Consider the following 72089-nt stretch of genomic DNA (forward strand, 5'->3'; position numbering starts at 1 on the left):
AGATCCCTAAATCGCCTCAATATCCCACAAAATCCCACAAAAATCACACAAAACCTCCACAAGTTTCCACAAAATCTAAGAAAAATCCCTGAAAATTCTTCAAGTCTCCTCAAAACCACACAAAGTCCTTGAAAAGGCCCACCAAATTCCAGTAAAATCCCACAGAATCTACACAAATTCCCACAAAATCTAAAACAAATTCCTCAAAATTCTTCAAGTCTCCTCAGAATCCCACACAATTCCAGAAAAAACCCACAAAATTCCAGAGAAGTCCCACAAAACTCCCTAAATCATTTCAAAACCCTACCAATTCACAGGAATGTCCCACAAAATCTCCACCAATTCCCAGAACATCCCACAAAAATCTCACAAAAATCCCTAAATCTTCTAAAAACTTGACCAAATTCCAGAAACGCCCCATAAAATCAGCACAGTTTCCCATAAAATTCAAGAAAAAAACCACAAAATTTTCTAAATCTTTTCAAAATACCACAAAATTCTTGAAAAGCCCTACCAAATTCCAGAAACATCCCAGAAAATGTCCTCAATACCCAACAAAATCCCAGAAAAATCTCACAAAATTCCCTAAATCTTCTCAAAACACGGCCAAAATCCACAAAAATCCCACCAAATCACCACAAGTTCCCACAGAATACATGAAAAATCCCTGATAATTCTTCAGTTCTCTCCAGAATCTCACCAAATTCCAGAAAAGTCCCTCAAAGTTCCACAAACATTCCACAAAATCTCCCCAGTATCCAATAAAATTCCAGAAAAAAATCCCACAAAATTCCCTAAATCTTCCCAAAACATGACCAAATTCTAGAAAAATATCCCACCAAATCTCCACAAATTCCCACAAAATACATGAAAAATCCCTCAAGATCCCTAAATCGCCTCAATATCCCACAAAATCCCACAAAAATCACACAAAACCTCACCAAGTTTCCACAAAATCTAAGAAAAATTCCTCAAAATTCTTCAAGTCTCCTCAAAACCACACAAAGTCCTTGAAAAGGCCCACCAAATTCCAGAAAAATCTTACAAAATTCCCTAAATCTTCTCAAAACTCGACCAAATTCCAGAAAAATCCCACCAAATCTCCACAAATTCCCACAGGATACATGAAAAATCCCTGATAATTCTTCAGTTCTCTATAGAATATCACCAAATTCCAGAAGAGTCCCTCAAAGTTCCACAAACATCCCACAAAATCTCCCCAGTATCCAATAAAATTCCAGGAAAAATCCCACAAAATTCCCTAAATCTTCCCAAAACACGACCAAATTCTAGAAAAATATCCCAACAAATCTCCACAAATTCCCACAAAATACATGAAAAATCCCTCAAGATGCCTAAATCGCCTCAATATCCCACAAAATTCCACAAAAATCCCACAAAACCTCCACAAGTTTCCACAGAATCTAAGAAAAATTCCTCAAAATTCTTCAAGTCTCCTCAAAACCACAAAAAGTCCTTCAAAAACGCCTACCAAATTCCAGAAATATCTTGCAGAATTCCCTAAATCTTCTCAAAACTCTACCAAATTCCAGAAAAATCCCACCAAATCTCCACAAATTCCCACAAAATACATGAAAAATCCCTCAAGATCCCTAAAACGCCTCAATATCCGACAAAATTCAACAAAAATCCCAAAAACTTACACAAGTTTCCACAGAATCTAAGAAAAATTCCTCAAAATTCTTCAAGTCTCCTCAAAACCATAAAAAGTCCTTCAAAAAGGCCTACCAAATTCCAGAAATATCTTGCAGAATTCTTTAAATCTTCTCAAAACCCTACCAAATTCCAGACAAATCCCACCATATCTCCACAAATTCCCACAGAATACATGAAAAATCCCTGATAATTCTTCAGTTCTCTACAGAATCTCACCAAATTCCAGAAAAGTCCCTCAAAGTTCCACAAACATTCCACAAAATCTCCCCAGTATCCACCAAAATTCCAGAAAAAATCCCACAAAATTCCCTAAATCTTCTCAAAATACGGCTAAAATCCACAAAAATCCCACCGAATCTCCACAAATTCCCACAGAATACATGAAAAATCCCTCAAGATCCCTAAATCGCCTCAATATCCCACAAAATTCCACAAAAATCCCACAAAACCTCCACAAGTTTCCACAGAATGTAAGAAAAATTCCTCAAAATTCTTCAAGTCTCCTCAAAACCACACAAAGTCCTTCAAAGAGGCCCACCAAATTCCAGAAAAATCTTACAGAATTCCCTAAATCTTCTCAAAACTCTACCAAATTCCAGAAAAATCCCACCAAATCTCCACAAATTCCCACAGAATACATGAAAAATCCCTGATAATTCGTCAGTTCTCTACAGAATCTCACCAAATTCCAGAAGAGTCCCTCAAAGTTCCACAAACACCCCACAAAATCTCCTCAATATCCAACAAAATTCCAGGAAAAATCCCACAAAATTCCCTAAATCTTCTCAAAACACGGCCAAAATCCACAAAAATCCCACCAAATCACCACAAGTTCCCACAGAATACATGAAAAATCCCTGATAATTCTTCAGTTCTCTCCAGAATCTCACCAAATTCCAGAAGAGTCCCTCAAAGTTCCACAAGCATCCCACAAAATCTCCCCAGTATCCAACAAAATTCCAGGAAAAATCCCACAAAATTCCCTAAATCTTCCCAAAACACGACCAAATTCTAGAAAAATATCCCACCAAATCTCCACAAATTCCCACAAAATACATGAAAAATCCCTCAAGATCCCTAAATCGCCTCAATATCCCACAAAATCCCACAAAAATCACACAAAACCTCACCAAGTTTCCACAAAATCTAAGAAAAATTCCTCAAAATTCTTCAAGTCTCCTCAAAACCACACAAAGTCCTTGAAAAGGCCCACCAAATTCCAGAAAAATCTTACAGAATTCCCTAAATCTTCTCAAAACTCTACCAAATTCCAGAAAAATCCCACCAAATCTCCACAAATTCCCACAGGATACATGAAAAATCCCTGATAATTCTTCAGTTCTCTATAGAATCTCATAAAATTCCAGAAGAGTCCCTCAAAGTTCCACAAACATTCCACAAAATCTCCCCAGTATCCAATAAAATTCCAGGAAAAATCCCACAAAATTCCCTAAATCTTCCCAAAACACGACCAAATTCTAGAAAAATATCCCAAAAAATCTCCACAAATTCCCACAAAATACATGAAAAATCCCTCAAGATCCCTAAATCGCCTCAATATCCGACAAAATTCAACAAAAATCCCAAAGACTTACGCAAGTTTCCACAGAATCTAAGAAAAATTCCTCAAAATTCTTCAAGTCTCCTCAAAACCATAAAAAGTCCTTCAAAAAGGCCTACCAAATTCCAGAAATATCTTGCAGAATTCCCTAAATCTTCTCAAAACTCTACCAAATTCCAGACAAATCCCACCAAATCTCTACAAATTCCCACAGAATACATGAAAAATCCCTGATAATTCTTCAGTTCTCTACAGAATCTCACCAAATTCCAGAAAAGTCCCTCAAAGTTCCACAAACATCCCACAAAATCTCCCCAGTATCCAACAAAATTCCAGGAAAAATCCCACAAAATTCCCTAAATCTTCTCAAAATACGGCTAAAATCCACAAAAATCCCACCGAATCTCCACAAATTCCCACAGAATACATGAAAAATCCCTCAAGATCCCTAAATCGCCTCAATATCCCACAAAATTCCACAAAAATCCCACAAAACCTCCACAAGTTTCCACAGAATGTAAGAAAAATTCCTCAAAATTCTTCAAGTCTCCTCAAAACCACACAAAGTCCTTCAAAGAGGCCCACCAAATTCCAGAAAAATCTTACAGAATTCCCTAAATCTTCTCAAAACTCTACCAAATTCCAGAAAAATCCCACCAAATCTCCACAAATTCCCACAGAATACATGAAAAATCCCTGATAATTCGTCAGTTCTCTACAGAATCTCACCAAATTCCAGAAGAGTCCCTCAAAGTTCCACAAACACCCCACAAAATCTCCTCAATATCCAACAAAATTCCAGGAAAAATCCCACAAAATTCCCTAAATCTTCTCAAAACACGGCCAAAATCCACAAAAATCCCACCAAATCTCCACAAATTCCCACAGAATACATGAAAAATCCCTGATAATTCGTCAGTTCTCTACAGAATCTCACCAAATTCCAGAAAAGTCCCTCAAAGTTCCACAAACATTCCACAAAATCTCCCCAGTATCCAATGAAATTCCAGGAAAAATCCCACAAAATTCCCTAAATCTTCCCAAAACACGACCAAATTCTAGAAAAATCTCCCACCAAATCTCCACAAATTCCCACAAAATACATGAAAAATCCCTCAAGATCCCTAAATCGCCTCAATATCCGACAAAATTCAACAAAAATCCCAAAAACTTACACAAGTTTGCACAGAATCTAAGAAAAATTCCTCAAAATTCTTCAAGTCTCCTCAAAACCACAAAACGTCCTTCAAAAAGGCCTGCCAAATTCCAGAAATATCTTGCAGAATTCCCTAAATCTTCTCAAAACTCTACCAAATTCCAGAAAAATCCCACCAAATCTTTACAAATTCCCACAGAATACATGAAAAATCCCTGATAATTCGTCAGTTCTCTACAGAATCTCACCAAATTCCAGAAAAGTCCCTCAAAGTTCCACAAACATTCCACAAAATCTCCCCAGTATCCAATAAAATTCCAGAAAAAATCCCACAAAATTCCCTAAATCTTCCCAAAACATGACCAAATTCTAGAAAAATATCCCACCAAATCTCCACAAATTCCCACAAAATACATGAAAAATCCCTCAAGATCCCTAAATCGCCTCAATATCCCACAAAATCCCACAAAAATCACACAAAACCTCCACAAGTTTCCACAAAATATAAAAACAAATCGTTAAAATTCTTCAAGTCTCCTCAAAACCACACAAAGTCCTTGAAAAGGCCCACCAAATTCCAGTAAAATCCCACAGAATCTACACAAATTCCCACAAAATCTAAAACAAATTCCTCAAAATTCTTCAAGTCTCCTCAGAATCCCACACAATTCCAGAAAAAACCCACAAAATTCCAGAGAAGTCCCACAAAACTCCCTAAATCCTTTCAAAACCCTACCAATTCACAGGAATGTCCCACAAAATCTCCACCAATTCCCAGAACATCCCACAAAAATCTCACAAAAATCCCTAAATCTTCTGAAAACTCGACCAAATTCCAGAAACGCCCCATAAAATCAGCACAGTTTCCCACAAAATTCAAGAAAAAACACCACAAAATTCCCTAAATCTTTTCAAAATACCACAAAATTCTTGAAAAGCCCCACCAAATTCCAGAAACATCCCACAAAATGTCCTCAATACCCAACAAAATCCCAGAAAAATCACACAAAATTCCCTAAATCTTCTCAAAACTCTACCAAATTCCAGAAAAATCCCACCAAATCTCCACAAATTCCCACAGAATACATGAAAAATCCCTGATAATTCGTCAGTTCTCTACAGAATCTCACCAAATTCCAGAAAAGTCCCTCAAAGTTCCACAAACATCCCACAAAATCTCCCCAGTATCCAATAAAATTCCAGGAAAAATCCCACAAAATTCCCTAAATCTTCTCAAAACACGACCAAATTCTAGAAAAATATCCCACCAAATCTCCACAAATTCCCACAAAATACATGAAAAATCCCTCAAGATCCCTAAATCGCCTCAATATCCCACAAAATTCCACAAAAATCCCACAAAACCTCCACAAGTTTCCACAGAATCTAAGAAAAATTCCTCAAAATTCTTCAAGTCTCCTCAAAACCACAAAAAGTCCTTCAAAAAGGCCTACCAAATTCCAGAAATATCTTGCAGAATTCCCTAAATCTTCTCAAAACTCTACCAAATTCCAGAAAAATCCCACCAAATCTCCACAAATTCCCACAGAATACATGAAAAATCCCTGATAATTCGTCAGTTCTCTACAGAATCTCACAAAATTCCAGAAAAGTCCCTCAAAGTTCCACAAACATTCCACAAAATCTCCCCAGTATCCACCAAAATTCCAGAAAAAATCCCACAAAATTCCCTAAATCTTCTCAAAATACGGCTAAAATCCACAAAAATCCCACCGAATCTCCACAAATTCCCACAGAATACATGAAAAATCCCTCAAGATCCCTAAATCGCCTCAATATCCCACAAAATTCCACAAAAATCCCACAAAACCTCCACAAGTTTGCACAGAATCTAAGAAAAATTCCTCAAAATTCTTCAAGTCTCCTCAAAACCACAAAACGTCCTTCAAAAAGGCCTGCCAAATTCCAGAAATATCTTGCAGAATTCCCTAAATCTTCTCAAAACTCTACCAAATTCCAGAAAAATCCCACCAAATCTTTACAAATTCCCACAGAATACATGAAAAATCCCTGATAATTCGTCAGTTCTCTACAGAATCTCACCAAATTCCAGAAAAGTCCCTCAAAGTTCCACAAACATTCCACAAAATCTCCCCAGTATCCAATAAAATTCCAGAAAAAATCCCACAAAATTCCCTAAATCTTCCCAAAACATGACCAAATTCTAGAAAAATATCCCACCAAATCTCCACAAATTCCCACAAAATACATGAAAAATCCCTCAAGATCCCTAAATCGCCTCAATATCCCACAAAATCCCACAAAAATCACACAAAACCTCCACAAGTTTCCACAAAATATAAAAACAAATCGTTAAAATTCTTCAAGTCTCCTCAAAACCACACAAAGTCCTTGAAAAGGCCCACCAAATTCCAGTAAAATCCCACAGAATCTACACAAATTCCCACAAAATCTAAAACAAATTCCTCAAAATTCTTCAAGTCTCCTCAGAATCCCACACAATTCCAGAAAAAACCCACAAAATTCCAGAGAAGTCCCACAAAACTCCCTAAATCCTTTCAAAACCCTACCAATTCACAGGAATGTCCCACAAAATCTCCACCAATTCCCAGAACATCCCACAAAAATCTCACAAAAATCCCTAAATCTTCTGAAAACTCGACCAAATTCCAGAAACGCCCCATAAAATCAGCACAGTTTCCCACAAAATTCAAGAAAAAACACCACAAAATTCCCTAAATCTTTTCAAAATACCACAAAATTCTTGAAAAGCCCCACCAAATTCCAGAAACATCCCACAAAATGTCCTCAATACCCAACAAAATCCCAGAAAAATCACACAAAATTCCCTAAATCTTCTCAAAACTCTACCAAATTCCAGAAAAATCCCACCAAATCTCCACAAATTCCCACAGAATACATGAAAAATCCCTGATAATTCGTCAGTTCTCTACAGAATCTCACCAAATTCCAGAAAAGTCCCTCAAAGTTCCACAAACATCCCACAAAATCTCCCCAGTATCCAATAAAATTCCAGGAAAAATCCCACAAAATTCCCTAAATCTTCTCAAAACACGACCAAATTCTAGAAAAATATCCCACCAAATCTCCACAAATTCCCACAAAATACATGAAAAATCCCTCAAGATCCCTAAATCGCCTCAATATCCCACAAAATTCCACAAAAATCCCACAAAACCTCCACAAGTTTCCACAGAATCTAAGAAAAATTCCTCAAAATTCTTCAAGTCTCCTCAAAACCACAAAAAGTCCTTCAAAAAGGCCTACCAAATTCCAGAAATATCTTGCAGAATTCCCTAAATCTTCTCAAAACTCTACCAAATTCCAGAAAAATCCCACCAAATCTCCACAAATTCCCACAAAATACATGAAAAATCCCTGATAATTCGTCAGTTCTCTACAGAATCTCACAAAATTCCAGAAAAGTCCCTCAAAGTTCCACAAACATTCCACAAAATCTCCCCAGTATCCACCAAAATTCCAGAAAAAATCCCACAAAATTCCCTAAATCTTCTCAAAATACGGCTAAAATCCACAAAAATCCCACCGAATCTCCACAAATTCCCACAGAATACATGAAAAATCCCTCAAGATCCCTAAATCGCCTCAATATCCCACAAAATTCCACAAAAATCCCACAAAACCTCCACAAGTTTCCACAGAATGTAAGAAAAATTCCTCAAAATTCTTCAAGTCTCCTCAAAACCACACAAAGTCTTTCAAAGAGGCCCACCAAATTCCAGAAAAATCTTACAGAATTCCCTAAATCTTCTCAAAACTCTACCAAATTCCAGAAAAATCCCACCAAATCTCCACAAATTCCCACAGAATACATGAAAAATCCCTGATAATTCGTCAGTTCTCTACAGAATCTCACCAAATTCCAGAAAAGTCCCTCAAAGTTCCACAAACATTCCACAAAATCTCCCCAGTATCCACCAAAATTCCAGAAAAAATCCCACAAAATTCCCTAAATCTTCTCAAAATACGGCTAAAATCCACAAAAATCCCACCGAATCTCCACAAATTCCCACAGAATACATGAAAAATCCCTCAAGATCCCTAAATCGCCTCAATATCCCACAAAATTCCACAAAAATCCCACAAAACCTCCACAAGTTTGCACAGAATCTAAGAAAAATTCCTCAAAATTCTTCAAGTCTCCTCAAAACCACAAAACGTCCTTCAAAAAGGCCTGCCAAATTCCAGAAATATCTTGCAGAATTCCCTAAATCTTCTCAAAACTCTACCAAATTCCAGAAAAATCCCACCAAATCTTTACAAATTCCCACAGAATACATGAAAAATCCCTGATAATTCGTCAGTTCTCTACAGAATCTCACCAAATTCCAGAAAAGTCCCTCAAAGTTCCACAAACATTCCACAAAATCTCCCCAGTATCCAATAAAATTCCAGGAAAAATCCCACAAAATTCCCTAAATCTTCCCAAAACATGACCAAATTCTAGAAAAATATCCCACCAAATCTCCACAAATTCCCACAAAATACATGAAAAATCCCTCAAGATCCCTAAATCGCCTCAATATCCCACAAAATCCCACAAAAATCACACAAAACCTCCACAAGTTTCCACAAAATATAAAAACAAATCGTTAAAATTCTTCAAGTCTCCTCAAAACCACACAAAGTCCTTGAAAAGGCCCACCAAATTCCAGTAAAATCCCACAGAATCTACACAAATTCCCACAAAATCTAAAACAAATTCCTCAAAATTCTTCAAGTCTCCTCAGAATCCCACACAATTCCAGAAAAAACCCACAAAATTCCAGAGAAGTCCCACAAAACTCCCTAAATCCTTTCAAAACCCTACCAATTCACAGGAATGTCCCACAAAATCTCCACCAATTCCCAGAACATCCCACAAAAATCTCACAAAAATCCCTAAATCTTCTGAAAACTCGACCAAATTCCAGAAACGCCCCATAAAATCAGCACAGTTTCCCACAAAATTCAAGAAAAAACACCACAAAATTCCCTAAATCTTTTCAAAATACCACAAAATTCTTGAAAAGCCCCACCAAATTCCAGAAACATCCCACAAAATGTCCTCAATACCCAACAAAATCCCAGAAAAATCACACAAAATTCCCTAAATCTTCTCAAAACTCTACCAAATTCCAGAAAAATCCCACCAAATCTCCACAAATTCCCACAGAATACATGAAAAATCCCTGATAATTCGTCAGTTCTCTACAGAATCTCACCAAATTCCAGAAAAGTCCCTCAAAGTTCCACAAACATCCCACAAAATCTCCCCAGTATCCAATAAAATTCCAGGAAAAATCCCACAAAATTCCCTAAATCTTCCCAAAACACGACCAAATTCTAGAAAAATATCCCACCAAATCTCCACAAATTCCCACAAAATACATGAAAAATCCCTCAAGATCCCTAAATCGCCTCAATATCCCACAAAATTCCACAAAAATCCCACAAAACCTCCACAAGTTTCCACAGAATCTAAGAAAAATTCCTCAAAATTCTTCAAGTCTCCTCAAAACCACAAAAAGTCCTTCAAAAAGGCCTACCAAATTCCAGAAATATCTTGCAGAATTCCCTAAATCTTCTCAAAACTCTACCAAATTCCAGAAAAATCCCACCAAATCTCCACAAATTCCCACAGAATACATGAAAAATCCCTGATAATTCGTCAGTTCTCTACAGAATCTCACAAAATTCCAGAAAAGTCCCTCAAAGTTCCACAAACATTCCACAAAATCTCCCCAGTATCCACCAAAATTCCAGAAAAAATCCCACAAAATTCCCTAAATCTTCTCAAAATACGGCTAAAATCCACAAAAATCCCACCGAATCTCCACAAATTCCCACAGAATACATGAAAAATCCCTCAAGATCCCTAAATCGCCTCAATATCCCACAAAATTCCACAAAAATCCCACAAAACCTCCACAAGTTTGCACAGAATCTAAGAAAAATTCCTCAAAATTCTTCAAGTCTCCTCAAAACCACAAAACGTCCTTCAAAAAGGCCTGCCAAATTCCAGAAATATCTTGCAGAATTCCCTAAATCTTCTCAAAACTCTACCAAATTCCAGAAAAATCCCACCAAATCTTTACAAATTCCCACAGAATACATGAAAAATCCCTGATAATTCGTCAGTTCTCTACAGAATCTCACCAAATTCCAGAAAAGTCCCTCAAAGTTCCACAAACATTCCACAAAATCTCCCCAGTATCCAATAAAATTCCAGAAAAAATCCCACAAAATTCCCTAAATCTTCCCAAAACATGACCAAATTCTAGAAAAATATCCCACCAAATCTCCACAAATTCCCACAAAATACATGAAAAATCCCTCAAGATCCCTAAATCGCCTCAATATCCCACAAAATCCCACAAAAATCACACAAAACCTCCACAAGTTTCCACAAAATATAAAAACAAATCGTTAAAATTCTTCAAGTCTCCTCAAAACCACACAAAGTCCTTGAAAAGGCCCACCAAATTCCAGTAAAATCCCACAGAATCTACACAAATTCCCACAAAATCTAAAACAAATTCCTCAAAATTCTTCAAGTCTCCTCAGAATCCCACACAATTCCAGAAAAAACCCACAAAATTCCAGAGAAGTCCCACAAAACTCCCTAAATCCTTTCAAAACCCTACCAATTCACAGGAATGTCCCACAAAATCTCCACCAATTCCCAGAACATCCCACAAAAATCTCACAAAAATCCCTAAATCTTCTGAAAACTCGACCAAATTCCAGAAACGCCCCATAAAATCAGCACAGTTTCCCACAAAATTCAAGAAAAAACACCACAAAATTCCCTAAATCTTTTCAAAATACCACAAAATTCTTGAAAAGCCCCACCAAATTCCAGAAACATCCCACAAAATGTCCTCAATACCCAACAAAATCCCAGAAAAATCACACAAAATTCCCTAAATCTTCTCAAAACTCTACCAAATTCCAGAAAAATCCCACCAAATCTCCACAAATTCCCACAGAATACATGAAAAATCCCTGATAATTCGTCAGTTCTCTACAGAATCTCACCAAATTCCAGAAAAGTCCCTCAAAGTTCCACAAACATCCCACAAAATCTCCCCAGTATCCAATAAAATTCCAGGAAAAATCCCACAAAATTCCCTAAATCTTCTCAAAACACGACCAAATTCTAGAAAAATATCCCACCAAATCTCCACAAATTCCCACAAAATACATGAAAAATCCCTCAAGATCCCTAAATCGCCTCAATATCCCACAAAATTCCACAAAAATCCCACAAAACCTCCACAAGTTTCCACAGAATCTAAGAAAAATTCCTCAAAATTCTTCAAGTCTCCTCAAAACCACAAAAAGTCCTTCAAAAAGGCCTACCAAATTCCAGAAATATCTTGCAGAATTCCCTAAATCTTCTCAAAACTCTACCAAATTCCAGAAAAATCCCACCAAATCTCCACAAATTCCCACAGAATACATGAAAAATCCCTGATAATTCGTCAGTTCTCTACAGAATCTCACAAAATTCCAGAAAAGTCCCTCAAAGTTCCACAAACATTCCACAAAATCTCCCCAGTATCCACCAAAATTCCAGAAAAAATCCCACAAAATTCCCTAAATCTTCTCAAAATACGGCTAAAATCCACAAAAATCCCACCGAATCTCCACAAATTCCCACAGAATACATGAAAAATCCCTCAAGATCCCTAAATCGCCTCAATATCCCACAAAATTCCACAAAAATCCCACAAAACCTCCACAAGTTTCCACAGAATGTAAGAAAAATTCCTCAAAATTCTTCAAGTCTCCTCAAAACCACACAAAGTCTTTCAAAGAGGCCCACCAAATTCCAGAAAAATCTTACAGAATTCCCTAAATCTTCTCAAAACTCTACCAAATTCCAGAAAAATCCCACCAAATCTCCACAAATTCCCACAGAATACATGAAAAATCCCTGATAATTCGTCAGTTCTCTACAGAATCTCACCAAATTCCAGAAGAGTCCCTCAAAGTTCCACAAACACCCCACAAAATCTCCTCAATATCCAACAAAATTCCAGGAAAAATCCCACAAAATTCCCTAAATCTTCTCAAAACACGGCTAAAATCCACAAAAATCCCACCAAATCTCCACAAATTCCCACAGAATACATGAAAAATCCCTGATAATTCTTCAGTTCTCTACAGAATCTCACCAAATTCCAGAAAAGTCCCTCAAAGTTCCACAAACATCCCACAAAATCTCCCCAGTATCCAACAAAATTCCAGGAAAAATCCCACAAAATTCCCTAAATCTTCTCAAAATACGGCTAAAATCCACAAAAATCCCACCGAATCTCCACAAATTCCCACAGAATACATGAAAAATCCCTCAAGATCCCTAAATCGCCTCAATATCCCACAAAATTCCACAAAAATCCCACAAAACCTCCACAAGTTTCCACAGAATGTAAGAAAAATTCCTCAAAATTCTTCAAGTCTCCTCAAAACCACACAAAGTCCTTCAAAGAGGCCCACCAAATTCCAGAAAAATCTTACAGAATTCCCTAAATCTTCTCAAAACTCTACCAAATTCCAGAAAAATCCCACCAAATCTCCACAAATTCCCACAGAATACATGAAAAATCCCTGATAATTCGTCAGTTCTCTACAGAATCTCACCAAATTCCAGAAGAGTCCCTCAAAGTTCCACAAACACCCCACAAAATCTCCTCAATATCCAACAAAATTCCAGGAAAAATCCCACAAAATTCCCTAAATCTTCTCAAAACACGGCCAAAATCCACAAAAATCCCACCAAATCTCCACAAATTCCCACAGAATACATGAAAAATCCCTGATAATTCGTCAGTTCTCTACAGAATCTCACCAAATTCCAGAAAAGTCCCTCAAAGTTCCACAAACATTCCACAAAATCTCCCCAGTATCCAATGAAATTCCAGGAAAAATCCCACAAAATTCCCTAAATCTTCCCAAAACACGACCAAATTCTAGAAAAATCTCCCACCAAATCTCCACAAATTCCCACAAAATACATGAAAAATCCCTCAAGATCCCTAAATCGCCTCAATATCCGACAAAATTCAACAAAAATCCCAAAAACTTACACAAGTTTGCACAGAATCTAAGAAAAATTCCTCAAAATTCTTCAAGTCTCCTCAAAACCACACAAAGTCCTTCAAAAAGGCCTACCAAATTCCAGAAATATCTTGCAGAATTCCCTAAATCTTCTCAAAACTCTACCAAATTCCAGAAAAATCCCACCAAATCTCCACAAATTCCCACAGAATACATGAAAAATCCCTGATAATTCTTCAGTTCTCTACAGAATCTCACCAAATTCCAGAAAAGTCCCTCAAAGTTCCACAAACATTCCACAAAATCTCCCCAGTATCCAACAAAATTCCAGGAAAAATCCCACAAAATTCCCTAAATCTTCTCAAAATACGGCTAAAATCCACAAAAATCCCACCAAATCTCCACAAATTCCCACAGAATACATGAAAAATCCCTCAAGATCCCTAAATCGCCTCAATATCCCACAAAATCACACAAAAATCCCACAAATCCTCCACAAGTTTCCACAAAATCTAAGAAAAATTCCTCAAAATTCTTCAAGTCTCCTCAAAACCACAAAACGTCCTTCAAAAAGGCCTGCCAAATTCCAGAAATATCTTGCAGAATTCCCTAAATCTTCTCAAAACTCTACCAAATTCCAGAAAAATCCCACCAAATCTTTACAAATTCCCACAGAATACATGAAAAATCCCTGATAATTCGTCAGTTCTCTACAGAATCTCACCAAATTCCAGAAAAGTCCCTCAAAGTTCCACAAACATTCCACAAAATCTCCCCAGTATCCAATAAAATTCCAGAAAAAATCCCACAAAATTCCCTAAATCTTCCCAAAACATGACCAAATTCTAGAAAAATATCCCACCAAATCTCCACAAATTCCCACAAAATACATGAAAAATCCCTCAAGATCCCTAAATCGCCTCAATATCCCACAAAATCCCACAAAAATCACACAAAACCTCCACAAGTTTCCACAAAATATAAAAACAAATCGTTAAAATTCTTCAAGTCTCCTCAAAACCACACAAAGTCCTTGAAAAGGCCCACCAAATTCCAGTAAAATCCCACAGAATCTACACAAATTCCCACAAAATCTAAAACAAATTCCTCAAAATTCTTCAAGTCTCCTCAGAATCCCACACAATTCCAGAAAAAACCCACAAAATTCCAGAGAAGTCCCACAAAACTCCCTAAATCCTTTCAAAACCCTACCAATTCACAGGAATGTCCCACAAAATCTCCACCAATTCCCAGAACATCCCACAAAAATCTCACAAAAATCCCTAAATCTTCTGAAAACTCGACCAAATTCCAGAAACGCCCCATAAAATCAGCACAGTTTCCCACAAAATTCAAGAAAAAACACCACAAAATTCCCTAAATCTTTTCAAAATACCACAAAATTCTTGAAAAGCCCCACCAAATTCCAGAAACATCCCACAAAATGTCCTCAATACCCAACAAAATCCCAGAAAAATCACACAAAATTCCCTAAATCTTCTCAAAACTCTACCAAATTCCAGAAAAATCCCACCAAATCTCCACAAATTCCCACAGAATACATGAAAAATCCCTGATAATTCGTCAGTTCTCTACAGAATCTCACCAAATTCCAGAAAAGTCCCTCAAAGTTCCACAAACATCCCACAAAATCTCCCCAGTATCCAATAAAATTCCAGGAAAAATCCCACAAAATTCCCTAAATCTTCTCAAAACACGACCAAATTCTAGAAAAATATCCCACCAAATCTCCACAAATTCCCACAAAATACATGAAAAATCCCTCAAGATCCCTAAATCGCCTCAATATCCCACAAAATTCCACAAAAATCCCACAAAACCTCCACAAGTTTCCACAGAATCTAAGAAAAATTCCTCAAAATTCTTCAAGTCTCCTCAAAACCACAAAAAGTCCTTCAAAAAGGCCTACCAAATTCCAGAAATATCTTGCAGAATTCCCTAAATCTTCTCAAAACTCTACCAAATTCCAGAAAAATCCCACCAAATCTCCACAAATTCCCACAGAATACATGAAAAATCCCTGATAATTCGTCAGTTCTCTACAGAATCTCACAAAATTCCAGAAAAGTCCCTCAAAGTTCCACAAACATTCCACAAAATCTCCCCAGTATCCACCAAAATTCCAGAAAAAATCCCACAAAATTCCCTAAATCTTCTCAAAATACGGCTAAAATCCACAAAAATCCCACCGAATCTCCACAAATTCCCACAGAATACATGAAAAATCCCTCAAGATCCCTAAATCGCCTCAATATCCCACAAAATTCCACAAAAATCCCACAAAACCTTCACAAGTTTCCACAGAATGTAAGAAAAATTCCTCAAAATTCTTCAAGTCTCCTCAAAACCACACAAAGTCTTTCAAAGAGGCCCACCAAATTCCAGAAAAATCTTACAGAATTCCCTAAATCTTCTCAAAACTCTACCAAATTCCAGAAAAATCCCACCAAATCTCCACAAATTCCCACAGAATACATGAAAAATCCCTGATAATTCGTCAGTTCTCTACAGAATCTCACCAAATTCCAGAAGAGTCCCTCAAAGTTCCACAAACACCCCACAAAATCTCCTCAATATCCAACAAAATTCCAGGAAAAATCCCACAAAATTCCCTAAATCTTCTCAAAACACGGCTAAAATCCACAAAAATCCCACCAAATCTCCACAAATTCCCACAGAATACATGAAAAATCCCTGATAATTCTTCAGTTCTCTACAGAATCTCACCAAATTCCAGAAAAGTCCCTCAAAGTTCCACAAACATCCCACAAAATCTCCCCAGTATCCAACAAAATTCCAGGAAAAATCCCACAAAATTCCCTAAATCTTCTCAAAACACGACCAAATTCTAGAAAAATATCCCACCAAATCTCCACAAATTCCCACAAAATACATGAAAAATCCCTCAAGATCCCTAAATCGCCTCAATATCCCACAAAATCACACAAAAATCACACAAAACCTCCACAAGTTTCCACAAAATCTAAGAAAAATCCCTGAAAATTCTTCAAGTCTCCTCAAAACCACACAAAGTCCTTGAAAAGGCCCACCAAATTCCAGTAAAATCCCACAGAATCTACACAAATTCCCACAAAATCTAAAACAAATTCCTCAAAATTCTTCAAGTCTCCTCAGAATCCCACACAATTCCAGAAAAAACCCACAAAATTCCAGAGAAGTCCCACAAAACTCCCTAAATCATTTCAAAACCCTACCAATTCACAGGAATGTCCCACAAAATCTCCACCAATTCCCAGAACATCCCACAAAAATCTCACAAAAATCCCTAAATCTTCTGAAAACTTGACCAAATTCCAGAAACGCCCCATAAAATCAGCACAGTTTCCCATAAAATTCAAGAAAAAAACCACAAAATTTTCTAAATCTTTTCAAAATACCACAAAATTCTTGAAAAGCCCTACCAAATTCCAGAAACATCCCACAAAATGTCCTCAATACCCAACAAAATCCCAGAAAAATCTCACAAAATTCCCTAAATCTTCTCAAAACACGGCCAAAATCCACAAAAATCCCACCAAATCACCACAAGTTCCCACAGAATACATGAAAAATCCCTGATAATTCTTCAGTTCTCTACAGAATCTCACCAAATTCCAGAAGAGTCCCTCAAAGTTCCACAAGCATCCGACAAAATCTCCCCAGTATCCAACAAAATTCCAGGAAAAATCCCACAAAATTCCCTAAATCTTCCCAAAACACGAGCAAATTCTAGAAAAATATCCCACCAAATCTCCACAAATTCCCACAAAATACATGAAAAATCCCTCAAGATCCCTAAATCGCCTCAATATCCGACAAAATCCCACAAAAATCACACAAAACCTCACCAAGTTTCCACAAAATCTAAGAAAAATTCCTCAAAATTCTTCAAGTCTCCTCAAAACCACACAAAGTCCTTGAAAAGGCCCACCAAATTCCAGAAAAATCTTACAGAATTCCCTAAATCTTCTCAAAACTCTACCAAATTCCAGAAAAATCCCACCAAATCTCCACAAATTCCCACAGGATACATGAAAAATCCCTGATAATTCTTCAGTTCTCTATAGAATCTCATAAAATTCCAGAAGAGTCCCTCAAAGTTCCACAAACATTCCACAAAATCTCCCCAGTATCCAATAAAATTCCAGGAAAAATCCCACAAAATTCCCTAAATCTTCCCAAAACACGACCAAATTCTAGAAAAATATCCCAAAAAATCTCCACAAATTCCCACAAAATACATGAAAAATCCCTCAAGATCCCTAAATCGCCTCAATATCCGACAAAATTCAACAAAAATCCCAAAAACTTACACAAGTTTCCACAGAATCTAAGAAAAATTCCTCAAAATTCTTCAAGTCTCCTCAAAACCATAAAAAGTCCTTCAAAAAGGCCTACCAAATTCCAGAAATATCTTGCAGAATTCCCTAAATCTTCTCAAAACTCTACCAAATTCCAGACAAATCCCACCAAATCTCTACAAATTCCCACAGAATACATGAAAAATCCCTGATAATTCGTCAGTTCTCTACAGATTCTCACCAAATTCCAGAAAAGTCCCTCAAAGTTCCACAAACATCCCACAAAATCTCCCCAGTATCCAACAAAATTCCAGGAAAAATCCCACAAAATTCCCTAAATCTTCTCAAAATACGGCTAAAATCCACAAAAATCCCACCGAATCTCCACAAATTCCCACAGAATACATGAAAAATCCCTCAAGATCCCTAAATCGCCTCAATATCCCACAAAATTCCACAAAAATCCCACAAAACCTCCACAAGTTTCCACAGAATCTAAGAAAAATTCCTCAAAATTCTTCAAGTCTCCTCAAAACCACACAAAGTCCTTCAAAGAGGCCCACCAAATTCCAGAAAAATCTTACAGAATTCCCTAAATCTTCTCAAAACACGGCCAAAATCCACAAAAATCCCACCACATCTCCACAAATTCCCACAGAATACATGAAAAATCCCTGATAATTCGTCAGTTCTCTACAGAATCTCACCAAATTCCAGAAGAGTCCCTCAAAGTTCCACAAACACCCCACAAAATCTCCTCAATATCCAACAAAATTCCAGGAAAAATCCCACAAAATTCCCTAAATCTTCTCAAAACTCTACCAAATTCCAGAAAAATCCCACCAAATCTCCACAAATTCCCACAGAATACATGAAAAATCCCTGATAATTCGTCAGTTCTCTACAGAATCTCACCAAATTCCAGAAAAGTCCCTCAAAGTTCCACAAACATTCCACAAAATCTCCCCAGTATCCAATGAAATTCCAGGAAAAATCCCACAAAATTCCCTAAATCTTCCCAAAACACGACCAAATTCTAGAAAAATCTCCCACCAAATCTCCACAAATTCCCACAAAATACATGAAAAATCCCTCAAGATCCCTAAATCGCCTCAATATCCGACAAAATTCAACAAAAATCCCAAAAACTTACACAAGTTTGCACAGAATCTAAGAAAAATTCCTCAAAATTCTTCAAGTCTCCTCAAAACCACACAAAGTCCTTCAAAAAGGCCTACCAAATTCCAGAAATATCTTGCAGAATTCCCTAAATCTTCTCAAAACTGTACCAAATTCCAGAAAAATCCAACCAAATCTCCACAAATTCCCACAGAATACATGAAAAATCCCTGATAATTCTTCAGTTCTCTACAGAATCTCACCAAATTCCAGAAAAGTCCATCAAAGTTCCACAAACATTCCACAAAATCTCCCCAGTATCCAACAAAATTCCAGGAAAAATCCCACAAAATTCCCTAAATCTTCTCAAAATACGGCTAAAATCCACAAAAATCCCACCAAATCTCCACAAATTCCCACAGAATACATGAAAAATCCCTCAAGATCCCTAAATCGCCTCAATATCCCACAAAATCACACAAAAATCCCACAAATCCTCCACAAGTTTCCACAAAATCTAAGAAAAATTCCTCAAAATTCTTCAAGTCTCCTCAAAACCACAAAACGTCCTTCAAAAAGGCCTGCCAAATTCCAGAAATATCTTGCAGAATTCCCTAAATCTTCTCAAAACTCTACCAAATTCCAGAAAAATCCCACCAAATCTTTACAAATTCCCACAGAATACATGAAAAATCCCTGATAATTCGTCAGTTCTCTACAGAATCTCACCAAATTCCAGAAAAGTCCCTCAAAGTTCCACAAACATTCCACAAAATCTCCCCAGTATCCAATAAAATTCCAGAAAAAATCCCACAAAATTCCCTAAATCTTCCCAAAACATGACCAAATTCTAGAAAAATATCCCACCAAATCTCCACAAATTCCCACAAAATACATGAAAAATCCCTCAAGATCCCTAAATCGCCTCAATATCCCACAAAATCCCACAAAAATCACACAAAACCTCCACAAGTTTCCACAAAATATAAAAACAAATCGTTAAAATTCTTCAAGTCTCCTCAAAACCACACAAAGTCCTTGAAAAGGCCCACCAAATTCCAGTAAAATCCCACAGAATCTACACAAATTCCCACAAAATCTAAAACAAATTCCTCAAAATTCTTCAAGTCTCCTCAGAATCCCACACAATTCCAGAAAAAACCCACAAAATTCCAGAGAAGTCCCACAAAACTCCCTAAATCCTTTCAAAACCCTACCAATTCACAGGAATGTCCCACAAAATCTCCACCAATTCCCTGAACATCCCACAAAAATCTCACAAAAATCCCTAAATCTTCTGAAAACTCGACCAAATTCCAGAAACGCCCCATAAAATCAGCACAGTTTCCCACAAAATTCAAGAAAAAACACCACAAAATACCCTAAATCTTTTCAAAATACCACAAAATTCTTGAAAAGCCCCACCAAATTCCAGAAACATCCCACAAAATGTCCTCAATACCCAACAAAATCCCAGAAAAATCACACAAAATTCCCTAAATCTTCTCAAAACTCTACCAAATTCCAGAAAAATCCCACCAAATCTCCACAAATTCCCACAGAATACATGAAAAATCCCTGATAATTCGTCAGTTCTCTACAGAATCTCACCAAATTCCAGAAAAGTCCCTCAAAGTTCCACAAACATCCCACAAAATCTCCCCAGTATCCAATAAAATTCCAGGAAAAATCCCACAAAATTCCCTAAATCTTCTCAAAACACGACCAAATTCTAGAAAAATATCCCACCAAATCTCCACAAATTCCCACAAAATACATGAAAAATCCCTCAAGATCCCTAAATCGCCTCAATATCCCACAAAATTCCACAAAAATCCCACAAAACCTCCACAAGTTTCCACAGAATCTAAGAAAAATTCCTCAAAATTCTTCAAGTCTCCTCAAAACCACACAAAGTCCTTCAAAAAGGCCTACCAAATTCCAGAAATATCTTGCAGAATTCCCTAAATCTTCTCAAAACTCTACCAAATTCCAGAAAAATCCCACCAAATCTCCACAAATTCCCACAGAATACATGAAAAATCCCTGATAATTCGTCAGTTCTCTACAGAATCTCACAAAATTCCAGAAAAGTCCCTCAAAGTTCCACAAACATTCCACAAAATCTCCCCAGTATCCACCAAAATTCCAGGAAAAATCCCACAAAATTCCCTAAATCTTCTCAAAATACGGCTAAAATCCACAAAAATCCCACCGAATCTCCACAAATTCCCACAGAATACATGAAAAATCCCTCAAGATCCCTAAATCGCCTCAATATCCCACAAAATTCCACAAAAATCCCACAAAACCTCCACAAGTTTCCACAGAATCTAAGAAAAATTCCTCAAAATTCTTCAAGTCTCCTCAAAACCACACAAAGTCCTTCAAAGAGGCCCACCAAATTCCAGAAAAATCTTACAGAATTCCCTAAATCTTCTCAAAACTCTACCAAATTCCAGAAAAATCCCACCAAATCTCCACAAATTCCCACAGAATACATGAAAAATCCCTGATAATTCGTCAGTTCTCTACAGAATCTCACCAAATTCCAGAAGAGTCCCTCAAAGTTCCACAAACACCCCACAAAATCTCCTCAATATCCAACAAAATTCCAGGAAAAATCCCACAAAATTCCCTAAATCTTCTCAAAACTCTACCAAATTCCAGAAAAATCCCACCAAATCTCCACAAATTCCCACAGAATACATGAAAAATCCCTGATAATTCGTCAGTTCTCTACAGAATCTCACCAAATTCCAGAAAAGTCCCTCAAAGTTCCACAAACATCCCACAAAATCTCCCCAGTATCCAACAAAATTCCAGGAAAAATCCCACAAAATTCCCTAAATCTTCCCAAAACATGACCAAATTCTAGAAAAATATCCCACCAAATCTCCACAAAATCCCACAAAATACATGAAAAATCCCTCAAGATCCCTAAATCGCCTCAATATCCCACAAAATCCCACAAAAATCACACAAAACCTCCACAAGTTTCCACAAAATCTAAGAAAAATCCCTGAAAATTCTTCAAGTCTCCTCAAAACCACACAAAGTCCTTGAAAAGGCCCACCAAATTCCAGTAAAATCCCACAGAATCTACACAAATTCCCACAAAATCCGAAACAAATTCCTCAAAATTCTTCAAGTCTCCTCAGAATCCCACACAATTCCAGAAAAAACCCACAAAATTCCAGAGAAGTCCCACAAAACTCCCTAAATCATTTCAAAACCCTACCAATTCACAGGAATGTCCCACAAAATCTCCACCAATTCCCAGAACATCCCACAAAAATCTCACAAAAATCCCTAAATCTTCTGAAAACTCGACCAAATTCCAGAAACGCCCCATAAAATCAGCAGTTTCCCACAAAATTCAAGAAAAAACACCACAAAATTCCCTAAATCTTTTCAAAATACCACAAAATTCTTGAAAAGCCCCACCAAATTCCAGAAACATCCCACAAAATGTCCTCAATACCCAACAAAATCCCAGAAAAATCACACAAAATTCCCTAAATCTTCTCAAAACACGGCCAAAATCCACAACAATCCCACCAAATCTCCACAAATTCCCACAGAATACATGAAAAATCCCTCAAGATCCCTAAATCGCCTCAATATCCCACAAAATTCCACAAAAATCCCACAAAACCTCCACAAGTTTCCACAGAATCTAAGAAAAATTCCTCAAAATTCTTCAAGTCTCCTCAAAACCACACAAAGTCCTTCAAAGAGGCCCACCAAATTCCAGAAAAATCTTACAGAATTCCCTAAATCTTCTCAAAACACGGCCAAAATCCACAAAAATCCCACCACATCTCCACAAATTCCCACAGAATACATGAAAAATCCCTGATAATTCGTCAGTTCTCTACAGAATCTCACCAAATTCCAGAAGAGTCCCTCAAAGTTCCACAAACACCCCACAAAATCTCCTCAATATCCAACAAAATTCCAGGAAAAATCCCACAAAATTCCCTAAATCTTCTCAAAACTCTACCAAATTCCAGAAAAATCCCACCAAATCTCCACAAATTCCCACAGAATACATGAAAAATCCCTGATAATTCGTCAGTTCTCTACAGAATCTCACCAAATTCCAGAAAAGTCCCTCAAAGTTCCACAAACATTCCACAAAATCTCCCCAGTATCCAATGAAATTCCAGGAAAAATCCCACAAAATTCCCTAAATCTTCCCAAAACACGACCAAATTCTAGAAAAATCTCCCACCAAATCTCCACAAATTCCCACAAAATACATGAAAAATCCCTCAAGATCCCTAAATCGCCTCAATATCCGACAAAATTCAACAAAAATCCCAAAAACTTACACAAGTTTGCACAGAATCTAAGAAAAATTCCTCAAAATTCTTCAAGTCTCCTCAAAACCACACAAAGTCCTTCAAAAAGGCCTACCAAATTCCAGAAATATCTTGCAGAATTCCCTAAATCTTCTCAAAACTGTACCAAATTCCAGAAAAATCCAACCAAATCTCCACAAATTCCCACAGAATACATGAAAAATCCCTGATAATTCTTCAGTTCTCTACAGAATCTCACCAAATTCCAGAAAAGTCCCTCAAAGTTCCACAAACATTCCACAAAATCTCCCCAGTATCCAACAAAATTCCAGAAAAAATCCCACAAAATTCCCTAAATCTTCTCAAAATACGGCTAAAATCCACAAAAATCCCACCAAATCTCCACAAATTCCCACAGAATACATGAAAAATCCCTCAAGATCCCTAAATCGCCTCAATATCCCACAAAATCACACAAAAATCCCACAAATCCTCCACAAGTTTCCACAAAATCTAAGAAAAATTCCTCAAAATTCTTCAAGTCTCCTCAAAACCACAAAACGTCCTTCAAAAAGGCCTGCCAAATTCCAGAAATATCTTGCAGAATTCCCTAAATCTTCTCAAAACTCTACCAAATTCCAGAAAAATCCCACCAAATCTTTACAAATTCCCACAGAATACATGAAAAATCCCTGATAATTCGTCAGTTCTCTACAGAATCTCACCAAATTCCAGAAAAGTCCCTCAAAGTTCCACAAACATTCCACAAAATCTCCCCAGTATCCAATAAAATTCCAGAAAAAATCCCACAAAATTCCCTAAATCTTCCCAAAACATGACCAAATTCTAGAAAAATATCCCACCAAATCTCCACAAATTCCCACAAAATACATGAAAAATCCCTCAAGATCCCTAAATCGCCTCAATATCCCACAAAATCCCACAAAAATCACACAAAACCTCCACAAGTTTCCACAAAATATAAAAACAAATCGTTAAAATTCTTCAAGTCTCCTCAAAACCACACAAAGTCCTTGAAAAGGCCCACCAAATTCCAGTAAAATCCCACAGAATCTACACAAATTCCCACAAAATCTAAAACAAATTCCTCAAAATTCTTCAAGTCTCCTCAGAATCCCACACAATTCCAGAAAAAACCCACAAAATTCCAGAGAAGTCCCACAAAACTCCCTAAATCCTTTCAAAACCCTACCAATTCACAGGAATGTCCCACAAAATCTCCACCAATTCCCTGAACATCCCACAAAAATCTCACAAAAATCCCTAAATCTTCTGAAAACTCGACCAAATTCCAGAAACGCCCCATAAAATCAGCACAGTTTCCCACAAAATTCAAGAAAAAACACCACAAAATACCCTAAATCTTTTCAAAATACCACAAAATTCTTGAAAAGCCCCACCAAATTCCAGAAACATCCCACAAAATGTCCTCAATACCCAACAAAATCCCAGAAAAATCACACAAAATTCCCTAAATCTTCTCAAAACTCTACCAAATTCCAGAAAAATCCCACCAAATCTCCACAAATTCCCACAGAATACATGAAAAATCCCTGATAATTCGTCAGTTCTCTACAGAATCTCACCAAATTCCAGAAAAGTCCCTCAAAGTTCCACAAACATCCCACAAAATCTCCCCAGTATCCAATAAAATTCCAGGAAAAATCCCACAAAATTCCCTAAATCTTCTCAAAACACGACCAAATTCTAGAAAAATATCCCACCAAATCTCCACAAATTCCCACAAAATACATGAAAAATCCCTCAAGATCCCTAAATCGCCTCAATATCCCACAAAATTCCACAAAAATCCCACAAAACCTCCACAAGTTTCCACAGAATCTAAGAAAAATTCCTCAAAATTCTTCAAGTCTCCTCAAAACCACACAAAGTCCTTCAAAAAGGCCTACCAAATTCCAGAAATATCTTGCAGAATTCCCTAAATCTTCTCAAAACTCTACCAAATTCCAGAAAAATCCCACCAAATCTCCACAAATTCCCACAGAATACATGAAAAATCCCTGATAATTCGTCAGTTCTCTACAGAATCTCACAAAATTCCAGAAAAGTCCCTCAAAGTTCCACAAACATTCCACAAAATCTCCCCAGTATCCACCAAAATTCCAGGAAAAATCCCACAAAATTCCCTAAATCTTCTCAAAATACGGCTAAAATCCACAAAAATCCCACCGAATCTCCACAAATTCCCACAGAATACATGAAAAATCCCTCAAGATCCCTAAATCGCCTCAATATCCCACAAAATTCCACAAAAATCCCACAAAACCTCCACAAGTTTCCACAGAATCTAAGAAAAATTCCTCAAAATTCTTCAAGTCTCCTCAAAACCACACAAAGTCCTTCAAAGAGGCCCACCAAATTCCAGAAAAATCTTACAGAATTCCCTAAATCTTCTCAAAACTCTACCAAATTCCAGAAAAATCCCACCAAATCTCCACAAATTCCCACAGAATACATGAAAAATCCCTGATAATTCGTCAGTTCTCTACAGAATCTCACCAAATTCCAGAAGAGTCCCTCAAAGTTCCACAAACACCCCACAAAATCTCCTCAATATCCAACAAAATTCCAGGAAAAATCCCACAAAATTCCCTAAATCTTCTCAAAACTCTACCAAATTCCAGAAAAATCCCACCAAATCTCCACAAATTCCCACAGAATACATGAAAAATCCCTGATAATTCGTCAGTTCTCTACAGAATCTCACCAAATTCCAGAAAAGTCCCTCAAAGTTCCACAAACATCCCACAAAATCTCCCCAGTATCCAACAAAATTCCAGGAAAAATCCCACAAAATTCCCTAAATCTTCCCAAAACATGACCAAATTCTAGAAAAATATCCCACCAAATCTCCACAAAATCCCACAAAATACATGAAAAATCCCTCAAGATCCCTAAATCGCCTCAATATCCCACAAAATCCCACAAAAATCACACAAAACCTCCACAAGTTTCCACAAAATCTAAGAAAAATCCCTGAAAATTCTTCAAGTCTCCTCAAAACCACACAAAGTCCTTGAAAAGGCCCACCAAATTCCAGTAAAATCCCACAGAATCTCCACAAATTCCCACAAAATCCGAAACAAATTCCTCAAAATTCTTCAAGTCTCCTCAGAATCCCACACAATTCCAGAAAAAACCCACAAAATTCCAGAGAAGTCCCACAAAACTCCCTAAATCATTTCAAAACCCTACCAATTCACAGGAATGTCCCACAAAATCTCCACCAATTCCCAGAACATCCCACAAAAATCTCACAAAAATCCCTAAATCTTCTGAAAACTCGACCAAATTCCAGAAACGCCCCATAAAATCAGCAGTTTCCCACAAAATTCAAGAAAAAACACCACAAAATTCCCTAAATCTTTTCAAAATACCACAAAATTCTTGAAAAGCCCCACCAAATTCCAGAAACATCCCACAAAATGTCCTCAATACCCAACAAAATCCCAGAAAAATCACACAAAATTCCCTAAATCTTCTCAAAACACGGCCAAAATCCACAAAAATCCCACCAAATCTCCACAAATTCCCACAGAATACATGAAAAATCCCTCAAGATCCCTAAATCGCCTCAATATCCCACAAAATCACACAAAAATCCCACAAATCCTCCACAAGTTTCCACAAAATCTAAGAAAAATTCCTCAAAATTCTTCAAGTCTCCTCAAAACCACAAAACGTCCTTCAAAAAGGCCTGCCAAATTCCAGAAATATCTTGCAGAATTCCCTAAATCTTCTCAAAACTCTACCAAATTCCAGAAAAATCCCACCAAATCTTTACAAATTCCCACAGAATACATGAAAAATCCCTGATAATTCGTCAGTTCTCTACAGAATCTCACCAAATTCCAGAAAAGTCCCTCAAAGTTCCACAAACATTCCACAAAATCTCCCCAGTATCCAATAAAATTCCAGAAAAAATCCCACAAAATTCCCTAAATCTTCCCAAAACATGACCAAATTCTAGAAAAATATCCCACCAAATCTCCACAAATTCCCACAAAATACATGAAAAATCCCTCAAGATCCCTAAATCGCCTCAATATCCCACAAAATCCCACAAAAATCACACAAAACCTCCACAAGTTTCCACAAAATATAAAAACAAATCGTTAAAATTCTTCAAGTCTCCTCAAAACCACACAAAGTCCTTGAAAAGGCCCACCAAATTCCAGTAAAATCCCACAGAATCTACACAAATTCCCACAAAATCTAAAACAAATTCCTCAAAATTCTTCAAGTCTCCTCAGAATCCCACACAATTCCAGAAAAAAACCCACAAAATTCCAGAGAAGTCCCACAAAACTCCCTAAATCCTTTCAAAACCCTACCAATTCACAGGAATGTCCCACAAAATCTCCACCAATTCCCTGAACATCCCACAAAAATCTCACAAAAATCCCTAAATCTTCTGAAAACTCGACCAAATTCCAGAAACGCCCCATAAAATCAGCACAGTTTCCCACAAAATTCAAGAAAAAACACCACAAAATACCCTAAATCTTTTCAAAATACCACAAAATTCTTGAAAAGCCCCACCAAATTCCAGAAACATCCCACAAAATGTCCTCAATACCCAACAAAATCCCAGAAAAATCACACAAAATTCCCTAAATCTTCTCAAAACTCTACCAAATTCCAGAAAAATCCCACCAAATCTCCACAAATTCCCACAGAATACATGAAAAATCCCTGATAATTCGTCAGTTCTCTACAGAATCTCACCAAATTCCAGAAAAGTCCCTCAAAGTTCCACAAACATCCCACAAAATCTCCCCAGTATCCAATAAAATTCCAGGAAAAATCCCACAAAATTCCCTAAATCTTCTCAAAACACGACCAAATTCTAGAAAAATATCCCACCAAATCTCCACAAATTCCCACAAAATACATGAAAAATCCCTCAAGATCCCTAAATCGCCTCAATATCCCACAAAATTCCACAAAAATCCCACAAAACCTCCACAAGTTTCCACAGAATCTAAGAAAAATTCCTCAAAATTCTTCAAGTCTCCTCAAAACCACAAAAAGTCCTTCAAAAAGGCCTACCAAATTCCAGAAATATCTTGCAGAATTCCCTAAATCTTCTCAAAACTCTACCAAATTCCAGAAAAATCCCACCAAATCTCCACAAATTCCCACAGAATACATGAAAAATCCCTGATAATTCGTCAGTTCTCTACAGAATCTCACAAAATTCCAGAAAAGTCCCTCAAAGTTCCACAAACATTCCACAAAATCTCCCCAGTATCCACCAAAATTCCAGGAAAAATCCCACAAAATTCCCTAAATCTTCTCAAAATACGGCTAAAATCCACAAAAATCCCACCGAATCTCCACAAATTCCCACAGAATACATGAAAAATCCCTCAAGATCCCTAAATCGCCTCAATATCCCACAAAATTCCACAAAAATCCCACAAAACCTCCACAAGTTTCCACAGAATCTAAGAAAAATTCCTCAAAATTCTTCAAGTCTCCTCAAAACCACACAAAGTCCTTCAAAGAGGCCCACCAAATTCCAGAAAAATCATACAGAATTCCCTAAATCTTCTCAAAACTCTACCAAATTCCAGAAAAATCCCACCAAATCTCCACAAATTCCCACAGAATACATGAAAAATCCCTGATAATTCGTCAGTTCTCTACAGAATCTCACCAAATTCCAGAAGAGTCCCTCAAAGTTCCACAAACACCCCACAAAATCTCCTCAATATCCAACAAAATTCCAGGAAAAATCCCACAAAATTCCCTAAATCTTCTCAAAACTCTACCAAATTCCAGAAAAATCCCACCAAATCTCCACAAATTCCCACAGAATACATGAAAAATCCCTGATAATTCGTCAGTTCTCTACAGAATCTCACCAAATTCCAGAAAAGTCCCTCAAAGTTCCACAAACATCCCACAAAATCTCCCCAGTATCCAATAAAATTCCAGAAAAAATCCCACAAAATTCCCTAAATCTTCCCAAAACATGACCAAATTCTAGAAAAATATCCCACCAAATCTCCACAAAATCCCACAAAATACATGAAAAATCCCTCAAGATCCCTAAATCGCCTCAATATCCCACAAAATCCCACAAAAATCACACAAAACCTCCACAAGTTTCCACAAAATCTAAGAAAAATCCCTGAAAATTCTTCAAGTCTCCTCAAAACCACACAAAGTCCTTGAAAAGGCCCACCAAATTCCAGTAAAATCCCACAGAATCTACACAAATTCCCACAAAATCCGAAACAAATTCCTCAAAATTCTTCAAGTCTCCTCAGAATCCCACACAATTCCAGAAAAAACCCACAAAATTCCAGAGAAGTCCCACAAAACTCCCTAAATCATTTCAAAACCCTACCAATTCACAGGAATGTCCCACAAAATCTCCACCAATTCCCAGAACATCCCACAAAAATCTCACAAAAATCCCTAAATCTTCTGAAAACTCGACCAAATTCCAGAAACGCCCCATGAAATCAGCAGTTTCCCACAAAATTCAAGAAAAAACACCACAAAATTCCCTAAATCTTTTCAAAATACCACAAAATTCTTGAAAAGCCCCACCAAATTCCAGAAACATCCCACAAAATGTCCTCAATACCCAACAAAATCCCAGAAAAATCACACAAAATTCCCTAAATCTTCTCAAAACTCTACCAAATTCCAGAAAAATCTCACCAAATCTCCACAAATTCCCACAGAATACATGAAAAATCCCTGATAATTCGTCAGTTCTCTACAGAATCTCACCAAATTCCAGAAAAGTCCCTCAAAGTTCCACAAACATCCCACAAAATCTCCCCAGTATCCAACAAAATTCCAGGAAAAATCCCACAAAATTCCCTAAATCTTCTCAAAACACGACCAAATTCTAGAAAAATATCCCACCAAATCTCCACAAATTCCCACAAAATACATGAAAAATCCCTCAAGATCCCTAAATCGCCTCAATATCCCACAAAATTCCACAAAAATCCCACAAAACCTCCACAAGTTTCCACAGAATGTAAGAAAAATTCCTCAAAATTCTTCAAGTCTCCTCAAAACCACAAAAAGTCCTTCAAAAAGGCCTACCAAATTCCAGAAATATCTTGCAGAATTCCCTAAATCTTCTCAAAACTCTACCAAATTCCAGAAAAATCCCACCAAATCTCCACAAATTCCCACAGAATACATGAAAAATCCCTGATAATTCGACAGTTCTCTACAGAATCTCACAAAATTCCAGAAAAGTCCCTCAAAGTTCCACAAACATTCCACAAAATCTCCCCAGTATCCACCAAAATTCCAGGAAAAATCCCACAAAATTCCCTAAATCTTCTCAAAATACGGCTAAAATCCACAAAAATCCCACCGAATCTCCACAAATTCCCACAGAATACATGAAAAATCCCTCAAGATCCCTAAATCGCCTCAATATCCCACAAAATTCCACAAAAATCCCACAAAACCTCCACAAGTTTCCACAGAATCTAAGAAAAATTCCTCAAAATTCTTCAAGTCTCCTCAAAACCACACAAAGTCCTTCAAAGAGGCCCACCAAATTCCAGAAAAATCTTACAGAATTCCCTAAATCTTCTCAAAACTCTACCAAATTCCAGAAAAATCCCACCAAATCTCCACAAATTCCCACAGAATACATGAAAAATCCCTGATAATTCGTCAGTTCTCTACAGAATCTCACCAAATTCCAGAAGAGTCCCTCAAAGTTCCACAAACACCCCACAAAATCTCCTCAATATCCAACAAAATTCCAGGAAAAATCCCACAAAATTCCCTAAATCTTCTCAAAACTCTACCAAATTCCAGAAAAATCCCACCAAATCTCCACAAATTCCCACAGAATACATGAAAAATCCCTGATAATTCGTCAGTTCTCTACAGAATCTCACCAAATTCCAGAAAAGTCCCTCAAAGTTCCACAAACATCCCACAAAATCTCCCCAGTATCCAACAAAATTCCAGGAAAAATCCCACAAAATTCCCTAAATCTTCCCAAAACATGACCAAATTCTAGAAAAATATCCCACCAAATCTCCACAAAATCCCACAAAATACATGAAAAATCCCTCAAGATCCCTAAATCGCCTCAATATCCCACAAAATTCCCCAAAAATCACACAAAACCTCCACAAGTTTCCACAAAATCTAAGAAAAATCCCTGAAAATTCTTCAAGTCTCCTCAAAACCACACAAAGTCCTTGAAAAGGCCCACCAAATTCCAGTAAAATCCCACAGAATCTACACAAATTCCCACAAAATCCAAAACAAATTCCTCAAAATTCTTCAAGTCTCCTCAGAATCCCACACAATTCCAGAAAAAACCCACAAAATTCCAGAGAAGTCCCACAAAACTCCCTAAATCATTTCAAAACCCTACCAATTCACAGGAATGTCCCACAAAATCTCCACCAATTCCCAGAACATCCCACAAAAATCTCACAAAAATCCCTAAATCTTCTGAAAACTCGACCAAATTCCAGAAACGCCCCATAAAATCAGCACAGTTTCCCACAAAATTCAAGAAAAAACACCACAAAATTCCCTAAATCTTTTCAAAATACCACAAAATTCTTGAAAAGCCCCACCAAATTCCAGAAACATCCCACAAAATGTCCTCAATACCCAACAAAATCCCAGAAAAATCACACAAAATTCCCTAAACCTTCTCAAAACACGGCCAAAATCCACAAAAATCCCACCAAATCTCCACAAATTCCCACAGAATACATGAAAAATCCCTGATAATTCGTCAGTTCTCTACAGAATCTCACCAAATTCCAGAAAAGTCCCTCAAAGTTCCACAAACATCCCACAAAATCTCCCCAGTATCCACCAAAATTCCAGGAAAAATCCCACAAAATTCCCTAAATCTTCCCAAAACACGACCAAATTCTAGAAAAATATCCCACCAAATCTCCACAAATTCCCACAAAATACATGAAAAATCCCTCAAGATGCCTAAATCGCCTCAATATCCCACAAAATTCCACAAAAATCACACAAAACCTCCACAAGTTTCCACAGAATCTAAGAAAAATTCCTCAAAATTCTTCAAGTCTCCTCAAAACCACAAAAAGTCCTTCAAAAAGGCCTACCAAATTCCAGAAATATCTTGCAGAATTCCCTAAATCTTCTCAAAACTCTACCAAATTCCAGAAAAATCCCACCAAATCTCCACAAATTCCCACAGAATACATGAAAAATCCCTGATAATTCTTCAGTTCTCTACAGAATCTCACCAAATTCCAGAAAAGTCCCTCAAAGTTCCACAAACATTCCACAAAATCTCCCCAGTATCCAACAAAATTCCTGGAAAAATCCCACAAAATTCCCTAAATCTTCTCAAAATACGGCTAAAATCCACAAAAATCCCACCGAATCTCCACAAATTCCCACAGAATACATGAAAAATCCCTCAAGATCCCTAAATCGCCTCAATATCCCACAAAATCCCACAAAAATCACACAAAACCTCCACAAGTTTCCACAAAATATAAAAACAAATCGTTAAAATTCTTCAAGTCTCCTCAAAACCACACAAAGTCCTTGAAAAGGCCCACCAAATTCCAGTAAAATCCCACAGAATCTACACAAATTCCCAAAAATCTAAAACAAATTCCTCAAAATTCTTCAAGTCTCCTCAGAATCCCACACAATTCCAGAAAAAACCCACAAAATTCCAGAGAAGTCCCACAAAACTCCCTAAATCATTTCAAAACCCTACCAATTCACAGGAATGTCCCACAAAATCTCCACCAATTCCCAGAACATCCCACAAAAATCTCACAAAAATCCCTAAATCTTCTGAAAACTCGACCAAATTCCAGAAACGCCCCATAAAATCAGCACAGTTTCCCACAAAATTCAAGAAAAAACACCACAAAATACCCTAAATCTTTTCAAAATACCACAAAATTCTTGAAAAGCCCCACCAAATTCCAGAAACATCCCACAAAATGTCCTCAATACCCAACAAAATCCCAGAAAAATCACACAAAATTCCCTAAATCTTCTCAAAACACGGCCAAAATCCACAAAAATCCCACCAAATCTCCACAAATTCCCACAGAATACATGAAAAATCCCTGATAATTCGTCAGTTCTCTACAGAATCTCATAAAATTCCAGAAAAGTCCCTCAAAGTTCCACAAACATCCCACAAAATCTCCCCAGTATCCAACAAAATTCCAGGAAAAATCCCACAAAATTCCCTAAATCTTCCCAAAACACGACCAAATTCTAGAAAAATATCCCACCAAATCTCCACAAATTCCCACAAAATACATGAAAAATCCCTCAAGATCCCTAAATCGCCTCAATATCCCACAAAATCCCCCAAAAATCACACAAAACCTCCACAAGTTTCCACAAAATCTAAGAAAAATTCCTCAAAATTCTTCAAGTCTCCTCAAAACCACACAAAGTCCTTGAAAAGGCCCACCAAATTCCAGAAAAATCTTACAAAATTCCCTAAATCTTCTCAAAACTCTACCAAATTCCAGACAAATCCCACCAAATCTCCACAAATTCCCACAGAATACATGAAAAATCCCTGATAATTCTTCAGTTCTCTACAGAATCTCACCAAATTCCAGAAAAGTCCCTCAAAGTTCCACAAACATTCCACAAAATCTCCCCAGTATCCAATAAAATTCCAGGAAAAATCCCACAAAATTCCCTAAATCTTCCCAAAACACGACCAAATTCTAGAAAAATATCCCACCAAATCTCCACAAATTCCCACAAAATACATGAAAAATCCCTCAAGATGCCTAAATCGCCTCAATATCCCACAAAATTCCACAAAAATCCCACAAAACCTCCACAAGTTTCCACAGAATCTAAGAAAAATTCCTCAAAATTCTTCAAGTCTCCTCAAAACCACAAAAAGTCCTTCAAAAAGGCCTACCAAATTCCAGAAATATCTTGCAGAATTCCCTAAATCTTCTCAAAACTCTACCAAATTCCAGAAAAATCCCACCAAATCTCCACAAATTCCCACAGAATACATGAAAAATCCCTGATAATTCGTCAGTTCTCTACAGAATCTCACCAAATTCCAGAAAAGTCCCTCAAAGTTCCACAAACATCCCACAAAATCTCCCCAGTATCCAATAAAATTCCAGGAAAAATCCCACAAAATTCCCTAAATCTTCTCAAAACACGACCAAATTCTAGAAAAATATCCCACCAAATCTCCACAAATTCCCACAAAATACATGAAAAATCCCTCAAGATCCCTAAATCGCCTCAATATCCCACAAAATCCCACAAAAATCACACAAAACCTCCACAAGTTTCCACAAAATATAAAAACAAATCGTTAAAATTCTTCAAGTCTCCTCAAAACCACACAAAGTCCTTGAAAAGGCCCACCAAATTCCAGTAAAATCCCACAGAATCTACACAAATTCCCAAAAATCTAAAACAAATTCCTCAAAATTCTTCAAGTCTCCTCAGAATCCCACACAATTCCAGAAAAAACCCACAAAATTCCAGAGAAGTCCCACAAAACTCCCTAAATCATTTCAAAACCCTACCAATTCACAGGAATGTCCCACAAAATCTCCAGCAATTCCCAGAACATCCCACAAAAATCTCACAAAAATCCCTAAATCTTCTGAAAACTCGACCAAATTCCAGAAACGCCCCATAAAATCAGCACAGTTTCCCACAAAATTCAAGAAAAAACACCACAAAATTCCCTAAATCTTTTCAAAATACCACAAAATTCTTGAAAAGCCCCACCAAATTCCAGAAACATCCCACAAAATGTCCTCAATACCCAACAAAATCCCAGAAAAATCACACAAAATTCCCTAAATCTTCTCAAAACACGGCCAAAATCCACAAAAATCCCACCAAATCTCCACAAATTCCCACAGAATACATGAAAAATCCCTGATAATTCGTCAGTTCTCTACAGAATCTCAAAAAATTCCAGAAAAGTCCCTCAAAGTTCCACAAACATTCCACAGAATCTCCCCAGTATCCAATAAAATTCCAGGAAAAATCCCACAAAATTCCCTAAATCTTCCCAAAACACGACCAAATTCTAGAAAAATATCCCACCAAATCTCCACAAATTCCCACAAAATACATGAAAAATCCCTCAAGATCCCTAAATCGCCTCAATATCCCACAAAATCCCCCAAAAATCACACAAAACCTCACCAAGTTTCCACAAAATCTAAGAAAAATTCCTCAAAATTCTTCAAGTCTCCTCAAAACCACACAAAGTCCTTGAAAATGCCCACCAAATTCCAGAAAAATCTTACAGAATTCCCTAAATCTTCTCAAAACTCTACCAAATTCCAGAAAAATCCCACCAAATCTCCACAAATTCCCACAAAATACATGAAAAATCCCTCAAGATCCCTAAATCGCCTCAATATCCGACAAAATTCAACAAAAATCCCAAAAACTTACACAAGTTTCCACAGAATCTAAGAAAAATTCCTCAAAATTCTTCAAGTCTCCTCAAAACCATAAAAAGTCCTTCAAAAAGGCCTACCAAATTCCAGAAATATCTTGCAGAATTCCCTAAATCTTCTCAAAACTCTACCAAATTCCAGACAAATCCCACCAAATCTCCACAAATTCCCACAGGATACATGAAAAATCCCTGATAATTCTTCAGTTCTCTACAGAATCTCACCAAATTCCAGAAAAGTCCCTCAAAGTTCCACAAACATTCCACAAAATCTCCCCAGTATCCACCAAAATTCCAGAAAAAATCCCACAAAATTCCCTAAATCTTCTCAAAATACGGCTAAAATCCACAAAAATCCCACCGAATCTCCACAAATTCCCACAGAATACATGAAAAATCCCTCAAGATCCCTAAATCGCCTCAATATCCCACAAAATTCCACAAAAATCCCACAAAACCTCCACAAGTTTCCACAGAATCTAAGAAAAATTCCTCAAAATTCTTCAAGTCTCCTCAAAACCACACAAAGTCCTTCAAAGAGGCCCACCAAATTCCAGAAAAATCTTACAGAATTCCCTAAATCTTCTCAAAACACGGCCAAAATCCACAAAAATCCCACCACATCTCCACAAATTCCCACAGAATACATGAAAAATCCCTGATAATTCGTCAGTTCTCTACAGAATCTCACCAAATTCCAGAAGAGTCCCTCAAAGTTCCACAAACACCCCACAAAATCTCCTCAATATCCAACAAAATTCCAGGAAAAATCCCACAAAATTCCCTAAATCTTCTCAAAACTCTACCAAATTCCAGAAAAATCCCACCAAATCTCCACAAATTCCCACAGAATACATGAAAAATCCCTGATAATTCGTCAGTTCTCTACAGAATCTCACCAAATTCCAGAAAAGTCCCTCAAAGTTCCACAAACATCCCACAAAATCTCCCCAGTATCCAATGAAATTCCAGGAAAAATCCCACAAAATTCCCTAAATCTTCCCAAAACACGACCAAATTCTAGAAAAATCTCCCACCAAATCTCCACAAATTCCCACAAAATACATGAAAAATCCCTCAAGATCCCTAAATCGCCTCAATATCCGACAAAATTCAACAAAAATCCCAAAAACTTACACAAGTTTGCACAGAATCTAAGAAAAATTCCTCAAAATTCTTCAAGTCTCCTCAAAACCACACAAAGTCCTTCAAAAAGGCCTACCAAATTCCAGAAATATCTTGCAGAATTCCCTAAATCTTCTCAAAACTGTACCAAATTCCAGAAAAATCCAACCAAATCTCCACAAATTCCCACAGAATACATGAAAAATCCCTGATAATTCTTCAGTTCTCTACAGAATCTCACCAAATTCCAGAAAAGTCCCTCAAAGTTCCACAAACATTCCACAAAATCTCCCCAGTATCCAACAAAATTCCAGGAAAAATCCCACAAAATTCCCTAAATCTTCTCAAAATACGGCTAAAATCCACAAAAATCCCACCAAATCTCCACAAATTCCCACAGAATACATGAAAAATCCCTCAAGATCCCTAAATCGCCTCAATATCCCACAAAATCACACAAAAATCCCACAAATCCTCCACAAGTTTCCACAAAATCTAAGAAAAATTCCTCAAAATTCTTCAAGTCTCCTCAAAACCACAAAACGTCCTTCAAAAAGGCCTGCCAAATTCCAGAAATATCTTGCAGAATTCCCTAAATCTTCTCAAAACTCTACCAAATTCCAGAAAAATCCCACCAAATCTTTACAAATTCCCACAGAATACATGAAAAATCCCTGATAATTCGTCAGTTCTCTACAGAATCTCACCAAATTCCAGAAAAGTCCCTCAAAGTTCCACAAACATTCCACAAAATCTCCCCAGTATCCAATAAAATTCCAGAAAAAATCCCACAAAATTCCCTAAATCTTCCCAAAACATGACCAAATTCTAGAAAAATATCCCACCAAATCTCCACAAAATCCCACAAAATACATGAAAAATCCCTCAAGATCCCTAAATCGCCTCAATATCCCACAAAATCCCACAAAAATCACACAAAACCTCCACAAGTTTCCACAAAATATAAAAACAAATCGTTAAAATTCTTCAAGTCTCCTCAAAACCACACAAAGTCCTTGAAAAGGCCCACCAAATTCCAGAAAAATCCCACAGAATCTACACAAATTCCCAAAAATCTAAAACAAATTCCTCAAAATTCTTCAAGTCTCCTCAGAATCCCACACAATTCCAGAAAAAACACACAAAATTCCAGAGAAGTCCCACAAAACTCCCTAAATCATTTCAAAACCCTACCAATTCACAGGAATGTCCCACAAAATCTCCACCAATTCCCAGAACATCCCACAAAAATCTCACAAAAATCCCTAAATCTTCTGAAAACTCGACCAAATTCCAGAAACGCCCCATAAAATCAGCACAGTTTCCCACAAAATTCAAGAAAAAACACCACAAAATACCCTAAATCTTTTCAAAATACCACAAAATTCTTGAAAAGCCCCACCAAATTCCAGAAACATCCCACAAAATGTCCTCAATACCCAACAAAATCCCAGAAAAATCACACAAAATTCCCTAAATCTTCTCAAAACTCTACCAAATTCCAGAAAAATCCCACCAAATCTCCACAAATTCCCACAGAATACATGAAAAATCCCTGATAATTCGTCAGTTCTCTACAGAATCTCACCAAATTCCAGAAAAGTCTCTCAAAGTTCCACAAACATCCCACAAAATCTCCCCAGTATCCAACAAAATTCCAGGAAAAATCCCACAAAATTCCCTAAATCTTCCCAAAACACGACCAAATTCTAGAAAAATATCCCACCAAATCTCCACAAATTCCCACAAAATACATGAAAAATCCCTCAAGATCCCTAAATCGCCTCAATATCCCACAAAATCCCCCAAAAATCACACAAAACATCCACAAGTTTCCACAAAATCTAAGAAAAATTCCTCAAAATTCTTCAAGTCTCCTCAAAACCACACAAAGTCCTTGAAAAGGCCCACCAAATTCCAGAAAAATCTTACAAAATTCCCTAAATCTTCTCAAAACTCTACCAAATTCCAGAAAAATCCCACCAAATCTCCACAAATTCCCACAGAATACATGAAAAATCCCTGATAATTCTTCAGTTCTCTACAGAATCTCACCAAATTCCAGAAAAGTCCCTCAAAGTTCCACAAACATTCCACAAAATCTCCCCAGTATCCAATAAAATTCCAGGAAAAATCCCACAAAATTCCCTAAATCTTCCCAAAACACGACCAAATTCTAGAAAAATATCCCACCAAATCTCCACAAATTCCCACAAAATACATGAAAAATCCCTCAAGATGCCTAAATCGCCTCAATATCCCACAAAATTCCACAAAAATCCCACAAAACCTCCACAAGTTTCCACAGAATCTAAGAAAAATTCCTCAAAATTCTTCAAGTCTCCTCAAAACCACAAAAAGTCCTTCAAAAAGGCCTACCAAATTCCAGAAATATCTTGCAGAATTCCCTAAATCTTCTCAAAACTCTACCAAATTCCAGAAAAATCCCACCAAATCTCCACAAATTCCCACAGAATACATGAAAAATCCCTGATAATTCGTCAGTTCTCTACAGAATCTCACCAAATTCCAGAAAAGTCCCTCAAAGTTCCACAAACATCCCACAAAATCTCCCCAGTATCCAATAAAATTCCAGGAAAAATCCCACAAAATTCCCTAAATCTTCTCAAAACACGACCAAATTCTAGAAAAATATCCCACCAAATCTCCACAAATTCCCACAAAATACATGAAAAATCCCTCAAGATCCCTAAATCGCCTCAATATCCCACAAAATTCCACAAAAATCCCACAAAACCTCCACAAGTTTCCACAGAATGTAAGAAAAATTCCTCAAAATTCTTCAAGTCTCCTCAAAACCACAAAAAGTCCTTCAAAAAGGCCTACCAAATTCCAGAAATATCTTGCAGAATTCCCTAAATCTTCTCAAAATTCTACCAAATTCCAGAAAAATCCCACCAAATCTCCACAAATTCCCACAGAATACATGAAAAATCCCTGATAATTCGTCAGTTCTCTACAGAATCTCACCAAATTCCAGAAGAGTCCCTCAAAGTTCCACAAACACCCCACAAAATCTCCTCAATATCCAACAAAATTCCAGGAAAAATCCCACAAAATTCCCTAAATCTTCTCAAAACTCTACCAAATTCCAGAAAAATCCCACCAAATCTCCACAAATTCCCACAGAATACATGAAAAATCCCTGATAATTCGTCAGTTCTCTACAGAATCTCACCAAATTCCAGAAAAGTCCCTCAAAGTTCCACAAACATCCCACAAAATCTCCCCAGTATCCAACAAAATTCCAGGAAAAATCCCACAAAATTCCCTAAATCTTCCCAAAACATGACCAAATTCTAGAAAAATATCCCACCAAATCTCCACAAAATCCCACAAAATACATGAAAAATCCCTCAAGATCCCTAAATCGCCTCAATATCCCACAAAATCCCCCAAAAATCACACAAAACCTCCACAAGTTTCCACAAAATCTAAGAAAAATCCCTGAAAATTCTTCAAGTCTCCTCAAAACCACACAAAGTCCTTGAAAAGGCCCACCAAATTCCAGTAAAATCCCACAGAATCTACACAAATTCCCACAAAATCTAAAACAAATTCCTCAAAATTCTTCAAGTCTCCTCAGAATCCCACACAATTCCAGAAAAAAACCCACAAAATTCCAGAGAAGTCCCACAAAACTCCCTAAATCATTTCAAAACCCTACCAATTCACAGGAATGTCCCACAAAATCTCCACCAATTCCCAGAACATCCCACAAAAATCTCACAAAAATCCCTAAATCTTCTGAAAACTCGACCAAATTCCAGAAACGCCCCATAAAATCAGCACAGTTTCCCACAAAATTCAAGAAAAAACACCACAAAATTCCCTAAATCTTTTCAAAATACCACAAAATTCTTGAAAAGCCCCACCAAATTCCAGAAACATCCCACAAAATGTCCTCAATACCCAACAAAATCCCAGAAAAATCACACAAAATTCCCTAAATCTTCTCAAAACACGGCCAAAATCCACAAAAATCCCACCAAATCTCCACAAATTCCCACAGAATACATGAAAAATCCCTGATAATTCTTCAGTTCTCTACAGAATCTCACCAAATTCCAGAAGAGTCCCTCAAAGTTCCACAAACATTCCACAAAATCTCCCCAGTATCCAATAAAATTCCAGGAAAAATCCCACAAAATTCCCTAAATCTTCTCAAACCACGACCAAATTCTAGAAAAATATCCCACCAAATCTCCACAAATTCCCACAAAATACATGAAAAATCCCTCAAGATGCCTAAATCGCCTCAATATCCCACAAAATTCCACAAAAATCACACAAAACCTCCACAAGTTTCCACAGAATCTAAGAAAAATTCCTCAAAATTCTTCAAGTCTCCTCAAAACCACAAAAAGTCCTTCAAAAAGGCCTACCAAATTCCAGAAATATCTTGCAGAATTCCCTAAATCTTCTCAAAACTCTACCAAATTCCAGAAAAATCCCACCAAATCTCCACAAATTCCCACAGAATACATGAAAAATCCCTGATAATTCGTCAGTTCTCTACAGAATCTCACCAAATTCCAGAAGAGTCCCTCAAAGTTCCACAAACATTCCACAAAATCTCCCCAGTATCCAACAAAATTCCAGGAAAAATCCCACAAAATTCCCTAAATCTTCCCAAAACACGACCAAATTCTAGAAAAATATCCCACCAAATCTCCACAAATTCCCACAAAATACATGAAAAATCCCTCATGATCCCTAAATCGCCTCAATATCCCACAAAATCCCACAAAAATCACACAAAACCTCACCAAGTTTCCACAAAATCTAAGAAAAATTCCTCAAAATTCTTCAAGTCTCCTCAAAACCACACAAAGTCCTTGAAAATGCCCACCAAATTCCAGAAAAATCTTACAGAATTCCCTAAATCTTCTCAAAACTCTACCAAATTCCAGAAAAATCCCACCAAATCTCCACAAATTCCCACAGGATACATGAAAAATCCCTGATAATTCTTCAGTTCTCTATAGAATCTCATAAAATTCCAGAAGAGTCCCTCAAAGTTCCACAAACACCCCACAAAATCTCCCCAGTATCCAATAAAATTCCAGGAAAAATCCCACAAAATTCCCTAAATCTTCCCAAAACACGACCAAATTCTAGAAAAATATCCCACCAAATCTCCACAAATTCCCACAAAATACATGAAAAATCCCTCAAGATCCCTAAATCGCCTCAATATCCGACAAAATTCAACAAAAATCCCAAAAACTTACACAAGTTTCCACAGAATCTAAGAAAAATTCCTCAAAATTCTTCAAGTCTCCTCAAAACCATAAAAAGTCCTTCAAAAAGGCCTACCAAATTCCAGAAATATCTTGCAGAATTCCCTAAATCTTCTCAAAACTGTACCAAATTCCAGAAAAATCCCACCAAATCTCCACAAATTCCCACAGAATACATGAAAAATCCCTGATAATTCTTCAGTTCTCTACAGAATCTCACCAAATTCCAGAAAAGTCCCTCAAAGTTCCACAAACATTCCACAAAATCTCCCCAGTATCCAACAAAATTCCTGGAAAAATCCCACAAAATTCCCTAAATCTTCTCAAAATACGGCTAAAATCCACAAAAATCCCACCGAATCTCCACAAATTCCCACAGAATACATGAAAAATCCCTCAAGATCCCTAAATCGCCTCAATATCCCACAAAATCACACAAAAATCCCACAAATCCTCCACAAGTTTCCACAAAATCTAAGAAAAATTCCTCAAAATTCTTCAAGTCTCCTCAAAACCACAAAACGTCCTTCAAAAAGGCCTGCCAAATTCCAGAAATATCTTGCAGAATTCCCTAAATCTTCTCAAAACTCTACCAAATTCCAGAAAAATCCCACCAAATCTTTACAAATTCCCACAGAATACATGAAAAATCCCTGATAATTCGTCAGTTCTCTACAGAATCTCACCAAATTCCAGAAGAGTCCCTCAAAGTTCCACAAACATTCCACAAAATCTCCCCAGTATCCAATAAAATTCCAGAAAAAATCCCACAAAATTCCCTAAATCTTCTCAAAACACGACCAAATTCTAGAAAAATATCCCACCAAATCTCCACAAATTCCCAAAAAATACATGAAAAATCCCTCAAGATCCCTAAATCGCCTCAATATCCCACAAAATCCCACAAAAATCACACAAAACCTCCACAAGTTTCCACAAAATATAAAAAAAAATCCTCAAAATTCTTCAAGTCTCCTCAAAACCACACAAAGTCCTTGAAAAGGCCCACCAAATTCCAGAAAAATCCCACAGAATCTACACAAATTCCCAAAAATCTAAAACAAATTCCTCAAAATTCTTCAAGTCTCCTCAGAATCCCACACAATTCCAGAAAAAACACACAAAATTCCAGAGAAGTCCCACAAAACTCCCTAAATCATTTCAAAACCCTACCAATTCACAGGAATGTCCCACAAAATCTCCACCAATTCCCAGAACATCCCACAAAAATCTCACAAAAATCCCTAAATCTTCTGAAAACTCGACCAAATTCCAGAAACGCCCCATAAAATCAGCACAGTTTCCCACAAAATTCAAGAAAAAACACCACAAAATTCCCTAAATCTTTTCAAAATACCACAAAATTCTTGAAAAGCCCCACCAAATTCCAGAAACATCCCACAAAATGTCCTCAATACCCAACAAAATCCCGGAAAAATCACACAAAATTCCCTAAATCTTCTCAAAACACGGCCAAAATCCACAAAAATCCCACCAAATCTCCACAAATTCCCACAAAATACATGAAAAATCCCTCAAGATCCCTAAATCGCCTCAATATCCCACAAAATCCCCCAAAAATCACACAAAACCTCCACAAGTTTCCACAAAATCTAAGAAAAATTCCTCAAAATTCTTCAAGTCTCCTCAAAACCACACAAAGTCCTTGAAAAGGCCCACCAAATTCCAGAAAAATCTTACAAAATTCCCTAAATCTTCTCAAAACTCGACCAAATTCCAGAAAAATCCCACCAAATCTCCACAAATTCCCACAGGATACATGAAAAATCCCTGATAATTCTTCAGTTCTCTATAGAATATCACCAAATTCCAGAAGAGTCCCTCAAAGTTCCACAAACATCCCACAAAATCTCCCCAGTATCCAATAAAATTCCAGGAAAAATCCCACAAAATTCCCTAAATCTTCCCAAAACACGACCAAATTCCAGAAAAATCCCACCAAATCTCCACAAATTCCCACAAAATACATGAAAAATCCCTCAAGATCCCTAAATCGCCTCAATATCCGACAAAATTCAACAAAAATCCCAAAAACTTACACAAGTTTCCACAGAATCTAAGAAAAATTCCTCAAAATTCTTCAAGTCTCCTCAAAACCATAAAAAGTCCTTCAAAAAGGCCTACCAAATTCCAGAAATATCTTGCAGAATTCCCTAAATCTTCTCAAAACTCTACCAAATTCCAGAAAAATCCCACCAAATCTCCACAAATTCCCACAGAATACATGAAAAATCCCTGATAATTCGTCAGTTCTCTACAGAATCTCACCAAATTCCAGAAAAGTCCCTCAAAGTTCCACAAACATTCCACAAAATCTCCCCAGTATCCACCAAAATTCCAGGAAAAATCCCACAAAATTCCCTAAATCTTCTCAAAATACGGCTAAAATCCACAAAAATCCCACCGAATCTCCACAAATTCCCACAGAATACATGAAAAATCCCTCAAGATCCCTAAATCGCCTCAATATCCCACAAAATTCCACAAAAATCCCACAAAACCTCCACAAGTTTCCACAGAATCTAAGAAAAATTCCTCAAAATTCTTCAAGTCTCCTCAAAACCACACAAAGTCCTTGAAAAGGCCCACCAAATTCCAGAAAAATCTTACAGAATTCCCTAAATCTTCTCAAAACTCTACCAAATTCCAGAAAAATCCCACCAAATCTCCACAAATTCCCACAGAATACATGAAAAATCCCTGATAATTCGTCAGTTCTCTACAGAATCTCACCAAATTCCAGAAGAGTCCCTCAAAGTTCCACAAACACCCCACAAAATCTCCTCAATATCCAACAAAATTCCAGGAAAAATCCCACAAAATTCCCTAAATCTTCTCAAAACTCTACCAAATTCCAGAAAAATCCCACCAAATCTCCACAAATTCCCACAGAATACATGAAAAATCCCTGATAATTCGTCAGTTCTCTACAGAATCTCACCAAATTCCAGAAAAGTCCCTCAAAGTTCCACAAACATCCCACAAAATCTCCCCAGTATCCAATGAAATTCCAGGAAAAATCCCACAAAATTCCCTAAATCTTCCCAAAACACGACCAAATTCTAGAAAAATCTCCCACCAAATCTCCACAAATTCCCACAAAATACATGAAAAATCCCTCAAGATCCCTAAATCGCCTCAATATCCGACAAAATTCAACAAAAATCCCAAAAACTTACACAAGTTTGCACAGAATCTAAGAAAAATTCCTCAAAATTCTTCAAGTCTCCTCAAAACCACACAAAGTCCTTCAAAAAGGCCTACCAAATTCCAGAAATATCTTGCAGAATTCCCTAAATCTTCTCAAAACTGTACCAAATTCCAGAAAAATCCAACCAAATCTCCACAAATTCCCACAGAATACATGAAAAATCCCTGATAATTCTTCAGTTCTCTACAGAATCTCACCAAATTCCAGAAAAGTCCCTCAAAGTTCCACAAACATTCCACAAAATCTCCCCAGTATCCAACAAAATTCCTGGAAAAATCCCACAAAATTCCCTAAATCTTCTCAAAATACGGCTAAAATCCACAAAAATCCCACCGAATCTCCACAAATTCCCACAGAATACATGAAAAATCCCTCAAGATCCCTAAATCGCCTCAATATCCCACAAAATCACACAAAAATCCCACAAATCCTCCACAAGTTTCCACAAAATCTAAGAAAAATTCCTCAAAATTCTTCAAGTCTCCTCAAAACCACAAAACGTCCTTCAAAAAGGCCTGCCAAATTCCAGAAATATCTTGCAGAATTCCCTAAATCTTCTCAAAACTCTACCAAATTCCAGAAAAATCCCACCAAATCTTTACAAATTCCCACAGAATACATGAAAAATCCCTGATAATTCGTCAGTTCTCTACAGAATCTCACCAAATTCCAGAAAAGTCCCTCAAAGTTCCACAAACATTCCACAAAATCTCCCCAGTATCCAATAAAATTCCAGAAAAAATCCCACAAAATTCCCTAAATCTTCCCAAAACATGACCAAATTCTAGAAAAAATATCCCACCAAATCTCCACAAAATCCCACAAAATACATGAAAAATCCCTCAAGATCCCTAAATCGCCTCAATATCCCACAAAATCCCACAAAAATCACACAAAACCTCCACAAGTTTCCACAAAATATAAAAACAAATTGTTAAAATTCTTCAAGTCTCCTCAAAACCACACAAAGTCCTTGAAAAGGCCCACCAAATTCCAGAAAAATCCCACAGAATCTACACAAATTCCCACAAAATCTAAAACAAATTCCTCAAAATTCTTCAAGTCTCCTCAGAATCCCACACAATTCCAGAAAAAACCCACAAAATTCCAGAGAAGTCCCACAAAACTCCCTAAATCATTTCAAAACCCTACCAATTCACAGGAATGTCCCACAAAATCTCCACCAATTCCCAGAACATCCCACAAAAATCTCACAAAAATCCCTAAATCTTTTGAAAACTCGACCAAATTCCAGAAACGCCCCATAAAATCAGCACAGTTTCCCACAAAATTCAAGAAAAAAACCACAAAATTTTCTAAATCTTTTCAAAATACCACAAAATTCTTGAAAAGCCCCACCAAATTCCAGAAACATCCCACAAAATGTCCTCAATACCCAACAAAATCCCAGAAAAATCACACAAAATTCCCTAAATCTTCTCAAAACACGGCCAAAATCCACAAAAATCCCACCAAATCTCCACAAATTCCCACAGAATACATGAAAAATCCCTGATAATTCGTCAGTTCTCTACAGAATCTCACCAAATTCCAGAAAAGTCCCTCAAAGTTCCACAAACATCCCACAAAATCTCCCCAGTATCCAACAAAATTCCAGGAAAAATCCCACAAAATTCCCTAAATCTTCCCAAAACACGACCAAATTCTAGAAAAATATCCCACCAAATCTCCACAAATTCCCACAAAATACATGAAAAATCCCTCAAGATCCCTAAATCGCCTCAATATCCCACAAAATCCCCCAAAAATCACACAAAACATCCACAAGTTTCCACAAAATCTAAGAAAAATTCCTCAAAATTCTTCAAGTCTCCTCAAAACCACACAAAGTCCTTGAAAAGGCCCACCAAATTCCAGAAAAATCTTACAAAATTCCCTAAATCTTCTCAAAACTCTACCAAATTCCAGAAAAATCCCACCAAATCTCCACAAATTCCCACAAAATACATGAAAAATCCCTGATAATTCTTCAGTTCTCTATAGAATCTCACAAAATTCCAGAAGAGTCCCTCAAAGTTCCACAAACATTCCACAAAATCTCCCCAGTATCCAATAAAATTCCAGGAAAAATCCCACAAAATTCCCTAAATCTTCCCAAAACACGACCAAATTCTAGAAAAATATCCCACCAAATCTCCACAAATTCCCACAAAATACATGAAAAATCCCTCAAGATGCCTAAATCGCCTCAATATCCCACAAAATTCCACAAAAATCCCACAAAACCTCCACAAGTTTCCACAGAATCTAAGAAAAATTCCTCAAAATTCTTCAAGTCTCCTCAAAACCACAAAAAGTCCTTCAAAAAGGCCTACCAAATTCCAGAAATATCTTGCAGAATTCCCTAAATCTTCTCAAAACTCTACCAAATTCCAGAAAAATCCCACCAAATCTCCACAAATTCCCACAGAATACATGAAAAATCCCTGATAATTCGTCAGTTCTCTACAGAATCTCACCAAATTCCAGAAAAGTCCCTCAAAGTTCCACAAACATCCCACAAAATCTCCCCAGTATCCAATAAAATTCCAGGAAAAATCCCACAAAATTCCCTAAATCTTCTCAAAACACGACCAAATTCTAGAAAAATATCCCACCAAATCTCCACAAATTCCCACAAAATACATGAAAAATCCCTCAAGATCCCTAAATCGCCTCAATATCCCACAAAATTCCACAAAAATCCCACAAAACCTCCACAAGTTTCCACAGAATGTAAGAAAAATTCCTCAAAATTCTTCAAGTCTCCTCAAAACCACAAAACGTCCTTCAAAAAGGCCTGCCAAATTCCAGAAATATCTTGCAGAATTCCCTAAATCTTCTCAAAGTTCTACCAAATTCCAGAAAAATCCCACCAAATCTCCACAAATTCCCACAGAATACATGAAAAATCCCTGATAATTCGTCAGTTCTCTACAGAATCTCACCAAATTCCAGAAGAGTCCCTCAAAGTTCCACAAACACCCCACAAAATCTCCTCAATATCCAACAAAATTCCAGGAAAAATCCCACAAAATTCCCTAAATCTTCTCAAAACTCTACCAAATTCCAGAAAAATCCCACCAAATCTCCACAAATTCCCACAGAATACATGAAAAATCCCTGATAATTCGTCAGTTCTCTACAGAATCTCACCAAATTCCAGAAAAGTCCCTCAAAGTTCCACAAACATCCCACAAAATCTCCCCAGTATCCAACAAAATTCCAGGAAAAATCCCACAAAATTCCCTAAATCTTCCCAAAACACGACCAAATTCTAGAAAAATATCCCACCAAATCTCCACAAATTCCCACAAAATACATGAAAAATCCCTCAAGATCCCTAAATCGCCTCAATATCCCACAAAATCCCCCAAAAATCACACAAAACATCCACAAGTTTCCACAAAATCTAAGAAAAATTCCTCAAAATTCTTCAAGTCTCCTCAAAACCACACAAAGTCCTTGAAAAGGCCCACCAAATTCCAGAAAAATCTTACAAAATTCCCTAAATCTTCTCAAAACTCTACCAAATTCCAGAAAAATCCCACCAAATCTCCACAAATTCCCACAAAATACATGAAAAATCCCTGATAATTCTTCAGTTCTCTATAGAATCTCACAAAATTCCAGAAGAGTCCCTCAAAGTTCCACAAACATTCCACAAAATCTCCCCAGTATCCAATAAAATTCCAGGAAAAATCCCACAAAATTCCCTAAATCTTCCCAAAACACGACCAAATTCTAGAAAAATATCCCACCAAATCTCCACAAATTCCCACAAAATACATGAAAAATCCCTCAAGATGCCTAAATCGCCTCAATATCCCACAAAATTCCACAAAAATCCCACAAAACCTCCACAAGTTTCCACAGAATCTAAGAAAAATTCCTCAAAATTCTTCAAGTCTCCTCAAAACCACAAAAAGTCCTTCAAAAAGGCCTACCAAATTCCAGAAATATCTTGCAGAATTCCCTAAATCTTCTCAAAACTCTACCAAATTCCAGAAAAATCCCACCAAATCTCCACAAATTCCCACAGAATACATGAAAAATCCCTGATAATTCGTCAGTTCTCTACAGAATCTCACCAAATTCCAGAAAAGTCCCTCAAAGTTCCACAAACATCCCACAAAATCTCCCCAGTATCCAATAAAATTCCAGGAAAAATCCCACAAAATTCCCTAAATCTTCTCAAAACACGACCAAATTCTAGAAAAATATCCCACCAAATCTCCACAAATTCCCACAAAATACATGAAAAATCCCTCAAGATCCCTAAATCGCCTCAATATCCCACAAAATTCCACAAAAATCCCACAAAACCTCCACAAGTTTCCACAGAATGTAAGAAAAATTCCTCAAAATTCTTCAAGTCTCCTCAAAACCACAAAAAGTCCTTCAAAAAGGCCTACCAAATTCCAGAAATATCTTGCAGAATTCCCTAAATCTTCTCAAAATTCTACCAAATTCCAGAAAAATCCCACCAAATCTCCACAAATTCCCACAGAATACATGAAAAATCCCTGATAATTCGTCAGTTCTCTACAGAATCTCACCAAATTCCAGAAGAGTCCCTCAAAGTTCCACAAACACCCCACAAAATCTCCTCAATATCCAACAAAATTCCAGGAAAAATCCCACAAAATTCCCTAAATCTTCTCAAAACTCTACCAAATTCCAGAAAAATCCCACCAAATCTCCACAAATTCCCACAGAATACATGAAAAATCCCTGATAATTCGTCAGTTCTCTACAGAATCTCACCAAATTCCAGAAAAGTCCCTCAAAGTTCCACAAACATCCCACAAAATCTCCCCAGTATCCAACAAAATTCCAGGAAAAATCCCACAAAATTCCCTAAATCTTCCCAAAACATGACCAAATTCTAGAAAAATATCCCACCAAATCTCCACAAAATCCCACAAAATACATGAAAAATCCCTCAAGATCCCTAAATCGCCTCAATATCCCACAAAATCCCCCAAAAATCACACAAAACCTCCACAAGTTTCCACAAAATCTAAGAAAAATCCCTGAAAATTCTTCAAGTCTCCTCAAAACCACACAAAGTCCTTGAAAAGGCCCACCAAATTCCAGTAAAATCCCACAGAATCTACACAAATTCCCACAAAATCTAAAACAAATTCCTCAAAATTCTTCAAGTCTCCTCAGAATCCCACACAATTCCAGAAAAAAACCCACAAAATTCCAGAGAAGTCCCACAAAACTCCCTAAATCATTTCAAAACCCTACCAATTCACAGGAATGTCCCACAAAATCTCCACCAATTCCCAGAACATCCCACAAAAATCTCACAAAAATCCCTAAATCTTCTGAAAACTCGACCAAATTCCAGAAACGCCCCATAAAATCAGCACAGTTTCCCACAAAATTCAAGAAAAAACACCACAAAATTCCCTAAATCTTTTCAAAATACCACAAAATTCTTGAAAAGCCCCACCAAATTCCAGAAACATCCCACAAAATGTCCTCAATACCCAACAAAATCCCAGAAAAATCACACAAAATTCCCTAAATCTTCTCAAAACACGGCCAAAATCCACAAAAATCCCACCAAATCTCCACAAATTCCCACAGAATACATGAAAAATCCCTGATAATTCTTCAGTTCTCTACAGAATCTCACCAAATTCCAGAAAAGTCCCTCAAAGTTCCACAAACATCCCACAAAATCTCCCCAGTATCCAATAAAATTCCAGGAAAAATCCCACAAAATTCCCTAAATCTTCTCAAACCACGACCAAATTCTAGAAAAATATCCCACCAAATCTCCACAAATTCCCACAAAATACATGAAAAATCCCTCAAGATGCCTAAATCGCCTCAATATCCCACAAAATTCCACAAAAATCACACAAAACCTCCACAAGTTTCCACAGAATCTAAGAAAAATTCCTCAAAATTCTTCAAGTCTCCTCAAAACCACAAAAAGTCCTTCAAAAAGGCCTACCAAATTCCAGAAATATCTTGCAGAATTCCCTAAATCTTCTCAAAACTCTACCAAATTCCAGAAAAATCCCACCAAATCTCCACAAATTCCCACAGAATACATGAAAAATCCCTGATAATTCGTCAGTTCTCTACAGAATCTCACCAAATTCCAGAAGAGTCCCTCAAAGTTCCACAAACATTCCACAAAATCTCCCCAGTATCCAACAAAATTCCAGGAAAAATCCCACAAAATTCCCTAAATCTTCCCAAAACACGACCAAATTCTAGAAAAATATCCCACCAAATCTCCACAAATTCCCACAAAATACATGAAAAATCCCTCATGATCCCTAAATCGCCTCAATATCCCACAAAATCCCACAAAAATCACACAAAACCTCACCAAGTTTCCACAAAATCTAAGAAAAATTCCTCAAAATTCTTCAAGTCTCCTCAAAACCACACAAAGTCCTTGAAAATGCCCACCAAATTCCAGAAAAATCTTACAGAATTCCCTAAATCTTCTCAAAACTCTACCAAATTCCAGAAAAATCCCACCAAATCTCCACAAATTCCCACAGGATACATGAAAAATCCCTGATAATTCTTCAGTTCTCTATAGAATCTCATAAAATTCCAGAAGAGTCCCTCAAAGTTCCACAAACACCCCACAAAATCTCCCCAGTATCCAATAAAATTCCAGGAAAAATCCCACAAAATTCCCTAAATCTTCCCAAAACACGACCAAATTCTAGAAAAATATCCCACCAAATCTCCACAAATTCCCACAAAATACATGAAAAATCCCTCAAGATCCCTAAATCGCCTCAATATCCGACAAAATTCAACAAAAATCCCAAAAACTTACACAAGTTTCCACAGAATCTAAGAAAAATTCCTCAAAATTCTTCAAGTCTCCTCAAAACCATAAAAAGTCCTTCAAAAAGGCCTACCAAATTCCAGAAATATCTTGCAGAATTCCCTAAATCTTCTCAAAACTGTACCAAATTCCAGAAAAATCCCACCAAATCTCCACAAATTCCCACAGAATACATGAAAAATCCCTGATAATTCTTCAGTTCTCTACAGAATCTCACCAAATTCCAGAAAAGTCCCTCAAAGTTCCACAAACATTCCACAAAATCTCCCCAGTATCCAACAAAATTCCTGGAAAAATCCCACAAAATTCCCTAAATCTTCTCAAAATACGGCTAAAATCCACAAAAATCCCACCGAATCTCCACAAATTCCCACAGAATACATGAAAAATCCCTCAAGATCCCTAAATCGCCTCAATATCCCACAAAATCACACAAAAATCCCACAAATCCTCCACAAGTTTCCACAAAATCTAAGAAAAATTCCTCAAAATTCTTCAAGTCTCCTCAAAACCACAAAACGTCCTTCAAAAAGGCCTGCCAAATTCCAGAAATATCTTGCAGAATTCCCTAAATCTTCTCAAAACTCTACCAAATTCCAGAAAAATCCCACCAAATCTTTACAAATTCCCACAGAATACATGAAAAATCCCTGATAATTCGTCAGTTCTCTACAGAATCTCACCAAATTCCAGAAGAGTCCCTCAAAGTTCCACAAACATTCCACAAAATCTCCCCAGTATCCAATAAAATTCCAGAAAAAATCCCACAAAATTCCCTAAATCTTCTCAAAACACGACCAAATTCTAGAAAAATATCCCACCAAATCTCCACAAATTCCCAAAAAATACATGAAAAATCCCTCAAGATCCCTAAATCGCCTCAATATCCCACAAAATCCCACAAAAATCACACAAAACCTCCACAAGTTTCCACAAAATATAAAAAAAAATCCTCAAAATTCTTCAAGTCTCCTCAAAACCACACAAAGTCCTTGAAAAGGCCCACCAAATTCCAGAAAAATCCCACAGAATCTACACAAATTCCCAAAAATCTAAAACAAATTCCTCAAAATTCTTCAAGTCTCCTCAGAATCCCACACAATTCCAGAAAAAACACACAAAATTCCAGAGAAGTCCCACAAAACTCCCTAAATCATTTCAAAACCCTACCAATTCACAGGAATGTCCCACAAAATCTCCACCAATTCCCAGAACATCCCACAAAAATCTCACAAAAATCCCTAAATCTTCTGAAAACTCGACCAAATTCCAGAAACGCCCCATAAAATCAGCACAGTTTCCCACAAAATTCAAGAAAAAACACCACAAAATTCCCTAAATCTTTTCAAAATACCACAAAATTCTTGAAAAGCCCCACCAAATTCCAGAAACATCCCACAAAATGTCCTCAATACCCAACAAAATCCCGGAAAAATCACACAAAATTCCCTAAATCTTCTCAAAACACGGCCAAAATCCACAAAAATCCCACCAAATCTCCACAAATTCCCACAAAATACATGAAAAATCCCTCAAGATCCCTAAATCGCCTCAATATCCCACAAAATCCCCCAAAAATCACACAAAACCTCCACAAGTTTCCACAAAATCTAAGAAAAATTCCTCAAAATTCTTCAAGTCTCCTCAAAACCACACAAAGTCCTTGAAAAGGCCCACCAAATTCCAGAAAAATCTTACAAAATTCCCTAAATCTTCTCAAAACTCGACCAAATTCCAGAAAAATCCCACCAAATCTCCACAAATTCCCACAGGATACATGAAAAATCCCTGATAATTCTTCAGTTCTCTATAGAATATCACCAAATTCCAGAAGAGTCCCTCAAAGTTCCACAAACATCCCACAAAATCTCCCCAGTATCCAATAAAATTCCAGGAAAAATCCCACAAAATTCCCTAAATCTTCCCAAAACACGACCAAATTCCAGAAAAATCCCACCAAATCTCCACAAATTCCCACAAAATACATGAAAAATCCCTCAAGATCCCTAAATCGCCTCAATATCCGACAAAATTCAACAAAAATCCCAAAAACTTACACAAGTTTCCACAGAATCTAAGAAAAATTCCTCAAAATTCTTCAAGTCTCCTCAAAACCATAAAAAGTCCTTCAAAAAGGCCTACCAAATTCCAGAAATATCTTGCAGAATTCCCTAAATCTTCTCAAAACTCTACCAAATTCCAGAAAAATCCCACCAAATCTCCACAAATTCCCACAGAATACATGAAAAATCCCTGATAATTCGTCAGTTCTCTACAGAATCTCACCAAATTCCAGAAAAGTCCCTCAAAGTTCCACAAACATTCCACAAAATCTCCCCAGTATCCACCAAAATTCCAGGAAAAATCCCACAAAATTCCCTAAATCTTCTCAAAATACGGCTAAAATCCACAAAAATCCCACCGAATCTCCACAAATTCCCACAGAATACATGAAAAATCCCTCAAGATCCCTAAATCGCCTCAATATCCCACAAAATTCCACAAAAATCCCACAAAACCTCCACAAGTTTCCACAGAATCTAAGAAAAATTCCTCAAAATTCTTCAAGTCTCCTCAAAACCACACAAAGTCCTTGAAAAGGCCCACCAAATTCCAGAAAAATCTTACAGAATTCCCTAAATCTTCTCAAAACTCTACCAAATTCCAGAAAAATCCCACCAAATCTCCACAAATTCCCACAGAATACATGAAAAATCCCTGATAATTCGTCAGTTCTCTACAGAATCTCACCAAATTCCAGAAGAGTCCCTCAAAGTTCCACAAACACCCCACAAAATCTCCTCAATATCCAACAAAATTCCAGGAAAAATCCCACAAAATTCCCTAAATCTTCTCAAAACTCTACCAAATTCCAGAAAAATCCCACCAAATCTCCACAAATTCCCACAGAATACATGAAAAATCCCTGATAATTCGTCAGTTCTCTACAGAATCTCACCAAATTCCAGAAAAGTCCCTCAAAGTTCCACAAACATCCCACAAAATCTCCCCAGTATCCAATGAAATTCCAGGAAAAATCCCACAAAATTCCCTAAATCTTCCCAAAACACGACCAAATTCTAGAAAAATCTCCCACCAAATCTCCACAAATTCCCACAAAATACATGAAAAATCCCTCAAGATCCCTAAATCGCCTCAATATCCGACAAAATTCAACAAAAATCCCAAAAACTTACACAAGTTTGCACAGAATCTAAGAAAAATTCCTCAAAATTCTTCAAGTCTCCTCAAAACCACACAAAGTCCTTCAAAAAGGCCTACCAAATTCCAGAAATATCTTGCAGAATTCCCTAAATCTTCTCAAAACTGTACCAAATTCCAGAAAAATCCAACCAAATCTCCACAAATTCCCACAGAATACATGAAAAATCCCTGATAATTCTTCAGTTCTCTACAGAATCTCACCAAATTCCAGAAAAGTCCCTCAAAGTTCCACAAACATTCCACAAAATCTCCCCAGTATCCAACAAAATTCCTGGAAAAATCCCACAAAATTCCCTAAATCTTCTCAAAATACGGCTAAAATCCACAAAAATCCCACCGAATCTCCACAAATTCCCACAGAATACATGAAAAATCCCTCAAGATCCCTAAATCGCCTCAATATCCCACAAAATCACACAAAAATCCCACAAATCCTCCACAAGTTTCCACAAAATCTAAGAAAAATTCCTCAAAATTCTTCAAGTCTCCTCAAAACCACAAAACGTCCTTCAAAAAGGCCTGCCAAATTCCAGAAATATCTTGCAGAATTCCCTAAATCTTCTCAAAACTCTACCAAATTCCAGAAAAATCCCACCAAATCTTTACAAATTCCCACAGAATACATGAAAAATCCCTGATAATTCGTCAGTTCTCTACAGAATCTCACCAAATTCCAGAAAAGTCCCTCAAAGTTCCACAAACATTCCACAAAATCTCCCCAGTATCCAATAAAATTCCAGAAAAAATCCCACAAAATTCCCTAAATCTTCCCAAAACATGACCAAATTCTAGAAAAATATCCCACCAAATCTCCACAAAATCCCACAAAATACATGAAAAATCCCTCAAGATCCCTAAATCGCCTCAATATCCCACAAAATCCCACAAAAATCACACAAAACCTCCACAAGTTTCCACAAAATATAAAAACAAATTGTTAAAATTCTTCAAGTCTCCTCAAAACCACACAAAGTCCTTGAAAAGGCCCACCAAATTCCAGTAAAATCCCACAGAATCTACACAAATTCCCACAAAATCTAAAACAAATTCCTCAAAATTCTTCAAGTCTCCTCAGAATCCCACACAATTCCAGAAAAAACCCACAAAATTCCAGAGAAGTCCCACAAAACTCCCTAAATCATTTCAAAACCCTACCAATTCACAGGAATGTCCCACAAAATCTCCACCAATTCCCAGAACATCCCACAAAAATCTCACAAAAATCCCTAAATCTTTTGAAAACTCGACCAAATTCCAGAAACGCCCCATAAAATCAGCACAGTTTCCCACAAAATTCAAGAAAAAAACCACAAAATTTTCTAAATCTTTTCAAAATACCACAAAATTCTTGAAAAGCCCCACCAAATTCCAGAAACATCCCACAAAATGTCCTCAATACCCAACAAAATCCCAGAAAAATCACACAAAATTCCCTAAATCTTCTCAAAACACGGCCAAAATCCACAAAAATCCCACCAAATCTCCACAAATTCCCACAGAATACATGAAAAATCCCTGATAATTCGTCAGTTCTCTACAGAATCTCACCAAATTCCAGAAAAGTCCCTCAAAGTTCCACAAACATCCCACAAAATCTCCCCAGTATCCAACAAAATTCCAGGAAAAATCCCACAAAATTCCCTAAATCTTCCCAAAACACGACCAAATTCTAGAAAAATATCCCACCAAATCTCCACAAATTCCCACAAAATACATGAAAAATCCCTGATAATTCTTCAGTTCTCTATAGAATCTCACAAAATTCCAGAAGAGTCCCTCAAAGTTCCACAAACATTCCACAAAATCTCCCCAGTATCCAATAAAATTCCAGGAAAAATCCCACAAAATTCCCTAAATCTTCCCAAAACACGACCAAATTCTAGAAAAATATCCCACCAAATCTCCACAAATTCCCACAAAATACATGAAAAATCCCTCAAGATCCCTAAATCGCCTCAATATCCCACAAAATTCCACAAAAATCCCACAAAACCTCCACAAGTTTCCACAGAATCTAAGAAAAATTCCTCAAAATTCTTCAAGTCTCCTCAAAACCACAAAAAGTCCTTCAAAAAGGCCTACCAAATTCCAGAAATATCTTGCAGAATTCCCTAAATCTTCTCAAAACTCTACCAAATTCCAGAAAAATCCCACCAAATCTCCACAAATTCCCACAGAATACATGAAAAATCCCTGATAATTCGTCAGTTCTCTACAGAATCTCACAAAATTCCAGAAAAGTCCCTCAAAGTTCCACAAACATTCCACAAAATCTCCCCAGTATCCACCAAAATTCCAGGAAAAATCCCACAAAATTCCCTAAATCTTCTCAAAATACGGCTAAAATCCACAAAAATCCCACCGAATCTCCACAAATTCCCACAGAATACATGAAAAATCCCTCAAGATCCCTAAATCGCCTCAATATCCCACAAAATTCCACAAAAATCCCACAAAACCTCCACAAGTTTCCACAGAATCTAAGAAAAATTCCTCAAAATTCTTCAAGTCTCCTCAAAACCACACAAAGTCCTTCAAAGAGGCCTGCCAAATTCCAGAAAAATCTTACAGAATTCCCTAAATCTTCTCAAAACTCTACCAAATTCCAGAAAAATCCCACCAAATCTCCACAAATTCCCACAGAATACATGAAAAATCCCTGATAATTCGTCAGTTCTCTACAGAATCTCACCAAATTCCACAAGAGTCCCTCAAAGTTCCACAAACACCCCACAAAATCTCCTCAATATCCAACAAAATTTCAGGAAAAATCCCACAAAATTCCCTAAATCTTCTCAAAACTCTACCAAATTCCAGAAAAATCCCACCAAATCTCCACAAATTCCCACAGAATACATGAAAAATCCCTGATAATTCGTCAGTTCTCTACAGAATCTCACCAAATTCCAGAAAAGTCCCTCAAAGTTCCGCAAACATCCCACAAAATCTCCCCAGTATCCAACAAAATTCCAGGAAAAATCCCACAAAATTCCCTAAATCTTCTCAAAACACGACCAAATTCTAGAAAAATATCCCACCAAATCTCCACAAAATCCCACAAAATACATGAAAAATCCCTCAAGATCCCTAAATCGCCTCAATATCCCACAAAATCCCCCAAAAATCACACAAAACCTCCACAAGTTTCCACAAAATCTAAGAAAAATCCCTGAAAATTCTTCAAGTCTCCTCAAAACCACACAAAGTCCTTGAAAAGGCCCACCAAATTCCAGTAAAATCCCACAGAATCTACACAAATTCCCACAAAATCTAAAACAAATTCCTCAAAATTCTTCAAGTCTCCTCAGAATCCCACACAATTCCAGAAAAAAACCCACAAAATTCCAGAGAAGTCCCACAAAACTCCCTAAATCATTTCAAAACCCTACCAATTCACAGGAATGTCCCACAAAATCTCCACCAATTCCCAGAACATCCCACAAAAATCTCACAAAAATCCCTAAATCTTCTGAAAACTCGACCAAATTCCAGAAACGCCCCATAAAATCAGCAGTTTCCCACAAAATTCAAGAAAAAACACCACAAAATTCCCTAAATCTTTTCAAAATACCACAAAATTCTTGAAAAGCCCCACCAAATTCCAGAAACATCCCACAAAATGTCCTCAATACCCAACAAAATCCCAGAAAAATCACACAAAATTCCCTAAATCTTCTCAAAACACGGCCAAAATCCACAAAAATCCCACCAAATCTCCACAAATTCCCACAGAATACATGAAAAATCCCTGATAATTCTTCAGTTCTCTACAGAATCTCACCAAATTCCAGAAAAGTCCCTCAAAGTTCCACAAACATCCCACAAAATCTCCCCAGTATCCAACAAAATTCCAGGAAAAATCCCACAAAATTCCCTAAATCTTCCCAAAACACGACCAAATTCTAGAAAAATATCCCACCAAATCTCCACAAATTCCCACAAAATACATGAAAAATCCCTCAAGATCCCTAAATCGCCTCAATATCCCACAAAATCCCACAAAAATCACACAAAACCTCCACAAGTTTCCACAAAATCTAAGAAAAATTCCTCAAAATTCTTCAAGTCTCCTCAAAACCACACAAAGTCCTTGAAAAGGCCCACCAAATTCCAGAAAAATCTTACAGAATTCCCTAAATCTTCTCAAAACTCTACCAAATTCCAGAAAAATCCCACCAAATCTCCACAAATTCCCACAGGATACATGAAAAATCCCTGATAATTCGTCAGTTCTCTATAGAATCTCATAAAATTCCAGAAGAGTCCCTCAAAGTTCCACAAACATTCCACAAAATCTCCCCAGTATCCAATGAAATTCCAGGAAAAATCCCACAAAATTCCCTAAATCTTCCCAAAACACGACCAAATTCTAGAAAAATATCCCACCAAATCTCCACAAATTCCCACAGAATACATGAAAAATCCCTCAAGATCCCTAAATCGCCTCAATATCCCACAAAATTCCACAAAAATCCCACAAAACCTCCACAAGTTTCCACAGAATCTAAGAAAAATTCCTCAAAATTCTTCAAGTCTCCTCAAAACCATAAAAAGTCCTTCAAAAAGGCCTACCAAATTCCAGAAATATCTTGCAGAATTCCCTAAATCTTCTCAAAACTATACCAAATTCCAGAAAAATCCCACCAAATCTCCACAAATTCCCACAGAATACATGAAAAATCCCTGATAATTCGTCAGTTCTCTACAGAATCTCACCAAATTCCAGAAGAGTCCCTCAAAGTTCCACAAACATCCCACAAAATCTCCCCAGTATCCAATGAAATTCCAGGAAAAATCCCACAAAATTCCCTAAATCTTCCCAAAACACGACCAAATTCTAGAAAAATCTCCCACCAAATCTCCACAAATTCCCACAAAATACATGAAAAATCCCTCAAGATCCCTAAATCGCCTCAATATCCGACAAAATTCAACAAAAATCCCAAAAACTTACACAGGTTTCCACAGAATCTAAGAAAAATTCCTCAAAATTCTTCAAGTCTCCTCAAAACCACACAATGTCCTTCAAAAAAGCCTACCAAATTCCAGAAATATCTTGCAGAATTCCCTAAATCTTCTCAAAACTGTACCAAATTCCAGAAAAATCCAACCAAATCTCCACAAATTCCCACAGAATACATGAAAAATCCCTGATAATTCTTCAGTTCTCTACAGAATCTCACCAAATTCCAGAAAAGTCCCTCAAAGTTCCACAAACATTCCACAAAATCTCCCCAGTATCCAACAAAATTCCTGGAAAAATCCCACAAAATTCCCTAAATCTTCTCAAAATACGGCTAAAATCCACAAAAATCCCACCGAATCTCCACAAATTCCCACAGAATACATGAAAAATCCCTCAAGATCCCTAAATCGCCTCAATATCCCACAAAATCACACAAAAATCCCACAAATCCTCCACAAGTTTCCACAAAATCTAAGAAAAATTCCTCAAAATTCTTCAAGTCTCCTCAAAACCACAAAACGTCCTTCAAAAAGGCCTGCCAAATTCCAGAAATATCTTGCAGAATTCCCTAAATCTTCTCAAAACTCTACCAAATTCCAGAAAAGGCCCACCAAATCTCCACAAATTCCCACAGAATACATGAAAAATCCCTGATAATTCGTCAGTTCTCTACAGAATCTCACCAAATTCCAGAAAAGTCCCTCAAAGTTCCACAAACATCCCACAAAATCTCCCCAGTATCCAATAAAATTCCTGGAAAAATCCCACAAAATTCCCTAAATCTTCTCAAAACACGACCAAATTCTAGAAAAATATCCCACCAAATCTCCACAAATTCCCACAAAATACATGAAAAATCCCTCAAGATCCCTAAATCGCCTCAATATCCCACAAAATTCCACAAAAATCCCACAAAACCTTTACAAGTTTCCACAGAATGTAAGAAAAATTCCTCAAAATTCTTCAAGTCTCCTCAAAACCACAAAAAGTCCTTCAAAAAGGCCTACCAAATTCCAGAAATATCTTGCAGAATTCCCTAAATCTTCTCAAAACTCTACCAAATTCCAGAAAAATCCCACCGAATCTCCACAAATTCCCACAGAATACATGAAAAATCCCTGATAATTCGTCAGTTCTCTACAGAATCTCACCAAATTCCAGAGAAGTCCCTCAAAGTTCCACAAACATCCCACAAAATCTCCCCAGTATCCAACAAAATTCCAGGAAAAATCCCACAAAATTCCCTAAATCTTCCCAAAACACGACCAAATTCTAGAAAAATATCCCACCAAATCTCCACAAATTCCCACAAAATACATGAAAAATCCCTCAAGATCCCTAAATCGCCTCAATATCCCACAAAATCCCACAAAAATCACACAAAACCTCCACAAGTTTCCACAAAATCTAAGAAAAATTCCTCAAAATTCTTCAAGTCTCCTCAAAACCACACAAAGTCCTTGAAAATGCCCACCAAATTCCAGAAAAATCTTACAGAATTCCCTAAATCTTCTCAAAACTCTACCAAATTCCAGAAAAATCCCACCAAATCTCCACAAATTCCCACAGGATACATGAAAAATCCCTGATAATTCTTCAGTTCTCTATAGAATCTCATAAAATTCCAGAAGAGTCCCTCAAAGTTCCACAAACACCCCACAAAATCTCCCCAGTATCCAATAAAATTCCAGGAAAAATCCCACAAAATTCCCTAAATCTTCCCAAAACACGACCAAATTCTAGAAAAATATCCCACCAAATCTCCACAAATTCCCACAAAATACATGAAAAATCCCTCAAGATCCCTAAATCGCCTCAATATCCGACAAAATTCAACAAAAATCCCAAAAACTTACACAAGTTTCCACAGAATCTAAGAAAAATTCCTCAAAATTCTTCAAGTCTCCTCAAAACCATAAAAAGTCCTTCAAAAAGGCCTACCAAATTCCAGAAATATCTTGCAGAATTCCCTAAATCTTCTCAAAACTGTACCAAATTCCAGAAAAATCCCACCAAATCTCCACAAATTCCCACAGAATACATGAAAAATCCCTGATAATTCTTCAGTTCTCTACAGAATCTCACCAAATTCCAGAAAAGTCCCTCAAAGTTCCACAAACATTCCACAAAATCTCCCCAGTATCCAACAAAATTCCTGGAAAAATCCCACAAAATTCCCTAAATCTTCTCAAAATACGGCTAAAATCCACAAAAATCCCACCGAATCTCCACAAATTCCCACAGAATACATGAAAAATCCCTCAAGATCCCTAAATCGCCTCAATATCCCACAAAATCACACAAAAATCCCACAAATCCTCCACAAGTTTCCACAAAATCTAAGAAAAATTCCTCAAAATTCTTCAAGTCTCCTCAAAACCACAAAACGTCCTTCAAAAAGGCCTGCCAAATTCCAGAAATATCTTGCAGAATTCCCTAAATCTTCTCAAAACTCTACCAAATTCCAGAAAAATCCCACCAAATCTTTACAAATTCCCACAGAATACATGAAAAATCCCTGATAATTCGTCAGTTCTCTACAGAATCTCACCAAATTCCAGAAGAGTCCCTCAAAGTTCCACAAACATTCCACAAAATCTCCCCAGTATCCAATAAAATTCCAGAAAAAATCCCACAAAATTCCCTAAATCTTCTCAAAACACGACCAAATTCTAGAAAAATATCCCACCAAATCTCCACAAATTCCCAAAAAATACATGAAAAATCCCTCAAGATCCCTAAATCGCCTCAATATCCCACAAAATCCCACAAAAATCACACAAAACCTCCACAAGTTTCCACAAAATATAAAAAAAAATCCTCAAAATTCTTCAAGTCTCCTCAAAACCACACAAAGTCCTTGAAAAGGCCCACCAAATTCCAGAAAAATCCCACAGAATCTACACAAATTCCCAAAAATCTAAAACAAATTCCTCAAAATTCTTCAAGTCTCCTCAGAATCCCACACAATTCCAGAAAAAACACACAAAATTCCAGAGAAGTCCCACAAAACTCCCTAAATCATTTCAAAACCCTACCAATTCACAGGAATGTCCCACAAAATCTCCACCAATTCCCAGAACATCCCACAAAAATCTCACAAAAATCCCTAAATCTTCTGAAAACTCGACCAAATTCCAGAAACGCCCCATAAAATCAGCACAGTTTCCCACAAAATTCAAGAAAAAACACCACAAAATTCCCTAAATCTTTTCAAAATACCACAAAATTCTTGAAAAGCCCCACCAAATTCCAGAAACATCCCACAAAATGTCCTCAATACCCAACAAAATCCCGGAAAAATCACACAAAATTCCCTAAATCTTCTCAAAACACGGCCAAAATCCACAAAAATCCCACCAAATCTCCACAAATTCCCACAAAATACATGAAAAATCCCTCAAGATCCCTAAATCGCCTCAATATCCCACAAAATCCCCCAAAAATCACACAAAACCTCCACAAGTTTCCACAAAATCTAAGAAAAATTCCTCAAAATTCTTCAAGTCTCCTCAAAACCACACAAAGTCCTTGAAAAGGCCCACCAAATTCCAGAAAAATCTTACAAAATTCCCTAAATCTTCTCAAAACTCGACCAAATTCCAGAAAAATCCCACCAAATCTCCACAAATTCCCACAGGATACATGAAAAATCCCTGATAATTCTTCAGTTCTCTATAGAATATCACCAAATTCCAGAAGAGTCCCTCAAAGTTCCACAAACATCCCACAAAATCTCCCCAGTATCCAATAAAATTCCAGGAAAAATCCCACAAAATTCCCTAAATCTTCCCAAAACACGACCAAATTCCAGAAAAATCCCACCAAATCTCCACAAATTCCCACAAAATACATGAAAAATCCCTCAAGATCCCTAAATCGCCTCAATATCCGACAAAATTCAACAAAAATCCCAAAAACTTACACAAGTTTCCACAGAATCTAAGAAAAATTCCTCAAAATTCTTCAAGTCTCCTCAAAACCATAAAAAGTCCTTCAAAAAGGCCTACCAAATTCCAGAAATATCTTGCAGAATTCCCTAAATCTTCTCAAAACTCTACCAAATTCCAGAAAAATCCCACCAAATCTCCACAAATTCCCACAGAATACATGAAAAATCCCTGATAATTCGTCAGTTCTCTACAGAATCTCACCAAATTCCAGAAAAGTCCCTCAAAGTTCCACAAACATTCCACAAAATCTCCCCAGTATCCACCAAAATTCCAGGAAAAATCCCACAAAATTCCCTAAATCTTCTCAAAATACGGCTAAAATCCACAAAAATCCCACCGAATCTCCACAAATTCCCACAGAATACATGAAAAATCCCTCAAGATCCCTAAATCGCCTCAATATCCGACAAAATTCAACAAAAATCCCACAAAACCTCCACAAGTTTCCACAGAATCTAAGAAAAATTCCTCAAAATTCTTCAAGTCTCCTCAAAACCACACAAAGTCCTTGAAAAGGCCCACCAAATTCCAGAAAAATCTTACAGAATTCCCTAAATCTTCTCAAAACTCTACCAAATTCCAGAAAAATCCCACCAAATCTCCACAAATTCCCACAGAATACATGAAAAATCCCTGATAATTCGTCAGTTCTCTACAGAATCTCACCAAATTCCAGAAGAGTCCCTCAAAGTTCCACAAACACCCCACAAAATCTCCTCAATATCCAACAAAATTCCAGGAAAAATCCCACAAAATTCCCTAAATCTTCTCAAAACTCTACCAAATTCCAGAAAAATCCCACCAAATCTCCACAAATTCCCACAGAATACATGAAAAATCCCTGATAATTCGTCAGTTCTCTACAGAATCTCACCAAATTCCAGAAAAGTCCCTCAAAGTTCCACAAACATCCCACAAAATCTCCCCAGTATCCAATGAAATTCCAGGAAAAATCCCACAAAATTCCCTAAATCTTCCCAAAACACGACCAAATTCTAGAAAAATCTCCCACCAAATCTCCACAAATTCCCACAAAATACATGAAAAATCCCTCAAGATCCCTAAATCGCCTCAATATCCGACAAAATTCAACAAAAATCCCAAAAACTTACACAAGTTTGCACAGAATCTAAGAAAAATTCCTCAAAATTCTTCAAGTCTCCTCAAAACCACACAAAGTCCTTCAAAAAGGCCTACCAAATTCCAGAAATATCTTGCAGAATTCCCTAAATCTTCTCAAAACTGTACCAAATTCCAGAAAAATCCAACCAAATCTCCACAAATTCCCACAGAATACATGAAAAATCCCTGATAATTCTTCAGTTCTCTACAGAATCTCACCAAATTCCAGAAAAGTCCCTCAAAGTTCCACAAACATTCCACAAAATCTCCCCAGTATCCAACAAAATTCCTGGAAAAATCCCACAAAATTCCCTAAATCTTCTCAAAATACGGCTAAAATCCACAAAAATCCCACCGAATCTCCACAAATTCCCACAGAATACATGAAAAATCCCTCAAGATCCCTAAATCGCCTCAATATCCCACAAAATCACACAAAAATCCCACAAATCCTCCACAAGTTTCCACAAAATCTAAGAAAAATTCCTCAAAATTCTTCAAGTCTCCTCAAAACCACAAAACGTCCTTCAAAAAGGCCTGCCAAATTCCAGAAATATCTTGCAGAATTCCCTAAATCTTCTCAAAACTCTACCAAATTCCAGAAAAATCCCACCAAATCTTTACAAATTCCCACAGAATACATGAAAAATCCCTGATAATTCGTCAGTTCTCTACAGAATCTCACCAAATTCCAGAAAAGTCCCTCAAAGTTCCACAAACATTCCACAAAATCTCCCCAGTATCCAATAAAATTCCAGAAAAAATCCCACAAAATTCCCTAAATCTTCCCAAAACATGACCAAATTCTAGAAAAATATCCCACCAAATCTCCACAAAATCCCACAAAATACATGAAAAATCCCTCAAGATCCCTAAATCGCCTCAATATCCCACAAAATCCCACAAAAATCACACAAAACCTCCACAAGTTTCCACAAAATATAAAAACAAATTGTTAAAATTCTTCAAGTCTCCTCAAAACCACACAAAGTCCTTGAAAAGGCCCACCAAATTCCAGTAAAATCCCACAGAATCTACACAAATTCCCACAAAATCTAAAACAAATTCCTCAAAATTCTTCAAGTCTCCTCAGAATCCCACACAATTCCAGAAAAAACCCACAAAATTCCAGAGAAGTCCCACAAAACTCCCTAAATCATTTCAAAACCCTACCAATTCACAGGAATGTCCCACAAAATCTCCACCAATTCCCAGAACATCCCACAAAAATCTCACAAAAATCCCTAAATCTTTTGAAAACTCGACCAAATTCCAGAAACGCCCCATAAAATCAGCACAGTTTCCCACAAAATTCAAGAAAAAAACCACAAAATTTTCTAAATCTTTTCAAAATACCACAAAATTCTTGAAAAGCCCCACCAAATTCCAGAAACATCCCACAAAATGTCCTCAATACCCAACAAAATCCCAGAAAAATCACACAAAATTCCCTAAATCTTCTCAAAACACGGCCAAAATCCACAAAAATCCCACCAAATCTCCACAAATTCCCACAGAATACATGAAAAATCCCTGATAATTCGTCAGTTCTCTACAGAATCTCACCAAATTCCAGAAAAGTCCCTCAAAGTTCCACAAACATCCCACAAAATCTCCCCAGTATCCAACAAAATTCCAGGAAAAATCCCACAAAATTCCCTAAATCTTCCCAAAACACGACCAAATTCTAGAAAAATATCCCACCAAATCTCCACAAATTCCCACAAAATACATGAAAAATCCCTGATAATTCTTCAGTTCTCTATAGAATCTCACAAAATTCCAGAAGAGTCCCTCAAAGTTCCACAAACATTCCACAAAATCTCCCCAGTATCCAATAAAATTCCAGGAAAAATCCCACAAAATTCCCTAAATCTTCCCAAAACACGACCAAATTCTAGAAAAATATCCCACCAAATCTCCACAAATTCCCACAAAATACATGAAAAATCCCTCAAGATCCCTAAATCGCCTCAATATCCCACAAAATTCCACAAAAATCCCACAAAACCTCCACAAGTTTCCACAGAATGTAAGAAAAATTCCTCAAAATTCTTCAAGTCTCCTCAAAACCACAAAAAGTCCTTCAAAAAGGCCTACCAAATTCCAGAAATATCTTGCAGAATTCCCTAAATCTTCTCAAAACTCTACCAAATTCCAGAAAAATCCCACCAAATCTCCACAAATTCCCACAGAATACATGAAAAATCCCTGATAATTCGTCAGTTCTCTACAGAATCTCACAAAATTCCAGAAAAGTCCCTCAAAGTTCCACAAACATTCCACAAAATCTCCCCAGTATCCACCAAAATTCCAGGAAAAATCCCACAAAATTCCCTAAATCTTCTCAAAATACGGCTAAAATCCACAAAAATCCCACCGAATCTCCACAAATTCCCACAGAATACATGAAAAATCCCTCAAGATCCCTAAATCGCCTCAATATCCCACAAAATTCCACAAAAATCCCACAAAACCTCCACAAGTTTCCACAGAATCTAAGAAAAATTCCTCAAAATTCTTCAAGTCTCCTCAAAACCACACAAAGTCCTTCAAAGAGGCCTGCCAAATTCCAGAAAAATCTTACAGAATTCCCTAAATCTTCTCAAAACTCTACCAAATTCCAGAAAAATCCCACCAAATCTCCACAAATTCCCACAGAATACATGAAAAATCCCTGATAATTCGTCAGTTCTCTACAGAATCTCACCAAATTCCACAAGAGTCCCTCAAAGTTCCACAAACACCCCACAAAATCTCCTCAATATCCAACAAAATTCCAGGAAAAATCCCACAAAATTCCCTAAATCTTCTCAAAACTCTACCAAATTCCAGAAAAATCCCACCAAATCTCCACAAATTCCCACAGAATACATGAAAAATCCCTGATAATTCGTCAGTTCTCTACAGAATCTCACCAAATTCCAGAAAAGTCCCTCAAAGTTCCGCAAACATCCCACAAAATCTCCCCAGTATCCAACAAAATTCCAGGAAAAATCCCACAAAATTCCCTAAATCTTCTCAAAACACGACCAAATTCTAGAAAAATATCCCACCAAATCTCCACAAAATCCCACAAAATACATGAAAAATCCCTCAAGATCCCTAAATCGCCTCAATATCCCACAAAATCCCCCAAAAATCACACAAAACCTCCACAAGTTTCCACAAAATCTAAGAAAAATCCCTGAAAATTCTTCAAGTCTCCTCAAAACCACACAAAGTCCTTGAAAAGGCCCACCAAATTCCAGTAAAATCCCACAGAATCTACACAAATTCCCACAAAATCTAAAACAAATTCCTCAAAATTCTTCAAGTCTCCTCAGAATCCCACACAATTCCAGAAAAAAACCCACAAAATTCCAGAGAAGTCCCACAAAACTCCCTAAATCATTTCAAAACCCTACCAATTCACAGGAATGTCCCACAAAATCTCCACCAATTCCCAGAACATCCCACAAAAATCTCACAAAAATCCCTAAATCTTCTGAAAACTCGACCAAATTCCAGAAACGCCCCATAAAATCAGCAGTTTCCCACAAAATTCAAGAAAAAACACCACAAAATTCCCTAAATCTTTTCAAAATACCACAAAATTCTTGAAAAGCCCCACCAAATTCCAGAAACATCCCACAAAATGTCCTCAATACCCAACAAAATCCCAGAAAAATCACACAAAATTCCCTAAATCTTCTCAAAACACGGCCAAAATCCACAAAAATCCCACCAAATCTCCACAAATTCCCACAGAATACATGAAAAATCCCTGATAATTCTTCAGTTCTCTACAGAATCTCACCAAATTCCAGAAAAGTCCCTCAAAGTTCCACAAACATCCCACAAAATCTCCCCAGTATCCAACAAAATTCCAGGAAAAATCCCACAAAATTCCCTAAATCTTCCCAAAACACGACCAAATTCTAGAAAAATATCCCACCAAATCTCCACAAATTCCCACAAAATACATGAAAAATCCCTCAAGATCCCTAAATCGCCTCAATATCCCACAAAATCCCACAAAAATCACACAAAACCTCCACAAGTTTCCACAAAATCTAAGAAAAATTCCTCAAAATTCTTCAAGTCTCCTCAAAACCACACAAAGTCCTTGAAAAGGCCCACCAAATTCCAGAAAAATCTTACAGAATTCCCTAAATCTTCTCAAAACTCTACCAAATTCCAGAAAAATCCCACCAAATCTCCACAAATTCCCACAGGATACATGAAAAATCCCTGATAATTCGTCAGTTCTCTATAGAATCTCATAAAATTCCAGAAGAGTCCCTCAAAGTTCCACAAACATTCCACAAAATCTCCCCAGTATCCAATGAAATTCCAGGAAAAATCCCACAAAATTCCCTAAATCTTCCCAAAACACGACCAAATTCTAGAAAAATATCCCACCAAATCTCCACAAATTCCCACAGAATACATGAAAAATCCCTCAAGATCCCTAAATCGCCTCAATATCCCACAAAATTCCACAAAAATCCCACAAAACCTCCACAAGTTTCCACAGAATCTAAGAAAAATTCCTCAAAATTCTTCAAGTCTCCTCAAAACCATAAAAAGTCCTTCAAAAAGGCCTACCAAATTCCAGAAATATCTTGCAGAATTCCCTAAATCTTCTCAAAACTATACCAAATTCCAGAAAAATCCCACCAAATCTCCACAAATTCCCACAGAATACATGAAAAATCCCTGATAATTCGTCAGTTCTCTACAGAATCTCACCAAATTCCAGAAGAGTCCCTCAAAGTTCCACAAACATCCCACAAAATCTCCCCAGTATCCAATGAAATTCCAGGAAAAATCCCACAAAATTCCCTAAATCTTCCCAAAACACGACCAAATTCTAGAAAAATCTCCCACCAAATCTCCACAAATTCCCACAAAATACATGAAAAATCCCTCAAGATCCCTAAATCGCCTCAATATCCGACAAAATTCAACAAAAATCCCAAAAACTTACACAGGTTTCCACAGAATCTAAGAAAAATTCCTCAAAATTCTTCAAGTCTCCTCAAAACCACACAAAGTCCTTCAAAAAAGCCTACCAAATTCCAGAAATATCTTGCAGAATTCCCTAAATCTTCTCAAAACTGTACCAAATTCCAGAAAAATCCAACCAAATCTCCACAAATTCCCACAGAATACATGAAAAATCCCTGATAATTCTTCAGTTCTCTACAGAATCTCACCAAATTCCAGAAAAGTCCCTCAAAGTTCCACAAACATTCCACAAAATCTCCCCAGTATCCAACAAAATTCCTGGAAAAATCCCACAAAATTCCCTAAATCTTCTCAAAATACGGCTAAAATCCACAAAAATCCCACCGAATCTCCACAAATTCCCACAGAATACATGAAAAATCCCTCAAGATCCCTAAATCGCCTCAATATCCCACAAAATCACACAAAAATCCCACAAATCCTCCACAAGTTTCCACAAAATCTAAGAAAAATTCCTCAAAATTCTTCAAGTCTCCTCAAAACCACAAAACGTCCTTCAAAAAGGCCTGCCAAATTCCAGAAATATCTTGCAGAATTCCCTAAATCTTCTCAAAACTCTACCAAATTCCAGAAAAGGCCCACCAAATCTCCACAAATTCCCACAGAATACATGAAAAATCCCTGATAATTCGTCAGTTCTCTACAGAATCTCACCAAATTCCAGAAAAGTCCCTCAAAGTTCCACAAACATCCCACAAAATCTCCCCAGTATCCAATAAAATTCCTGGAAAAATCCCACAAAATTCCCTAAATCTTCTCAAAACACGACCAAATTCTAGAAAAATATCCCACCAAATCTCCACAAATTCCCACAAAATACATGAAAAATCCCTCAAGATCCCTAAATCGCCTCAATATCCCACAAAATTCCACAAAAATCCCACAAAACCTTTACAAGTTTCCACAGAATGTAAGAAAAATTCCTCAAAATTCTTCAAGTCTCCTCAAAACCACAAAAAGTCCTTCAAAAAGGCCTACCAAATTCCAGAAATATCTTGCAGAATTCCCTAAATCTTCTCAAAACTCTACCAAATTCCAGAAAAATCCCACCAAATCTCCACAAATTCCCACAGAATACATGAAAAATCCCTGATAATTCGTCAGTTCTCTACAGAATCTCACCAAATTCCAGAAAAGTCCCTCAAAGTTCCACAAACATCCCACAAAATCTCCCCAGTATCCAACAAAATTCCAGGAAAAATCCCACAAAATTCCCTAAATCTTCCCAAAACACGACCAAATTCTAGAAAAATATCCCACCAAATCTCCACAAATTCCCACAAAATACATGAAAAATCCCTCATGATCCCTAAATCGCCTCAATATCCCACAAAATCCCACAAAAATCACACAAAACCTCACCAAGTTTCCACAAAATCTAAGAAAAATTCCTCAAAATTCTTCAAGTCTCCTCAAAACCACACAAAGTCCTTGAAAAGGCCCACCAAATTCCAGAAAAATCCCACAGAATCTACACAAATTCCCAAAAATCTAAAACAAATTCCTCAAAATTCTTCAAGTCTCCTCAGAATCCCACACAATTCCAGAAAAAACACACAAAATTCCAGAGAAGTCCCACAAAACTCCCTAAATCATTTCAAAACCCTACCAATTCACAGGAATGTCCCACAAAATCTCCACCAATTCCCAGAACATCCCACAAAA

The sequence above is a fragment of the Cyanistes caeruleus genome, chromosome 2 (genome assembly GCF_971803275.1).
Source record: "Cyanistes caeruleus chromosome 2, bCyaCae1.hap1.1, whole genome shotgun sequence".
NCBI classification, from domain to species: domain Eukaryota; kingdom Metazoa; phylum Chordata; class Aves; order Passeriformes; family Paridae; genus Cyanistes; species Cyanistes caeruleus.